General features: G+C 39.5%; 1 long non-coding RNA gene and 1 pseudogene across 1 annotated transcript; both read right to left on the bottom strand.

Annotated features, from left to right (window-relative positions):
• Positions 1-28,388: 28,388 nt before the first annotated feature.
• On the bottom strand, positions 28,389-28,800 carry LOC143436486 (large ribosomal subunit protein uL14 pseudogene; annotated as a pseudogene).
• Positions 28,801-40,196: 11,396 nt separating this feature from the next.
• On the bottom strand, positions 40,197-71,263 carry LOC143436042 (uncharacterized). Its single transcript, XR_013106285.1, has 3 exons — positions 70,984-71,263; positions 42,862-43,351; positions 40,197-41,786 (listed from the first exon to the last, which is right to left on the bottom strand). It is a non-coding gene; the product is annotated as an uncharacterized LOC143436042 (long non-coding RNA).
• Between the last annotated feature and the right edge of the window lie 826 nt (positions 71,264-72,089).

The following is a 72,089-nucleotide window of genomic DNA, read 5'->3' as shown; positions in this document are numbered from 1 at the left end:
CCAAGCAGGAACATTTTTTCAGAATCATTTTTTTTCCCCTTTAGTTACATGTACCTTCTCATTTCTTCTTCTTTTTTCATTTCTGCTTATTCCCTTCTTCATGCTTTCTCTGTTTCTTTCCAAACAGCTTCTCCTTTCTTTGTTTTTTTTTTTTTTTTTCTTTTTCTTTTTTCATTTTACCCAATGGTTGCTCTCCAGGCACTGTTCTCAGTGATTCAAACTTTATCCCAAGATTGACAACCCCCCCTCTATCCCACCCTCATTGCAAGTTTGGAATATATTATGTAAAATGGAACACGGAATCACATGCCAGATTACTCAAAGAACAGGCCTCTGAAAAGGGTTCGATCTGTCAAAGCTCCAGTGTCAGTGGGTGTTGAATCTAGAGAAGCTGAACACAGCCAGAGCACATTTCATAGTTTGTCTCCAGATGCCCCAGGCACTTAGTTCACCAAATTTGGGAAAGCACAACAGGACACACAGTGAAGCTCATAGGGCCGGAAAGGGCAAACACTTAAGAGAAAATCTGGAGGCTCTGAGGTCTTAGATCTACATCCCAGCTCACAGTTACAGAAAGCTGGGTTTTAGGCAATTTACATAAACTTTAGTGGGCTTAGTTTGTTTGTAAAAGACATCGGTATTACAGCCTTAGTATCTATAGGGGATTGGCACTAAGAACACCCTCTTGAGGACACCCAAACCTACCCAGGCTCAGCTCAGGCTTCATATATAGACTAGCATAGCATCCGTTTATAGTCAGCCAATCCTCCTGCATACTTTAAACCATCTTTGCATTACTTATGACACACAATATTGTATAAATACCATGTGGATGGTTGTTGTGTTGTATTGTACAAAATTCTCACTCTTATCTATGCCCTCTCAAGTCTCCTTACTCATAAGCAACTGAAGTCTCTTAGTCTGATAGGAATTTACTAAGCTTTATTTTTTCTGAAGCTCTGGCAGTAGGTGACACGTGCCGTCTTCAGCAATGCTACAGATCAAGGTGGCTTCATGGCACTTCCTTACCCAGGATAGTCTTCTCCAAAAAGCACAGCCAGATTGGCTGTTAGTAGGGGGGAAGTCCGCATCTCTGTCTCATTATGAATGAACAAACTAATGAACAACAAGCATGATCTAATAAAATGCCAGAGGATGTAGCACATGCATTCATGCCATGCTTTATTGGTAAAAGAAAGCTAATCGGCTTTTGTCTGAAGGAACACGTGATGTCTAGTGACTGTCCACAGTGCCACAGTGACCATAAAACCAATGGGATAAATGATAGAAGATAATTTGCTGGGTTGTTTCATAGAAGGATCTAGCAAGAAATGCAAGATCACGACAAAGAAAGACTGAGGGGGTAATGACCTTGGAATTTTAAGGATGTCATTTCAAGTTGACTAAAGTTAGTGACAACCTCCAAGCCCAAGTTTCCTCTTTCCCAACTATGGTGTCACCGCACAGACACTGAACGAGCTTCACGGCAGCACACATCAAGCACCTTGTGTTAGTCACCAGTGAGCATTCATTTTCTTTCATCTTTACCCTTGCTCTATCAAGGCTCAGCACCCTCCCTCCACACTGCCCTGCAGCTGCCTCCTCCTCCATCTCTCGCCTCACTCTGAGTTAACTCCTCCACTTTCTTCTGATTCCTCCACAGTTAACAGTGCATCTCCCAGTCACCTTAGCTGATGGTATTGATTGGATGAATAGCCTTTTTTTTCCTTGGGTTTTTTGAAAGTATGTTTCCCAAGACCTTTGTCTCTATAGCCCTGGGCAAGGTAATATGTACATAAGGTGAATGTTCTGATGTGAACTGAGTTTCTGTAGGCAACTAGATTCACTTATGATTTAGAAAAGGAAAGTAAGAAAAAGAAATCGTTTTTAAAAATTTTAAAATAAATGTCTGTGTCTATACATATGTGTATGTGTATATGTGTGCGTGTATTTATGTTTGTATGCATGTATATATGTGTATGTGTTTGCATGTATGTGTATATGCGTGTGTGTGAAAGTGTTTGTGTGTACATATATGTGTATATGCATGTGTATATGTGTATATATATGTGTATGCATGTATGTGCATGTGTATGTGTGTATGTGTGTTTATGTATATGTGTATATGTATGTTTATGTGTGTATATGTAGGTGTATATGTATATATGTGTGTGTCTATAGATGCGTGTTTATGTGTGTATGTGCATATATGTGTGTGTATAGATGTGTGTGTAGATGTGTATGTGTGTGCATGTTTACCATATGTTCTCACCATATGGTGCTTGGCTAAGCTTGTTAACAAAGACATGAATGTTTTTTAATAGATTATTTTACTTATTTATTTATTGTGTGTATGATGGAGTTGTGTTTGCATGTGTATGTGTGCATGCATGTGCATGTGTGCATGCATGTGTGGATGTATGCATGCGAGTGTGTGTGCCTGCATGATAGTGTGTGAATGTACATGTCCATGTATGAGAGAGTGTATGCATACACATGAATGTGTGTGTGTGTGTGTGTGCATATGTATACCATGGCATATATATGGTGGTTAAAAGGACAGCTTGTAGGAACAGGCTCTCTCCTACCATGTGGTCCAGGAATCACACTCATTCTTTAAACTCGGCTGTAGGACCTTTACCTGCAGAGCCATCTTCCTGTCTTTTAACCTGCCAATTGAGTCTGGATCCTTGTTGAAAGAACTAGACAGCAATGTGATACCACTTTTCCTTGTGCAAATGTCTTTGGGGACTGTAATGAAAAATTCCATATACTTGAGAGTGCCTCTTCCAATCTGAAGAGAAGCCACACTCCTGAACCACTTTTGGAAAGCAAAGTTTGGAGGACATGTCTGACTCTTGTCCTCCCATAAGTATTTGGAAGAGGTACAGGGAATAATTAGCAAGGAAAGCAAAACCAACCTATTAACAATTCATGAATCTATAGATGGCAGAGACAGAGAGGCTAGCGATTGTAACATTTTGAATTGTGTGAAGCCTCAGGAATTATGGAATCTCCTAGAACTTAAGCCCTTCATGGCTTTTCAATTGATTTCTTGCCAGCCAAGCAATGACTGTAAGATGATTTAATATTCTCTGAGTTGTCTGTAACAAGGGGTCTCAGTGCTATAGTTAATGTGCTTGAGATTCTGATGAGGTCATTCATAACATCTCTTGTTGGTGACTTAATTTTAGTTAATAACTTCCTTGTGACTTTTGTCAAAAGGATTTTCCTGGAGATATTAGTTTCCAACGGTTTGCAGATGTCCTTCGATTGTTAGCCAGTGACAGAAATAGCCATTTTGCTGTGGCATGTTTTGAGGCTTTGCTCCTACTTCTAAGAAAAAAAAAGGCAATAATTGTGCAAACCAACCAGTCATCAGTGTTTGGCATCAAGTTTTAGCCTAAAACTTGAAGGAATGCTTTCTAAAAAGAATAGTTTTATGAAGTTTCCATGATAACAGTATGCCAGCACCAGCTATTCTAAAATGGCAGCCTGTTATTTTACAGGTTATGTAAGTCTGATAGAGGGGGAAAAAATTCTGTTACCACCTCTCTCTGGAGGCAGTTTCTTAGAATTTTCCTGACGAATACAGACTAACGTCAGTGTGCTCATTTCTCTTCTACAGCTCACACCACACAGCCAAGTCAAACCCACTTTCAGCCCAGAGCCCAGTGTAGGCTTAGCTCGTTGTCTGCTGTGTTTGTGTATTCTCTGTGGCGGGAGGGAGGAGAGACTAGGGATAAGGTCAGCAGAGAGCTGTTCATCACATTCTAGGACATCTGAGAAGCTGAGTAGGGCAGCCTTTGGAATTGGAAGGATGCATTTGTAGTGGTAGGGGAGGAGGCAGAAGAGGAAAAGGGAGAACAAGAGAAGCGTGGAGAAAGGAGAGAGGGGAAAGGAGGTGGTGAGGGAGAGGGAGAAAGAAACTGCTTTACACACTGAATAAATTTCATTCAGAATGTTCTGATTTTTAAATTATTTACATCAAACGCTGCTCCCACAGAGACCCTTCTCCTATCCCACTCGACTTTTCCTCTGAGAGGGTGGGACCCTCTAGGTATGCCCCCCACCCTGGCCCGTCACTCTCTACATCCACCTACAGCCTTCAGGCTTGTCTTGGGAAATAGAGATTCCCAGGCAGCCCATTGACAGGGACAAACAGGGGTAAACTTACTTTGCATTGATATGTAACTGGCTTGGAAGAGGATTTCAATTTTCTTTCTGTCTGTTTCCTCTTCTGGGATCTCTGCGAACTATGGGAGTTACTAGAGAGAGATATATGGCCCTGGAATCAGGAGAATATTCTCCGTTATCATGGAAAATATGTGTGTAGGTGTGCAGGTATATGTACTATGGGTATGTGCTCCTTAAGATTTTCTATCACTTCTTAGAAGTGATAAAAAGCTGGAGACACACAGAGAGAAGGTATTGACAGGGATGAGGAGGGTCAGAGAAAGAGGGAAAAGTTTTGTAATACTTTCTTAAGATTTCCTTAAAAGATTTGGTTTTGCTGGTGAAACAAAAGGCTGGGTTAAATGTTGCTACTTCCTTGAGCTTGACAGTCTCATGGTGAGACATGGCTTGTTTTGAAACGCAGAGTGATTCTATACACGAATACATGCAAAGTGCCGACAATATGATATAGTATGTATTTTGCAGCCTGAGTAGGCCTTAAAAACAAGGTATCCTTCTGCTCATTCAAGGGAGACCCATGTCTTCAGTTTCTGTTTCACTCTTGTTTTGATGGTTTGTATATGCTTGGCCCAGGGAGTGGCACTATTAGGTGTGGCCCTATTGGAGTAGGCGTGTCACTGTAGGTGTGGGCTGTAAGACCCTCATCCTAGCTGCCTGGAAGTGAGTATTCTGCTAGCAGTTTTCAGATGAAGATGTAGGACTCTCAGCTCCTCCTGCACCATGTCTGCCTGAATGCTGCCATGCTTCCTGCCATGATGATAATGGACTGAACCGCTGAACCTGTAAGCCAGCCCCAGTTAAATGTTGTTCTTTATAAGAGTTGCCTTGGTCATGGTGTCTGTTCACAGCAGTAAAACCCTAATTAAGACATTTGTTATAGTTCAAATACACACTGCATTCTTCAGGGTCAAGGTTTGCATGCTTGATCCCCAGACCATGGCATTATTTGAGGGAAGTTCTGGAAACCTAGGAAGTCGGGCTGAGCTGGAGGAAGTGGGACAGTGAGGTTGGTCTTCAGGGGACATTCTCCTATGGTTTATCTCCAGCTTCAGCCTTATTCTTGCCAATAGCTTAACTTCATTCTTCCTTATGGCCTAGTGATGCCATTGTTTATATACACTGCATTTTCCTTGCCCAGTCCTCCCTCATTGGATACTGTAACTTAGCTCTCGTCAACTGTGCTTCACTAAACAATGATAGGTGGACATCTCCATGATGTGGGACTTAGAATTCTTTGGGTAAATATCCAAGAGTGGCATAGGCTGGATGCTATCGTCTATTTATTTTTATTTATTTCATTTTTTATTCTTCGAGGAAACTTCAGGCTGATTTCCATGGTGGCTGGACATGTTGGTATTCTCGACAGCAGAACCGTGAGCAGATACCAAATGTCTCAGGTTAACAGTGCCTCATACTGGGTTCCTGTCTGCAAACATAGCAGAGTAGTGTCAGGGATTGGTTATCTTACAAGGGAAGAATTTCAAGTCAGGCCAGCCATTGGTTGGCTGTTTCCTCAGTCTCTGCTCCCTCCTTATCCCTGCACATCCTGTAGGCAGGACAAATTTGGGGTTGAAGGTTTTGTGGGTGATTTGATGTTCCCTTCCCTCTGCTGGAATTCCCATCTGGTTACAGGACATGGCCACTTCAGTCTCTATATTTCTCCTGCTGGTAGGAGTCTCAATTAGGGTCACTCCCATAGATTCCCTGGGACTTACCCTGTCCCAAGTCTCTAGCTACTCCTAGAGATGGCCCCAATAGATAGTCCTTTTCACTCCCATATACCTGAATCTCATTCAGAAGGAGAAAGAAAAATAGTCATTGGAGATAAATGGAGGGAAGGAACTGAGTGGGGGAGGGAGTGAGGAGGGGAATGGGGATGGGGATCACATGTTGGGGGAGGGGGTATGGGAGAGGGCTGGGAGTGAGAATGGCAATCGATGGGGGCAAGGCATCTCTGGGAGTAAAGTTATATTTAATGAGGGATGTGGGTCAATTCTAAGAGTTTTGCTGTAGTATGTAATGGGGCTTCTAGAAACAAGAATGCTGTACCTTACCAGCAGGCCAGACTTCTATCTGGACATTCCACAGGCATCTAGAACTTGGTGTGTCCAAAGCCAAATTCAGCTACTTTTCTCTGTTATTTTGGTTGGCAATGCCAAATCATCCAGGCTAGACATCACTCTTGGCTGCTTTATCTAATCCAAGGCTTATATATCTCCCCATTTGGTTGATCACTATGTGTTATTGATTTGCATGCAACTTATATTAAAGCTACTCATTCCTTTCCTATTTCTTCTATTGCTATAGCTTGTGTCCTGGACATTCCTCACATTGATCTTTGCAACAATCTTGTGTGTCATCCCTCTGCATGTCATCTTTCTGCATTAAAATTCCAACCAGACTCTGTCATGCATGCTTTAAATGCTCCAAGGTCTGATGATGGTTATAAAAGAAAATCTGTGCTCCACAAGAAGGCACAACGCAGTGACAACAAACCCTCCCCTCTGGATCCACTTCCTTTCTGTCTCTCATTAGAAGAGAACAGGCTTCTAAGAGATAACCAAATGTGACAAAAATAAAATAGAATAAGACAAAGCAAAAGCTATCATGGCAACCCACAAGGAGAAAGAGACCCAAGAGCAGATGTAAGAGTCAGAGACCTACTTACAGTCAGGAGAAAATAGTAAAAAATAAAAATAGCACGCTTATAACAATAGTATATGTTCAGAGGACCTGGTGCAGACCATATAAACCCTGTGCTTGCTGCTTCTGTCTCTGTGAACTCATATATATATGCCTTGCTTAGTTGATTCAGTGGTCTGTGTTCTCTTGATGTCTGCCATCCCCTCAGGCTCTTACAGTCTTTCTGCCTTCCCTTCCACAGGATTCCTTGAGCTCTGAGGGAGAGGGATTTGATGGAGATCTCTTATCTAGACTCTCTCTACAGGTAACATCTGGCTGTGGGTCTTTGCATCCATTCCCATCTGCTGCTGGAGAAAGTGTCTCTGATGACGACCAGAGAAGGCACTGATCTATGAGTGTAGCAGAATATCACTAGGAATCATATTATTGATACTTTAAAAAATATACCCATTTTACTCTGCAAGACAGAACCCAAGTCTTGACTGGACTCAGATACACTTAGCTCCAGAATCTGTCTACACAGTTCTTATTAAAGGACTTATCTGGGAATCAATTAATGAATGAATATGATCCTTGGAGTGAAATCACAACTAGTTAATAGAACAATTCACACAAACACAGTCACATATAACCTTGGAGAGAACAGTATGATATTAATTTCTAGTTGTTCCTCACAAGGAATTTGATAAAAGTCCCTTAGTTAAGGAAAGCTAAAGTATTGCATCTGTTCATGTCTAGTCCAAAATCCACATATTGATATTCTCTCTCCTTAGGTTGCCCCTGTTTTCTGGATGCCAGGATTACAGGTGTGTCCCACTGTACCAGTTTTATTCTGTGCTGGAGGTTCAGCTCTGGATATTGCTCGTGCTAACCAGGCACACTTCTTACTAAGCCACAGTGGCAGCCATGTTTCCCTTGTCCTTTTTCTGATGACCTTGTTCAGAGATCATGCTATGATGCTCTTTAATATTTTATGCAAAAATTATTCTCTCTGCGTTCCAAGGTCCCTAACAACGAGACATATTCTCTTCATTTGTGTTTGCTCAGTGTCTGTATCTAGGCTTGAAATAGAGAGTTCTCCATTTATATTTAAGAGGGCTGCTTTTCTCCAGCACTTTGACAAATGCAGTCTGACACTTCTTGATTTTCTGGGACCTTTTCTTCTCCTTTTCCTCTGACAAAAGCCAGACAGTACAGGTTAATAATAAATGGGGAGATTGGTTTGTTTTCTAATAGTCCCTTAAGTAGTTTTTCCAGACTACAGGGAGAAGCAAATATAGCTCAATTTAAATGAATTTAAATGCCAATAAATAGTTTTTCAGTATACACTTGTCTTAGGATTTGGGAAGAGATGCCCATAGATTATTATTTATCTGAAATTCAGATTTAACCTATGCCCCATATTTTCTCTAGCAGCACTACTCTGGTGCAGTCCTTAGACACAAACACACTTCATACACATGCCACATAGGTAGGACTATTTTCTCACTTCCAAATAGAAATGTTCCTGTTCTCACTTTGCCTAAGGGAGGGATGTCTTCTTGGTCTAGCTTAAATTTTTATTTGTTGAACTTGGGTTTATAAGGTAGTTATTTTTCTCAGCAATCTGGTTGGAAAACAGAGTTCTAGTTACTAGGATGCCTGGTGTCTTACACATGTCTAGATTTTTGGGATTTAAGGGTATTGGATTCTATAGGAAATGGGAGGCCATGTGTCTGAAGAAGGTCTCCCACCCAGCTCTGGGGTTTCCATCAGGAAATACAGGCACTGTTTTGAGAATCCTAAATTGTTTTAAAGAAAGCAAATATCCAGATTTGTTAAAAAAAAAAAAAAAACAAAAAAACAGAATTTTTAATCATTAGTAGCAATTTTAACTGGTTTTTTATTTTGAAGCAAGTGAAACCATATACACATATACTATGTTTCAGGGCCTCTCTACTCTAGCTTTGTGGACTTCTCCAGAAGTGTTCTGATGGCTGCTGCTAAAATTCTGAATTTAGAAAGGATGTGGTCAGAACAAGATGATTTAGGGTGCTGAAAATGAATCCTCAAGCTCAAAAGTAACACAGATGCCACAGTGAGCAAGGCAATTCCCTAACTCCTTTTTTTCTGGGTCTCTTTTGCAGGTTCCCAGTGAAACATATGATAAGATACCCACCCCCTCCACTCCCATGCACCCAAGTCTCTGACACAAAACAAAGAAAACAAACAATTACCTCTCTAGGCCTGTGCACTGAGAGTTCCATGCTACTGAGGGTGTTTTCTATTTGTTTAAATCTATACATGTTCTAATCTGGAGAGTTTGGAGAGAAGTAACAGCCTGAGGAAAAGAGAAAAAAAAAAAGCCAGATCTGCTTTCTCCCAGCTATAAATGAGATCCTGAGAGCAGGAAGCAGGCAATGACCTGTGGTTCTGATGAGCAGCCCAGAGTGTCTTTCTGTCTGTCATCACTCCTTGGCAGTGTACCACAGAGGACCTCAGAAGGGACAAAGAAAGAGGAAGCCAGGAATTGACCCTGGTCCTCAAGTCACCCCACAGTCCAGTAAACTGAAAGAACCACATAGAGAGACAAAAAAAAATCTCAGAGCTAATTAAATACTACAGAGAATGATGGGCAAAGTCACTTCCTTGTTTGGGGGTAAAGGCTTAAACATGGTGGACCACAAGAGTAGAAGCATCAGGGCATAGAGAAGAGGAGGAACCCAAAGGAAGGGCTGTGAAGAACATACGGAAGCTGTTGAGTTGTATTTAAAAAAGATAAAGAAGCCAGTGATATGTTTGGTGGAGGTGCACTATGGTGTGGGGAAAGGGGTGCCTCTATAGGCCCATGCTGAGGCATCCCTTCCCTTTGATGTACCAGCCACAGGACAGTATAGTATAGAATAGAGTTTGTTTAGGATATCAGGAGGGGAGTTGAGGGGGTAGGAGAGAGAGAGAGAGAGAGAGAGAGAGAGAGAGAGAGAGAGACAGAGAGAGAGAGAGAGAGAGAGACAGAGACAGAGACAGAGAGACAGAGACAGAGACAGAGATAGACAGAGAGAGATAGGAAGAAGAAGAGGAGGAGGAGGAGAACGGGAAGGGGAAGGAGAAGAAAGAGAAGAAGAAGTGATGGAGGCCGGCCATGAGCACATGGATGGAGAGAGGGGGAAGGTGAATAAGGACAGAAGGGAAGAGGGGAAGAGAGCAAGAGAGTGAGGAGGGACAAGCAGCCCCTTTTACAGTGAGCCAGGCATGCCTGGCTGTTGCCAGGTAACTGTAGGGCGGAGCCTAGATGAAATGCCAACAGAAGTCTAATATCAGTCCCCAAAATTGGAAAGATAGAATACATATGACATGAAAGAGCAGTGTTAGCTTTTGGGTTTTAAAGGATTAAACAAGGAGCGGGTGGTGGAATGGGCAATGAGGGGGAAAGATTTTTGGAAACCCACTAGTTAGAAAGTTAATTTTAAAATACAATTTTTTTTTTTTTAAAAAGAGTTTGGAACAAAAGTGTTCTGCATGGATCTACTGTTGCTCCCAGAACACATGGGTTAAATAAAAATCTCAGGGCAAAGCATGGGAGACTTTACAAAGAATAGGCTGGAAAATGGCAGGGGAGGCGGAGGAGCCTTGGGGTTTGTGCAGTTCATAGCTATCAGGGGAAGAGAGAAATGCAGCAGACAAAGGAGGCGTCCTAGGCAGAGTCTGCCACAAAAAGGCCTAACAGGACAAGAATGGGGAAAGGAATATCGTGAAGGGCAATGGCAGATTTGATGTGAGCAACGTAATTGTAAATGTCTAAGAGGTTTAGCAGACAGAGCATGAAATGAAAAATACATGAAGGATGCGTGTGAGAAACACTTTAGAGAACCTCGCTGTCGAGGGGATCATAAAAGTGAGATATAAAGAGGAGGTATAGACCAGAAAGTGACATACGTGCCTGTGTGTATGCATGTGCACTCATGACCTACATATGAAGAACCAGAGACACTGGAACTTGTCTGAGTTCTTCGGTTAAAAGGCTCACACACTTACACCCCACACCACACCACCGTCACTAATTGGATTAAATAAGAAGTGAGGGAAATGGGCCTATTAATTTTGAAATCGACTCCAGATGTGATTTTTTTTAAAGCTATAGAGCTGTGTCAATTATATAAACCAAGTCCTCAATGCCGGGATCAAACTGCCTATGTCCCATCTCTTCACCTCTCTCTCTCTCATCGCTGACAAAAATCCACTCAGGGAGCGACCGAAGTCTCTGTACATTCCAGTAAGTTTGCCTGGAGGATGTCTGTTTGAACTAATACGCTACCTTCAGCCTCCTCTTAGTTATGTGACATCTGGGCTTGGGTGGCTTTGCAAGCCAGGAAGTTGCCTCATCATTGGAGAACTGGGTTCTGTATACGGACAGTCAAGCCTTAGTCAAAATAGAAATAAACACTCTGTTTATATACACACTGACATGAGACTTCTCAGGCATCCATTCTGCAAATACCCGTCAGTCAACTCAGTTTCATCAGTACCTCGTGGATACTGGTAATAACAAAAGGAAGCAACCCATTTGTGTCTCCCAGGACTTCTCCAGACTAAGGCTAGGAAGAAAGTATTACAACTCGACATCAGGAGAAAACCACATTTACTGATGGTAACGTTACAAAGATGTCCGGGACTCCTGTGAATGGAAGCAATGTGTGTGTATGTGTGAGTGTGTGTGTGTGTGTGTGTGTGTGTGTGTGTGTGTGTGTGTGACATGAGCCAGGAGGGAGATTCTGGATCTCTTGGTATTAGAGATACAGGTAGTTGTAGTCTGCTTGATATTAGTGTTTGGAATCAAACTCCGCTCCTCTGGAAAGCAACAGTTACTTAACTCACCGGCTTCAGAGCCACTTTCTTGGTGTAGCCTTACCCAGCTTTGCCTCATGCGCATGCGCCGGCCTCTGTCTCTGCACGTGTACATTGCGTCTTATAAAGATTCTAATTAGATTGAGTGAGGACTTGCACACATGGCCTCATTTTAGCTTAATCACTCTCTAAAGGGCCAAACACAGTCACAATCTGAGATGCTTAGAAAAGGGAGCTGGTGTTTCAATGTAAGAATTGGGAAAGGAGGCAACATAGCTCCTAACATTTGAGTTGTGACCGCAGCTCATGACAGACATATGGAGTTCTCATTCTCAGTCACTGACTAAGAGTACTTTTGCTTATTGTGTTAAGTTCTTATGGACCCGGGGAATAACCATGGAAGGTTTCAGGTCCTTTAGCTGGACCAGAAGGAGGTGGAATGGGAACAGAAGATGGGGTTCTCATGGGATTTCTGGAGCTTGGCCACAAAGCCCCTGTCAGACAGATGGGAACAATGAACAGACTTCCTGGTTATACTTAACTGATTTCCATGCCTTTGTCACCTCTCAATGGCTACTTTCTAGAGAGCCAGAGACATTTTTCTCCTGTTCATCTTTGAATCCATCCCTCATGCTTAGAACATGATTAGCATGTTTGTCGGGTAAATGGTTAGCATTTGGAACCCCTTTCCCGTCTGAAAGTTACTTTCTGTATAAAGAAGCCCTCAGCCTCCTTCCGGTCTTGTCTCAATGAATTCTTCTCTTACTTTTGATTTGGGAGTTTGTTTGATGTTTTCAGATATGAAGGCAGTGGATTGAAGGTCTACACCAAGATAGCTCGTTTACTCATCCTGACAGTCCCATGGGGTGCTTGATCCTTGACTTATTTGGTAAGTGTAAAATCTACTACACCAGGAGGTAGGTGCCCTGCCTGGTTGCACATGGCAAGTTGTGACTTCTGGACCATGTTAAAAAACAAAACAATCAACCAGCCATACAAGGAGTCTTTCTTGCTATAAATTGGAGTGCATACAGCTCCTAGACTTTACTGCTTTGTGGTACTATTTCTCCCCCATATTTGGCATTATCTGCAGAATAGATTTCCAAGGGTATCCTGGTATCTTAACTATTTAGATCTGATGACCCTGAAAAAAAAAAACTAGAGACTTGAATCATGAATGAAGATTATACATTGCTCAGCTAAAGAGTACATGTGTTTTATCAAGTCCTTGCTTAGAACTTAGGACCCATTACACTAGGGGCAAAGTCTCCAACTTGCTTCAGACATGATCTCTTTTCAATTTCCCTCATCTCTTGGTGCTGTATAGGGACCAGAAGGGTCTCTACATCTACACATTGACATGAAAAGAAGAGAAAAATCAGAAGAGGAAATTGGTCTTTTGTCAACTAAATTTACATGTTGATTTATTTCATTTTTCTCCCCTCTTTTCATTTTTCTCCTTTGTATTTTCACACATCTAACCTAAGTGTTAGCATTGTGTGGACATAGCCCTGAAGAGCACATGATGGCCTTGGTATCTGATATCTAAACACATGGGGGTGACTTAAGGACAGAAGCTTCGGCTTCGCCTCGGACTCTCTTTGGTTTTGTGGGTTTAAGTTAATGTTATTTGAAAGTTTTTGTATGTGTGTGGTTGAATATATACTATAACTTGTTCTTTTGTGACAACAAGATTTATACTGGCCATGTCTCCCATACCACTAGGAACTGGAAAGAAACATGACCTACAATGTGAGCCCTGAGAGTTTTAAAAAGACAGTATCCAGGATTATTCTGTAATGGTTTCGAACCTCTGGTGAACCTCCTATCAGGCTGGGCTCCACCCTGACTCTTATGAGAAGACAACATTCTCAGGCTCCAACAGATATGGATCCATTACAAATACATTTAGTGACATATCTATGCCCTTTTAATTAAGATTCCTACAATGACTGTGACTTTGGGGGAGAGAACGAGCTGGTAGAACTATATATTAAATATCAATGTATTTCCCAAGTTTCTGATTTTTTTTTTTTTTTTTTTTTTTTTACTTCAGATGACTTGGCTTGAACAGCAAAAGGATTTGAACAAAGCATAGAGGTGGACATTCCATTTTGTGTATCATATTGGCTCCAGTGAACAGCTCCCATTATAACGGAGCCTGCTAGGTGTAGTTGCTTTATGCAAGAGTAACAATACAGGTCTTTTATAAATCATAAATCCTCTTAGCCTCAAACAATTTGGAGCCAACTGTAATCTATAAGGCTTCAACTCACAGGGATTCGATTACTTCTTGGTGCCTTTCAGGCTATTATTTATATGAACTTCTCAGATGTTAAGCCATTTAAGAATCATTGTGTGTACAATAGAAGCTTCTAAACCATGCCTTCTCAATATATGTTATACATTATGCTTTTCTATTTGTTGAATATTTTATACATTTTTATATATTTTTGAGAGTCATTTTATTTTGTTTGTTTTAGACATAATTTGACCTAGACATATTCTAGATAGATTTTTTTTGAGAGGGGGGGGGAATGCTAACATGATCAAATTAATGTTTCATAATTTTTAGTCTTCTCTGTACTTTGCTTATTTTCTTGAAAATAAATGGAATAGATCGCTCCACACTTGATAGTTTGTAGCAATTATGATCCTTTAGCACAAGCAATAGTAAGTAATACCGGGAATTATAACAGCAAAGAGAGCTAAGGAATGAGACTGGGGCCACGAACACAGGCAGGTTTATGATTTGGACCAGGGACCCTTGAGCCATCCTCATAGGATGCTGCAAAAGAATGTAAGACCTGATCATCACCAGCTCTTCACGCCCAGCTTGAGCACTGTTTCTATTACTGTGGTCCAGGGCTACAGCAGTCTCAGATGTTAGTCAGGTGTTAGTCACATGGTAGTTACCTGTCAGTTCTCAGTGGCAGAAAGTAAAGCTGTTTTGTGCAAGACCTGCAGACCCTCATCAATTCATGTAATGTAGTCTATTTTTTTTTTTAAAGGAAATAAGATACTGCCAAGTAGAACTGGATGGTAGGAAGAAAAATAAATGCCCACTCCTTGTTTAATACACCCCTCAAGGAAATGGGCACACAATTCCATTTTCATTTGTCTTAATACACACATTCCAAGAATTTCAACAAACCCCTTTTCAAATTAATACTTTTTTTTTTTAACCCCAGAGAGGGCAATCTGATCATCTTAAATTCAATTCAGTGAAATAGTTGGGAATTCTTTGGTTTCAAAGTAAAGAGAGTCTTAAGAACAATACCCATGATTCAGTTCCATACTGTAAGCCGGGGCACTCAGACGAGTGGCCTGCACTTTGCTCCAAGCTCCAATGAAAGGTAACGACACAGAGAAGAGCTACATGCTTTTATACGGCTGCTTATGACAAGCTATTTAACTTTTACAACTTTATTAAACGTTTTATGGAAAGGTTTATTTCATGTTTTATTACAGCTTTGTAGGATGGCCACATCTGGCCAAACAACTTGACAGATGAACACAAGTGTTTTATAAATATTGTTAGTAAGCAGTCGCTGGGTGAATTCATGGCTTATTTGGACACATGTAGGGGTGGGTGGGCGTGATTCCTTTTAGTGAGGTGTAACAGAGTGGAGTGATTATGAAAGGGGCGGGGAGAAATCAGGACAAGAGAAAGCAGAGCAAGTATGACATGCTAATGCTGACACACAAGAGCAAAGGCAAGACAAGTTTTATGGATATGAGTTAAAGAAGACACTTGAATTAGGAAATATGTCTCCTCAAAGCACATATAGCTGACTTAAAGTTTGTTTTATGAAGCTAAAAACTAATATTTACAGGATTTTTATTTTGTTTACCATAAAACTACGAGGTAGACAGGAACAAATGTGTAACACAACTACAATATATTCTAAGCTTGATTCCAAGCAATTTACAAGCTAAATTTCATGTAATTCTTTTTAAGATTTATTTACATTTGAGAATTTCATATATGAATACTGTATATATTTCCCACTTCTTCTGTTTTCTCCAACCCCTCCCATGTTCTCGCTTCTCAAATTCATGGCCTCTTACTTTTATTTGTTGTTGCATATATCTATATGTACTTATATATGTCTATGTTGATGAATGTTGCCTTCTGACTTTATTAGGTGTTGATCATATGTATATGTGTTTAGGGTTGACCACTTGGCAGTAGATAGCCAGTCTAAAATAGTAGATACCTCATGTCTAAAAAAGACCAATTATCTCTCTCAGCAGTTATCAATTGCCTTTGGCTCTTCATCTAGCTGAAGGTTTCTTTCATCAACACAGGAATGTGAACTGTTATTGTCAGCTTTCAGATGTTGTTTAGGTAATCATATTGTTGAGACTTCATGAGTGCAGCTTCCCGGACACATGTTGAAGGCACGGTCTCAAAGAAGATTTCCTCTGACTCTCAGAATCCCTCTGCCCTTCTTCTACAATGTTACCCAAGCCCTGGAGTAGGGATTTGCCTTTGTGGTCAGTAGGGGCATCAAAGACATTTGATACTTAAAATGGAAAATTTATTGTCAACTTCACATCTGTAGGACCGAGAAAGGATGATTTGGTCTCCCCGGTAGAGCACTGGTTTTGAGATAGCCGGAGACCCAACAGGTGTCCATTGCCTGTGTAGGGACGGCACATATCTCGCCAAGCCCCTGGATTCCAGTCTCCTGACATGCGGTCTAGACCTCCATTTAACCTGAGCCTCGCAGTCACGTTTGGCCATGCAGCCCCTCCCAAAGGGGTGTCACCTAACACAGCGAGGGGGCATGACTACAGGCTTCATCATGAGTTACCTAAAGGCCAGAGGGCGTAGCCAATTACTTATTCCTTCCCAGTCCCTCTTCTCTTCCCCCTCCCTATTTAAGCCAGGCCCACTCTGGCTTAAGTGTGGGGTGCACATCTAGACCATCTGTCACACACCATGAACAATAAAGCCTTGAAACCCCTTTGGACTTTCTCGTGTTATTGGGGCCTGCTGTGGAAAGCCTCCCTGTGTTTCAGCCTCCAGGGACCCACACACAGCTTAGGTTCTGAAAACCAAATCTTACTGAATAGTAGTAGTTCATTTTAATTGTATAGACTTGGGGCTGGTCAGTTTTGGTGTGTGAAGACTTATTTATTTGCAAGGCTTTGATACAATAAACTATATGTTTTGAAAAAGAAGATTTGGTAGAATCTCCTATGGATTCATCAGGACTTGCGATTTTTCTTTACGTTTTTCTTTTTCTTTATCTGCTTTAGTTAGAGGTTTTTGTTTTTTGGTTTTTTTTTTTCTGTCTCAATCACCTTATTTGTTATGAGTCTGTTTAAACTGCTGCTTTCTTCATGGTCTAAAACAACTGGTGGTTTGGATAAATCTAGAAATTCATCCATTTCTTTCAGAATCTCTAATTTAACTGAGTATTCTCACCGGGATTCTAAGGTACTCCCTTATAATATTCTGAACTTCTGATAATATGTTTTCCTGTCCATCTCTGATTCCATTAATTCTGGATTCTCCTTCTTTTTGATTAATTGGGCCAAGGGTCTGTCAATCTTGTTTATCTTCCCAAAGAGCCAGCTCTTAGGATTTGTTGATTCTTTGTGCTATTCTCTTTGTTTCTAGCTTATTAATTGCTGTTCTGATTTTTATTATTTCTTACCATCTACTTGATTTGTTCTTGTTTTTCCAAATTATTAAGTCACATTACTAAGCCGTTTATTTGCACTCTTTCTGATTTTGTAACGTAGATGGTTAGAACTATAAATTTCCATCCTACAACTGCTGTCAATACATCCCTGGGGTTTTATCGTGCTCCTTTTAGTTTTTATTTAGTTCCAGGAATCGTTTTTAGTTTGCTTCTTGATTTCATCTTTGATCCGTTCATTATTCAGTAATGTTGTTTAATTTCCATGAATTTGTGTGGATCCCTGGAGATTCTCCACTGTTGATTTTAAGTTTTATTGTGTTGTGGTTGGAAAGGATACATGGGATTGTCTTAGTTTTTCTGAATCTGTTGAGGTTTGTTGGGGGTCCTAGTATGTGCTGTGTTTTAGGGAAGCTTCTGTGGGCTGCTCACAACAATACATTTTAGGAGTGTGGGTCAGATAATCTGTAAATTTGTTAAGTCCATTTTATATATGATGCCATGTAATTCTGATGTTTCTGTGTTTGTTTGGTCGTTTTTTTCCCAGATGTACTTACTGTCTTTTGAAGAAAGCAGAGCATTGAAGTCACCAACTATTATTGAATTGAAGTTAATTTATATCTTTTAAGTCAATTGGTATCGTTTGTATGAAATTGGGTGTGCCAGAGTTTATGGTGCATGCATATTTAGGATTGTATTGTCTCAGTGGTTGGTTTCCCCCTTTATTAGATTCCCTTCTCTATCTCTTCTGGTTTTTTTTAGTTTCAAGTATATTTGTCAGATACTAGGATAGACACATCTGCTTGTTGCCTCATCTCATTTCTTTGAGATTTTTTCCCCCGTTCTTTCATTTTAATGTGTTTGCTATCTTTGGAAGTAAGATGAGATTTTTTTTGTAGAGAGCAGATAGATGGGCTTTTGTTTCTTAAACCATTTAACAAACCCGTGTCTTTTGATTGGGAAAATTGGGGTCATTAATATTTAAAGTTACTATTGAAAGGTGTATATTGACTTGCTATTTTGTTGGCATTTTTTATTCTGTTTGTGCTTTTAGTCCTCTTTTGTGTTTTTATAATTTTAGCTTCATTTGTTTCCATTTTTGTGGTCTCTTTTTTATACATGTTTGTGTTTCTTTCCAGTCTCAGTATTGCTTCCAGTATCCTCTATAGGATACCTAGTTTTGTGGTTGTAAATTCTTTTAACTTGTTTATATCAGGGGAAGTTTCTTCTTTCTCTTTCAACCATGGAAGATAGTTCTGCTGGGTAGAGTAATCTTGGCTGACATTTATGGTCTTTTGGAACTTGTAATGCATTGATCCAGGTTCTTCTGGCTTTTTAAGTTTCAACTGAGAAATTGGTGCTTATTTTGATATGTTTCCTTTGACTTGTGGTTTTTCTCTTGTTCCTCCCAATATCTGCCTTTGTTCTGTATATTTAATGCTTAACTAACATACCCTGAGGGGAGTTTATTTTCTGGTCATGTCTATTTGGTGTCTGTATGTTTCTTGCATTTGTATAGGTTTGTCTTTCTTTATTTGATGGAACTTTTCTTCCGGGAGCTTTAATTTTTTTTAAATTTGTTTATTTTACTTTATGTGTATGGATGTTTTACCTGCATGCCTGTATGTGCATGTGCGTGCCTGGTGCCGATGACAGCCAGAAGAGAGCATACCATTTCCTGGAACTGGAGTTTTGGAAGGTTGTAAGTCACCACGTGAGTGTTGGGCCTCTGCAAGAGAAGCAAATGCTCTGGAATCTCTTCAGAACTTCTTCTGTGACCTTCTTGAAGTTCTGGTCTATGCTAAGGACCTGGGATTTTTCTTCACCATGTATCCCTATAATTGGAAGATTTGATCTTTTAGGTGTCTCACAGTTCCTGCTGATTCATTTTCTGCATTGTAATTTTTTCATATTCTTTGCTTAAATGATTTAGGTCCTTTTCTTTGTCTTCAAGTACTGATATTTTATCTTCATATGGGTCCCCTAACCATAAGAACAGGGGATATCTCTGATTCTGTTGCCTGTCATTGGATCCCCTTCCCCTAGCTGAGCTACCTGTCTGGCCTCAGTGGGAAAGGATGTCCCTAGTCAAGCTGGGACTTGATGTTCCAGGGTGAATTAGAACACATGGTGGTGGTGGTGGGGTCTCACCTTCTCTAAAGGGAAGGGGAGGAGATAATGGGGGAAGTTTATGTGAGAGTGGGACTGGGGGGAGAGGCAGGAGGGAGGCTGTGATCAGGCGATAAAGTGAATAAAAATAAATAAATACTGATATCAGGAATAGCCCGATCCATTCTATTTGTAAGGATTATTTCTCTTGAGTTTTTTAATCGGATCATTGAGTTTTTCAGTTCCATCTTAGTTTCAACTTGAGTTCTCTTCAATATTTCTTTCTCTTACTGAAGTCAGTTTTCAAATCCTGAATAGTCTACATCAGTTTATTCATCCATATATTTGGGTTTTCTGGAATATCACTAGGGCACTTATTGTTATCTTCTTTGAGTTTATTGAGCAGTTGTGTTTTCTTTAAAGTTCTTGAATTCTTTGACAAAGTTCATGATTATCCTTTTTAAATTTGCATCCTGGGGTTTGTCTAGGTAATTCTCATTTAAAATTGTCTCTACAAGATTAGTGAATTTGAGGGGGACATACTGTGTGGTCTTTTGTATTGTTTGTGCTTTTGCAGTGTGACCAGGGCATGTGGACTTCTTTCTTTGGCTGGGTGTCTGATGCAAGATTCTAGTCTACTTAAGGTCAGACCAGTATTGGAGTCATGTGATTAGAACCAGGCCATGGACTGCCACAGCCTGTGCTTGAGCTGCTAGTTTGGAAGAAGACCTGTGAGTGTGAAGATGGCATGAAAATTTGTAGGAGACAGAAGCTCAGGAGGTAATAACACATACATACACATCACAAACACACATATATCACAAACACACACATATAGACATCACACATGCACAAGTCACAAACATACACCTATACACACATGTACACACACACATCACAAACAAATACACACATCACAAACAACAAACTACACATACACATGCACAAACATCACAAACACACATCCATGTATATACAAACACACATACCATAAGCACACACATTACAAACACACACAAATACACACACAAACACATACATGGACACACACAAACACAAATACATGTAAACATACAAACATCACAAACACACAAATATGCATAAGCACAAATACATGTACACACACAAACACACATCAAAAAGGCACACACAAATACACACAAACACAAATACATGTACACACACAAACACATATCACAAACACACACATCACAAATACACACACACACACACACACACACACACACACACACAGTGCCCTGGGCATGTAAATCCTACTGAGCCACACTGGTAAACACTTCACACCTGTCATAATTCAATTCTGGGAAACTGAGTACTATGTGGATCCATATGGCAAAGACTTTTGGGATCTTCAGCTGCTCCCCCCACCCCCAGGACTCCTCTCCATGTAGCCTTTCTGTTGTTAGTTTCAGCTTTTATTCTCTTTCTTTAATGAATTTTAGGTGTGGTTATTGAACAAAGACATCTTTTTCTATAGGCACTATAACAACTATCTAGGGAGGATGTTAAATTTATGGCCACTACAGCTAGGTCTGGGCTTTTCCATATTGCCTTGTGAATATTCTTTCTATTCTCGTCTTATTTCATATAATTGCATATTAGAGAAGAGAAGTTATGTTAAGACCCTTGGTTCTGGCTCCCTGTCTTTATTAGTAAACAAGGCCATTTTAATTTATATGGTCAAATTGAAGTCCCCCCTGTAAAAATAAATCCTTTCTTCCAGCTATTTGAAATCAAAGTCTCATGCCAAAGATGATTAGATTTTCAGCCAGTTTTTTTTAAAGCAAGAATCCATTTTTTGTTTTATTCTTTTAAGTATTATTAATGTTGCAGAGGTAAATTCAGCTACAGTTCTAATCCTTTGTACATGGTGCCCCGCATATATGTCTTAAGTGACTGTCTTTATGTAATAGCATATGTGTTCTAAGTGAAGCATCTATTCCATCTTAAATTAAGAGCTTAGCATGTATTTCAGGGTGGTTTAGGCACTTAGTATGTGCTATGGTCCTTCTCTTACTCTTCGCTAAAACACTAAGTGTGCCCTCTCATCATCTGAGAAATCTGAACCTCAGCGAGCATGAGAGGCTGTCCCAAGGGGTGAAGACAGACTCTGAGGAAGACTCTACATAGCTCACCGGGGGAATCTCCTGAAGAATTGTATTTGTGGATAGATGTCTTTGTTTGCAATACTGTTATGGCATTTTTTTTTTTAAAGAAAAAAATACGCCCTCCCATGGTGAGCAGTATGCTCAAGTTTCTCCTCCTGTGGAGCCTGAAAAATATTCCCTCAGAAATCTCAGCCCAGAATGGAAAGTTCAAACGTAATAAACATATTCAGGACCTGAAAGGTTTTGTGTGTGTGTGTGTGTGTGTGTGTGTGTGTGTGTGTGTGTGTGTTTGGGATATATAAAGTTTGTATGTACAGAGATATTTATGCAATATTGTCTCCAGATTTGGGTGTGCTCTTATGTATGTGCAAATTCAGAAGTAAATATTTTTGGATGTGTGTGTACTCAACAGAAGGGAACTATCCAATACATATCATAACATTTAATTAAGGGCAGTATAGAATTCAAAGAGCTTAAGATATGGCCTCCAAAAAGTGAAGAGTTCAGATTCATTGGAGAATATTAGTATATAATTTCTCATTTAATTTAAAAATCTGGCTTCACAGCCAATAATAAGCTCTTTTGAATAAAACATAACTGGACATTTGGATAGTCCCTTAAGGAATCTGTACAAAGGGGATTGCATCATTGCCAAAACTATTGAAACAGCCCTGAAGCTGTCTAGACAGAAATTAATTGCTTTTATTTATCTTTCTTCTTCCAGAATTTATTCACTCTTTAGTTATTACTGAGCCTTTTCATTATATCAAGACATGAACACCAGTTAAATAGGGAAATGAACAAAACAAGAATCAGAAATTAGATCAGCCACTAAACTTGCAAAACCTGAAGAAAGTCACTCAGTGTCTTTAGACCTCAAACTTTTCATCTACTAAGAAAATAGAAACATGTGCATCCTGTCCATTTTACCAGGTCATTGCTTGAAGCAACTTAAAGGGCATGAGGCCTTCTGAATAGCATTAAAACATAAGCCAAAACACTGTGAATTGTTACTGATGTAGTTGCCATCTGGGGACTAAGCTATGGGATGTATAAGCTCCTTGAGTTTCTCTGCTAACTGGTTAGACAAAATGAGCACGCCAGCCAGCCAAGGAGCTAGGAGATTCCAGTGCGCTTGCTACTTTCATTACCTTTTGGCAGGGTAATCTTTGAGCACATTGTTTTGCCTCTTGAGCCTTCGGAGTCTCTGTGTCTGTTATGGTTTGGATTTGAAATGCCTTTCTCAGGCTCATATTCTGAATGTACTGTCTGGGGAGGGTACAGAGCCATTGGGGGTGGGAACCGGCTAATAAAGTAAGTAACTAAAAAGGCCCTTTGAAGGTTGTCACCAAGCTCCCCTAGGTCCACCACTGTGACAATAGCCACTGCCATACACTTCTGCTGTCAGGAACTCCACCCTGCCCTTCCCAGGGTGACAGTCGAGACCACAGACCAAGACTTTTCACACCAAGTTGTCTTTGTCAGCTGTTTTAGTCACAGGGAAGGGAAAGTCACTGAGGAATCTGTGAAATAGGTCTGTAAGAGTTTTCTCATAGGGTATTATTTTAAGGATTTCGTTAGACTTGTGTCTTAACTGTTGAAGTTTCACAAATGAAGAGATTATCTTTCACTACATATTTTGTGTGTTACTTGAGTGATGTATTTATCTCTTGGGCCATTCACACACACAAAAAAATCTTGAGGAGTGAAGACCTTTGTTAAGAATTGTACAGTTTATTTACATTTTTGTCTCTGAGTACATCTTTTAAAAGATCGTAAGGGCCAGTGGGATGGACAACACCAAGGAAACCACACCTTCTACATACAACAGGATCAACACCTATATGAGCTCACAGAGACCTTGGCAGCATGCACAGGGCTGCACAAGTCTAAGGTAGAGAGAGCCCCAGAACTGGGAGGGGGGATCTGGACACAGGCTTCCCTCCCAAATTTAGAATCTATCTTCAATCTGTCACTGCTCTTACAGGAAAAACTGATTTTCTCCAAAGAAATCTCACTGCATATACAAACCACACTTAAGGGCATACCCATGCCCAGCAGTAGATGCCAGCGCGATACTCACTCAATGGTGTTTTTGAAGGGTGTTTGTTTGACTTATCCTGTAATGCTTTGTCTGTGCTTTTGTACTTTTTTCCTTATAGATATTTTGCTTATGTATTATGGTTTCTGCTTTGGTTCTTATGGGTTTTCTCTGTGTATGAATGTGCATGATTTAGCATCTTTATGTGTTTCCTGTGCTTTTTCTTTGGGTCTTTTTTTTTTCTGGTTGTTGTTGTTGTTGTTATCATCAGCAGCAGTAGTAGCAGTAGTATTTAGATGCCTGTTTGTATTCTAATGTCCAAGAGAAAGAAGGGCTGTGGATTTGGGTAGGTGGGGAAGTGGGGATGATCTGGGAGGAGTAGGGGGAAGGGAAACTGCAATCAGAATATATTGGACAAAAGAAAATATATTTTCAATGAAAGAATTTTAATATATAAAAGAAGTGACTGGCGTTCATGGATTAAGATGAGTTCTTCTGAGTGAAGAATATGAGGCTTCACAAATACTCAAGCTTCTTGAAAATTAATCAAAATAATTACTATGAACCATTTTTCAATGTGTGTGCTTTTGTTTTTACTTAGGTGAAATGAATAAACAATGGTATTAATTGTTCATTATATGTTTGGGGAGTATTTTACCAGGCTCGAGTTAGAAGCTAAATATGTAGAGATGTAAAATACGTGGTCTTAATGTACTAAGAGCTCTTAATCTAGACAGGAAACTGATGTATTATTTTTTAAAAAGCAATAGCAACAAGATGCTTTAGTGAGTTTGAGAGGCATGCACATGTTTTCATGCTGAAGGTACAGAGAAGACTGGCAGTCCCATCCTACCTATGTGCCAGGGACATTCAATCCAACTGAATATGGGCTTCTCAGGGAGAGTTTACTATGAAGACAGAAAGGAAAGAGAAGAGAATCCAATCAGAGAGAATGCCATGGGAACGGCTATCAAGAGGTCTGAGCATCCTTTGGACCTCATAGAATGGCAGACATGTTATAAAGCTCAGTTGGAATACAGGTGAGGACATAGCTTGTGCATTGCTTCTAGAGTGGGAGAGATAGGTCTCGCTACTCAAGGGCCTGGATTTGGGGCTAGGAAATAAGTGGAATTCAAATTCAAATTCTTTCTTGCATTTGGGGCCCTTATAAATGATTATGGAAAGTAAATAGGATGATGACACTTGTATTTCAGAAAGAGCCAAATTAAAGTCATTATCATTTATTTACCAGTGGCCTATGTGTAAAGTGCTAACAGATTTAGCTTAAAAGGTAGATATTTAGGAACTTGATTTTTAAGGATTGGGATAGACTATCTGCTAGCAACTGTGTCTTTGGTAGGTTGTCTCTCAGTCCATTAAAGAAACACCAGATGAAGATGATAAAGAAAGAAGAATAAAAGGAAGGAAGGAACAAGAGAAAGAGAGAGAGAGAGAAAGAAAGAGAGAGAGAGGTGATTAAGAGCCTGCTCTTGTGAACTTTTCCTGTATTACCAATATTTTGGTAGGGAAATATTTCTCCATCATGAGATGAGACAGCTGAGACTTTCTATCTACTGTTAAGTGACCATTCATTATGGAACATTTCTTTCAGAGAGAAGAAAAACCTCTGAGAATACAAGACACACTCCATGAAAAAGGAATCCTCTAGGTTTGCAGAAACTTATGGCAGAGGAAAGAAGGAGAGTTGCGTATCTAACACTAGGCAGATGACACTCATTATCTCCAGAAATGATGTTCTGTGGTAACTAGAATTATTTTTAATATGATAAAACTAGACTAAGGTCTTTTTAAAAGTGTAGAGCAGGGAACTGGCAATTTCACTAGGTCTGATGTACAGTTAGCTGATAAAGCTGCTTGCTGCCAAGTAAGATGACACTGTTCCCAGAATACCCTTGGTGGAGAGAACTGATTCTGCTAAATTGTTCTCTGACTTTCACATTTTCCCTGTGGCAAGATCACACACTCCCAACATGAGATAAATACATAAATGTTCTAAAATTTGGAATAGAGTCACAGGAGTATTCGACAAGCTCAGGTTATGCTCAGAGGACAGGGAGCACTTTGGTGGTCATTGTCATTCCTGTGCATGTAGGAATACATATCTGGGTTACAGAGAGGAACAGACAGCAAGATGAACAAATGGGAGCAGACAGGACACTGTGGTTTTGGAGAAACAGATAGGGAGAAAATGTTATCTTAGCCCTTGACAGTTTTCCAGTTTCCCACTCCGATCTCCCCAGAGGCCTCTCTAGACTTCCTGACTTTGGGTTCTATAAATTTCACTCACATTATTGTAAAAACATCCCTTTTTCTGGCGCACCCTAATTTGAATAGGATACTATTATTTGCAACTAAATGGTCCCTGACCCCAAGAAATGCAAAAACACTAAAAACAAAGCAAAAACCCAGTAGCAGCGTAAACTTCTGTTTTGAAAGTCAACTAGAGAATAGAATAGTTTTTACCGAAGCATTTCTTGATTTCCCACCAAAGATACATATAAATTAAGGGATTTAGAAATGATTTGCAACAACATTGAAGATCGAGGTTGGTAGTCAACATTATTTCAGAACAAGAGTCGATTCCAATGGCTTAACCTCTAAATGGTATTTGTCTCCATCGATGGGCAGCCTTGACTTGAAGTCCTTGCCTCCTCTGGCTCCCATGACTATGTTCTCATGGATTTCTTTCCTCCTAGCTTTGTCTTTATCTGTTTCCTTTGTTCCTTTTTTTCTTAATGGTTTCCTCTGTTCTTGGTTTCCTTGGTTATTTCCCCATCTTTCTCACTTGAGCTCCTAGCTTTGCTGATATTCTTGCATCTGTATGCTTAGTTCACAGCTTTAGAGGGAGCTGCATGCTCAGTTAGAAATTTCTATCAGGATATTATCATTAGCTCTTATGAAACCCAAATCACCCTTCCAACCAAATAAAACAAAAAACAAAAAACAAAAACAAACAAACAAACAAAAAAACCCTCCACCTTCTTCAACCCTTCACCTTGTCATCCAATCATTTCTGTCACATTGAGATGTAAAGGCCATAGGGAAAAGCCCAGTGTTACCGCTGCTGGCCATTGATTTACTGTTAGGAACATCTGGGGTTTAGCTCTCTTCTGTGTCCACTGCCTCCTGGGAATCCAGGTTCGTATTCCCTCCCCAGTGCAACTCCCAGAGCGTGGAAAACATGAGTCTGTTTGTAGACGAACATATATCCATACATATGTACTGGAGACAGCAAATAGTGGGAAATGAGTCTGTTTTGGTGCTTAGAGGTTGATCCAGGATCTCGTAGATGTGAGCTGGGCAAATACTCTACAACTCAACTATAGCCCCAGCCTGCAGGCTGAGCTTTAAATGAATACAGACAACAAGAAGTATGAGTGAAATTAAATGAACACATATGGAAATATTTTTTTCCCAACCGAAACTCAGAAAAATAACATAAAAGCTATAGTTAAATTCTAAGTAATAAAAATCACATTTTATACCGGAAAGTGTCTTGGCATTGGCTTAAGGGTGGTGTCTGAAGCTCTATGAATAATCCCGAGCACTGGAAACAAATAGGTAGCAAGAAAGAGAAAAAGTGTTGAATTGAAACAAAATCATAGAAAGTAAAGGAAAGAATACAGATACTGCGAGTGAGTTAGGACTGTTTATACAAAGAGCCCGGTGAGGAACACTGTGAAGAACACAGCATAGAAAGGTACAGTTTGAGGGAAATAGAGACCTAAGGACAGAGAGATTTGACATCTGTTATAGAAGATAAAGCCACAAGCAAACCTGAACCTTTGAGATTTGACTGCAGTGCCAGAAGGTCACGCAGATTGAAAAACTAGAACATCTCATTTTAGGCAAAAAAAAAAAAAAAGAAAGAAAGAAAGAAAGAAAAACTACTTAAAAAACGGCATTTGACTGTATTAATTATACAAAACAATGAGTCTTGTGGTGACACTTTCATGGACATATAGGCTTACTTTGATCACACCCATCCCTTCTTCCCTCCTCACCCTCACCCTCCTTCTTCCCTAACAATCCCCCTTCTATTTCCATGAGTCCCCCACCCCCACCCCATTCCCTTATAGAGTCCTCTTGAGTCTGGATTATTTCTATGTGGGCAATCTCTCATGGGATAACAAGAATCAAATAAGGATGTTCTCGAATAAGCTGCGAACATAGAAGTTAGCAACCAAGAATGTTCTTAGAGGAAGGGGAGAGAGCAATCACACTGCTGAAACATAATAACAAACAGAATCCAAGCAAAGGAATCAATACAAATTGGAGCTGGTGGGGTAGCTCAGTGGACAAAGCAATTGCAATATAAATGTGAGTATCCGCATACCCACACCCAGCACCCACAAAAAGCCAAGTGAAGTGGCACTGTCTATAACCACAGCACAGGCTGGGATGAGGCAGGCAGATCTCAGAGGCTAATTAGCCAGCCAGTCTAGCAAAAATGGCAAGTGTGGGATTTAGTGAAAGGCCATGTCACAATAAAATAAGAGAGGAAGACACACCCAAGTTGGATTTCTGGACTCCACATGTGCACTCATGAGTGCACACACCCACGGAGAAAGAGTAACAACAATTATAATAAACATAAAAAGATCAAAGTGTAAAGCTCAAATGTTTTTGTTTTGAGCAAAAACCTTTTAAAGGATATATATATATATATAATACAATATATATGCATATATATGAAATACACACACACACATACACACACACACACACACACACACACACATATATATATATATGAAATACAGGAGGAAATCATGCAGTGTTGCCAGCATTGGCTGCAATCTGGGGATACAAGTGCACACAGTCCTTTGCAACTGGTGGCAGGTCCTTGCACCTCACCTTTATTTCTTACTGCAACCCCTGCATTATCTTCAAAACAAAGAGACAGCTTATCTTTTCTTTGCTACTACTTTCATTGTCAAATCACCATTGCAGGATGGACTTTCCCTTAGCTCTGGCTTCCCTTTCTTAACTGTGGCCATTGCTGTGTCGCCCGCCAGCAGCAGGAAGTCTGTCCAGCCAGTCCCTTGATTCCATTCACAGAGATGCTAACCACATTTTTGGCTCCTCTATTACCAGCATGGTTGATCACAGCTCCTACTGGACGACCTAGGGAGACCTAGAACTTTGCTCTACAGAACTTGTCATATTCTTCTTTCGACATCTTGAGCCCCCAAAGTCAAAAACAAATCCAAACATGTAAGACTTAAAAGAACTATTGGCGTTAGCTTTTGACACTGTAACTAAAACTAAATTAGGGAATTTATAAGTGTGTGAAATCACTAAAGGAAGTAACCGCAGTCTAGAGTTCTTGAGTTATTGGCGATGGGAGAGAAGACAAATATCGATTTTGAAGTACATGATTTTGAAGAAAAAAACTGAAAGCCAAATGAACAAAGATGAGCACTGTTTGAAGAGGAGTGGATTGCACAACTTTCGAGCAGTGGGGACCTAAAAAGACAAAACCTGCACAGATCCAGACAAATGCTCAAAAGATGCGAAGTGAAGCAGGAACTTAGTGAGGATCAAACATAGATGAATATAAGAATAAACTGAAAAAGAACCAGTATTACAATATATAGTAGTCGCAATTATACAGTTAGCTAGAATGTCCAAATAATAATAATAAGATTCTGAATCCAATAAATAGGAGTGATCTGGCTTTTAACACAATGGACATGAAACAATTGCAGATTAATGTGGTTTGACCATACAGGGAGCCCCTCAAGAAATACTGTGTGAATCATATTTAGTGACTACAGTAGCAGAAACCTAGCAATTAATGACAATATGTAGCTTATAAAGGGCCATATATTCTCACATTAAAACAAACAAAAATGAGCTAATTTAATTTGTGAATAATGAAAATAACAAATGCCTAGAATTGAATGAAAATAAAAATTGGAGGATACTAGTCAATTCGTTCTTGAAAAGAAATTCATACCCAGAAGGGGCTTCTTGGAAGTTTAAAAAGATTTGAATGTTTAAAAATAAATTAGTCTTCCCATCCAGGAAGCTATGAGTAAAAGGAATAGAGACATATTAGAATGGGGATTATCAACAGAAAACCAAAGTTAGAATACTGCACAAATATCAAATCATAGAGTTGCTAAGTAAAACCAAGAGCCAATTCTGTGAAAAGTCCCACAAAGTAATTAAAACCCCAGAAAAACAATAACTGAAAGAAAAAGGAAGACACAAATACAATTTTAAATGACAATAAGGATCAGAAAAAAAATTTGTACCATCTGAGGGTATAAAAATGTTTTGAAAACTATAGAAATTTCATGAACCATTTTGTACGGAGGAACTTGAAACCTAAATAAGTCAACTATTTTAAGAAAACTATAAATTTGTCAAAATAAGCTTAGTGCCATAGTTCAATAAGCACAAAGGAAATAGAGGCAGAAGCCATGTGTGTCTCTAAAAAGGACCTGGCCCAATTGTCTTCATGGGGATGTTCGAGCAAACCTTTAAGGAATAGATAATTTCCAGCTTGAGTGTAGTGTTCCCAATAATAAAAAAAAAAAAAACAAATGTAAAGGCCATCCAACATATTTCATAAAGTTAAACAGTGAGATCAAATCCGACAATGCCCATTGTGAGGTTAGCCTATTATATATTTTTTCTTGCAGCCTTAATCTTAATGATAGGTAAGTTGTAAATTTGCTGCTGATTCAACCTGTGTACTTTCTGTTATTTGTTTGACTTGACTGTTGCTGCTTCAAATAAAATTCTAATGTTTAAAGATGATTCCATAAACATTTGCTAGGAAAGGGTCTTGTCCTTTGGGGGAATTTGTTTGGTTTTGTAGTTGGTTTCAATATAGGTGTCTCAAAGTTCATGTTTATAGTAATCTATATAGCGTAGACATGCATTTTGAATTACAAGCATTTGTTTGGGGGGGAGGGAATAGAGTTAGAGAAAACTGTCTCTAAATTCCCAAGCCATCATATATCAAGGTTCCCTTTCATCTTTTTACATATTACAAATACCTTCTGCATGTGAGCTACAGAAAGCTACACACATGTTAGATATTACAGGACCGACCACTCTGCTGTGACAGGCTTGAAAAACAGTTCTGTCTGTAATCCCAGGGAAATAAGTTCTCTCTTTGTAGTGCCTTTTCTCTACTAATGCTTTCTGAGATCATTGCTGGAAAGAGAAGTACTATTAGCTGAATTGCTCTGCTGGCTGCTTATGAGGTAGTAGGAGGTGAGGTGGCTTTGTCCAGGACACACACACTTCCAGAATCTCTGATGCTTTTTTTGTGCCACGTATTTATTTATCGGCATATACTTTTAGTGATGCTACTTGTGATCAAATAATGTGGTGGTTTTGGTTTTGTTTTTGTCTTTTAAGAGCTGGTAATAGCAGTATTGAGTTTAATACCTAATTCTAATGTTTTCTGATTGAGTGAGCTCAAGGATGATAATTAAAATTTTCTATGTCATAAATTCTTTCCTTGTGAGGTGATATTAGTAAAACTTTATAGCATGGGATTAATAGAAGGGATGTAATATTATATCATATTCCTTCTGCTGCATAGCATTGATTATACATGTATGAGTTCCCTTTCTCTTAAAAAATTATAGGCAAATTTTGATAAAGATCACCTGATCATCAGATTGTCCTGTTGAGCATTCTGCTTTGAGTTTCAAATAATATTTTTTAGTGTGCCATCATAAATTGGAGGTATGAACAAAATACTTAACACTTAAGAAGTTGAAAATTTTTAAATAAAGCTGCTCACGTACACATTCTTTCAAGCAGAAGCCAAGACTTTATTTAACATTCATCCCACCAAAGACACACGGATTTGAGCAACAAAGGGGATCATTTTATGTATGCCTGTTTTTAACAAAGTAATAAGCGTGTCTCAGCATGTTTGAGATTACAGGGAACATTCATTGGCATGATTTGATTTATGTCTATATCAAAGCCCAGGGAATAAGTTGGGCAAAATATTATTATCATTGTTTTTAACTTGAGAAAATAAGACATAAGAATTTATAGTTGCTGCCCGAGTGCCATAATACTTAGAGCTCAAACTTGCTGATTGTAGTATTTATTTATTTATTTATTTATTTATTTACTTTTACTTTTTACTTTTCTGGAAAGTGTCTTGAGCTTTGGGAGAGTACATGGACTCAACAGACTCAGATAGCAATGTTAGCTGAGAGTAATTTGACAATCTCTTATAAAATTGAAAACATGCAAACTCTATGACCTAGCTAGTTGGCTTCTAAAGTCTGTCTTTGAAGGAGCTCAAGAACAGAGGAATGAGGACATTGGTAATACAAACTTGGAAGCACCCTAACGTCCATCTGTAGAGATTAAGAAGTGCTCTGTTCTCTTCATATAAAGATGGTTAAAATAATAGGCCACTCTCGTAAATGTCTATTGAATGAAAAATTTTAGAATGGTATTTATAGCCAGAGAGCACTCATAAAACATTTTAAAAGTTGAATACTTTATACTGTTTAAAAATACACATTTGCTCTAATGTTGAATACCTTTAAGAATGCATACCGATTTAGTATAGTATTTACTTCTGGGAAGAAGGGGGGCATGACAGGGAGAGCAAAGGAGACTTCACTTTTATATATACCTTTATATCATTGTTCTTCTGTTTTAAAAATGTCAAATTTAGAAACAAACAAATGTTAGTATTTCTTTGTGTTTGGTATTGGTCACATGGGTATGATTCTTTCACTATTTTTTAAGTATAATTTCGGGTCTCAACGTTAAAACAAACCACCACCACCACCAAAACAGGCTAGTTGGGGAAACATTCATTAAGAATGGAGTATGTCAAACAGTGCTGGGAATGGCTTTCTTCTCGTGGAGTGGGCCTTAAGTCCAATCAGAGATGTGTTGGCTATTCCCACAAGTTCTGTACCACCATTGCCCTAAGATACTTTGCACACAGGACAGACTGTAGGTCAGAGGTTTTGTGGCTAGGTTGGTGTCTATGTTTCTTTTCCAGTTGCCTGCAGAGTGCCTTCCCACATCAAAGAGACTAGAATATAGGAGTGAAGGTTCCATGCAGGTACCAGTCCAATTTTTCCATAGTCAATGAGTTATATGGCATTGTCCTCCGCAATGGGGCCCTGCTGTCTGTTTGTCTTAGCAGAACCCTGGGTTCTTTGGAACTTTCTGTAAGATCCTCTTAGCCAACAACTCAACTAAATATAACCCAGTGCAATTACTGGCAGTCTTCTCTGGTGACAAGAGATGGCCAGCTGAGACTCTGTATCCCCCATTGCTAAGAGTCCTCATGACAGTTGCCTTCATATATTCTAGTAAGTTTTCACTGTGCTAGATTTCCATACTACACCCCCCCATGCCTACTAGTTCCATCCATTTCTCCCTGTACCTTCTCCCTCCACCCCAAGAACCAGAAACTAGATAGCCCAAGACCTACTGTAAAACACTACTAATCTTAAAACAAAAATCAATAAAATGCCTCATAATGATATTCTGCTATACTCATAGATCAGTGCCTTATCCAGTCATCACCAGAGAAGCCTCCTCTGGCAGAAGAATGGAACATATGCAGAGACCCACAGCCAGACATTATGAATGGAGAGTCTAAATAGGAGGTCTCCATCAGAGCCTTCCCTCAGAGCTTAGGAAATCCCTTGCAAGAGGTAGCAGAAAAAAAAATGTAAGAGCCAGAGGGGATGGAGGACACCAGGAGAATAAGACTCACTGAATCAACTAAGCAAGGTGCATATGAGCCCACAGAGACAGAAGCAGCAAGCACATGGACTACATGGGTCTGCTCCAGGTCCTCTGCATATTTTAGCTCTTAGCTTAGTATTTTTAAGGGACTCCTGACTGTGAGAACCAGTGAGTCTCTGACTCTTGTGTCTGCTCTTGTGGCTCCCATCAAGTTGCCCTGTCCACTTTCAGTATGATAGTTTTTGCTTCATTTGTTACACTTTATTTCATCATGTTGGGTTGTTATCTCTTTGAAGTCTGTTTTTTTCTCATGAGAGATAGAGAGAGAGTGAATCAGGATGGGAGGCGAGGCAAGGAGAAACTGGAAGGCATTGAGGGAGGGGAAACTATGATCAGGATATGTTGCATGATAAAAGAGTCTATTTTCAATAAAAAAGTAAAAAAACGAATTAAGAAGAATGGAGTATGTCAGTGCAGTTAAGAACACAAACTTTAGGATTCACCAGATTTGAATCCCATTCTGCCAATTCAAATGTTCAAATAAGATAGGTGTCTGTCTATACTGCAGCTCTAAGGCAACAGAGTGTTAGACAACACTGTATTGATGTCTATTGTGAGTCTTTAGAAGGACTACTTAATAATCAGAATTTCTCAGCTTTATTTCACCATGGGATGAGAGTCTGGAAAGACATGCCTGATAAGCCAGCCTTTCGACATAATACATGCTTAAGTGCTAGCTTTAAATCATCATCTGCTTCAGGTTGGAAGAAAGCCTCCCTTCATATCCCCCTACTTCACCAGTGTTCTGTGCTCTTCCAAATGTAGCTGACTCTAGATTCCCACTGCCCAGGTAGAGTTTCCATCCCTCTGGTCCTTGGTAGAGCTGATGCTGAGACAGGTTTCCTGGGAGTCCTGAAGGTCATAAGACAGAGAAAGCCTCTTTCAAGAGTAGCATGGCTCATAAAGTATGGGGAATTTCCAAGATCTTTTAGAAAATTTTCTTTAGTTTTGACATGTTGTCACATCCAGCTTTAGCTAATACATATAAAACACCTGATGTGACATTTTTCACTTCCTTCTCCATTACCCAGCATCCTCTTTTTACTGCAGTTTGTTTAGTAGTCACACATATACCAACACGAAAGTCTACTGGTTTAAAGTATCCTGAAGAGTAGCTTAAACCGTGGCTCACACCACATAACAAATGATTTCTCCACTCCTTAGAGACTCCTACCAAGAAACCTTGGACGATGTCACAAGCGTCACACCCAAAACCTGGCTTTATTCCTACCGCTCCCAATCATAAAACCCCATGAGCCAATGAAACTGATTTGAACTTCAGCTTGGCAACTTCACAGCCCCGTAACCTCATGTCTTTCTAAATTGTTTATAGAGATCTGCAAGATTAAAAATAAACGTATATCTGCCGGGTTACATTCATCCAGTGTCATCATGTATCGCTTTAGGTCATGGGTTCAAAGGTTATTTCTTTGATATCACATATTGGGATCCTTAATTCAGCATCACTTACGGTTTTTTTTTTTTTCATATTTCAATGCCATTGGAAAACTATAATTTTTTGACATCTTGAGAGTGTTTTACACTTAAATATTTGTTATCAGCCCCAATGATACCCCCTGAGGCCATGAGTTCTTGTTATATTCCTTCCATTTTTGCCAGCTGTGGTCCACACCCATCAGCAAGAACACTGAATTCGCATTTACACGGTGAATGCAGACTAGCTTTTACACCACCCTTTGTTAACCATTAAAGTTTTGAAATTCTTTAACCTCTTGTGAGCTCAGGATGCTGCAGTTGAGGCAGTGACCTTCATAATGTTCCTGGAGGATCAAATTAGGTAATGCATGCAAAAGGCCTTCCGCCTTTGAACCTTACTCAGTGTCAGTTTTGTTGGCAAGCTGTTTCCATTCATGTAGGACCCTCTTCACATTTCAAAGTGAAGGTTCCAGTCAGTCTAAAACTAAGTTGTTTAAAAGCTAAGTTTTGTAAGGTTTCAGTGAACTTAATTTGTTTTATTCAAGGCTGACAGACTTCAGATAGGAGTCTTGTATTTGCCTTGATTCTAATACTTAGCTTAGGTTTGGAGCAAACTGTGAGTTAAAGATTTAATTCCAGGTCCTGTGTCTGACCTTGGTCTTCATTCGACCTTGAGTAAATACAGATCTCCTGGAGGGCAAGCTGTCCAGACAGAGAACAGTTGGTTACGGTTTACCTTGGATTTGAAACATTTCCTGATGATTTATGCCTCTGACATGGTCTCATTTCATAGAACCCCAAATCCAGCCCTATTTGTTTCCCTTGGCCTCTTTGAAAGCCCCAGAGCTGCTTACTCCATATATTCAGGCAAATTCCCCAGGATGTATCCCCTTCTATGCACCAAGCCAGTTCTGCTTTGTTGATTAGCTTGGTGATCCTCTAGGCTTCTTTGGGGAATTCAGAGCTAATGTTCTCATGGTGTAGTGTTCCAAAATCTGACAGATAGAAAATAGAAACTGGCTGCTGCACTCAGTTCCCACGTGCTGGGTTCTGACTTAGCTTTAGGTCTGTACTTATTCAAGAGAGTACATAGTATGAACTGCACTGGGAGCTCAGAGCGATGGCACTCCACCCACACCAAATAGGGATCTTGTTTGTGAGGATGTTTGACAACCCCCAATTCCTTAGCTGTGAAAGCGTGAGTGAATTACGTGTCTTCTTACACAACTGTGCATGGCCAGAGATTCAGTAAGCAGAGAAACACAGTTCTCACACACTACATTTCCTGCTCTCCTACCAGAACCAGCCCTTTACTATGAAGGAGACTAATGGGAAGAATCCCAATCTTTGTCTCTTTGGAAATTCCAATTTGATGACAGAGGTGTAACCTCATCAGACAGATACATTATCAGTGAACAGTTCTGTCCTGCAGAACTTCCAAGTATCCAAAGTCTGATGGTTTCTAAGTATCTGAAGTCTGATGGTTCTTGTAGACTTTAGATGAAAAGCTGTGTAATGCTTTGGTGTGATATACAAACATGATCACTGTCTAGTGTGTATGTCTCCATATGAGGGGGTGGGGATGTAACTGGGACAACTTAAGTATGAGTACAGAGAAGACACAAAAACCAGGTCCTGCGAACCATCATGGTACGCCATTCATGGTTGTTCATGCAGTGAAATTTTAGAAAAATATTGAGATACATGAATGACCTGGGACACTGAGGGAAGAGTGATTAACGTGTTGGCTCACATCCTGACAATCTTTGAGCTGAAGTAACTCAGTTGCTGGATTATCTGTTCTCTGAACATTCAAATCCATTTGTTCCCTGGCTTGTTTTAGAGAAACCTATTTGAGATCCTTAACATATGCTGACAAGTTTCCAACACGGCCCCCTTCAAAGACCACATCCTTGTTTGATTGTTGGATGACTTTTTTACTCAAGGCCCAAGTGACCACGTTTATTATTGATGTGTTGGAAGGTGTACCATTCACATTCTTTTGGATTAAGGGGGATTTAAATGTGATCACTCAGGTAGTCTGCTTTAAATTTGAGAGAGCATGTTTCAACTCCATGGATATTGGTGGGGGGGGGGGAACTGTACATGGTCAAAACTGACAGGATACTTAAAAGCACTTCATATCAGCCTTTCTTTCTTGTTGATTTTTCTGAAGCTGCTTTAAAAAATATATTGGAATGCTTTGAGGAGAACCATTTTTTCTCTCAAATGTCAAGCTTTTTTTCTTTTCCTTCAAATCAGCATTTCTGGGATTTTCTTTGAGGTAAATGCAATTCAGAACTGTGTCCGTACAACCAAGCAAGGTAGAGAATTTCAGACATTTCAAACAGTAAGTGAAGTTTCTTCACAACGATCCAAATATTTTAGTGAATATAATTTTTTAAAAAGCCTCTTGTGAGAAATAATTTAGATTAAAAACTCAATTGTTTGAATAACATTGCATAATCATAAGGTGTATATATCATTTTTAGGTTTAAATTTTAAAAAAAAAGTTTTGGAAGTTTAATTTATTTTTATCCTGATTTGTTTGTCATATGAAGAGAATTTAGTTTTGTGTCCCTTCTTTACCTCATGGTAGTATCAGAAGCAGCTGCTGTTGCCTTGGCTGTGGCACAGCATCTATTTGTTGTTTTGGGGACATTAATGTCCAAAATTGGCTGAACTGCAGGGATCTAGAACTTCTTGGAATACAAGGCCACAAGCCATGGTTTGTGGGCCTGAGGCACTTGTGAGTGTAACACCCTTTCTAGTCTGTAAGCACATGCCCTGTGTCTCCTACTGACCATGTCCTGACCCCAAGGCAGGGCATGGGGACCTTAAGCACTGCTAAAATGCTTAGATTAAGGCCAGGACACATGGATTCTATAAACTAAGGACTCAGTTCTAGACATCTAAAATCTAGACATTCACTGCCTATGGGGGGTTTTTGTTAGAAGGAAGAGCAAGGCATCCCCGACCAAATGGATACTTCTGGAATCTTTTCTTCTTGAGGATCTTGACCCAAACTCAGTCCAAAATCTTCCTGCTTAACACTCATTAGTTTAGGAGCAAACTTTTGCTAATAATCTAGCCTTCTGCAATTCTTAGAGCCTTGCAAAGGGCAAGAAGACTCAGATGAAGGCACTGTATGAAGTGGCTTTAATGACTACCTTGGCTCACAATCTAAAACAGTGGTTCTCAAACCTTCCTAATGCTGGGACCCTTTAATATAGTTCCTCATATTGTGATGACCACCAACTATCAAATTAGTCTTATTGCTACTTCAAAACTGTAATTTTGCTACTTTGTGAAGTGTAATGTTAATATCTGATAATTACACTTTGTGAAGTGTAATGTTAATATCATGATATCTGATATGTGAGCCCTGAGAAAGGGTCCTTTGACCCGTTGGAGGGGTCTTGACCCACAGGTTGAGGACCAGTAAACTAAAAGCTCCTTTGTTTTTTAGACTCTGCCTCTTGTTCTCATTTTATGCTTTCTTCTCTTTGCCTTACAATTTATATTTCAGCAATCCTCAGCCATCTGAAGTCTCCATTCTTTGAGAGTGTATCTATTTTTTTCTTAATGCTCTGACTCTGGGTGAGTGGTCGGTCCTTCACCTGAAACTACTAGTGTTTCTTCTCTCACAGTCTGCTGACTCTGTCTTCTCCTAAGATAGAAATCCCTTCCTGAGTGTGGTCACTCCATCTTTGTCCTTACTTGTGCGTACACAGATACTTGCTAACTTTACCACCTTCTGATGATATTTATCTCCCCCATTGGACCATGAGCTTTTATAAGGCAGATGTTGATTCTGTTTTTCTTTATTACCCATGTTTGATTTAGAAATTAGTGTGGAGTGGCTACTAATAATAAATACTAAATAAACCAGATTAATTAATAACAATGCAAAGGAACAATATTCTTCAGTAGGAAGTTGTGTCAGTAGTGAGCAGAAAGTCAAGTACATTGAGGAAGGCATGGTTATAATATCTATTAAATATAAGAGGAGCTGGGCATAGTGACACATGCCTATATTGCTAGTACCAGGAAGACTAAGATAGAATGGCCATAAACTCAATGCCAGCTTGGTATACATAGTGAGACCCTTTCTCATTTTAGATAAAAGGATAATTATAACAGCAATAATTAAAAATCTGAAATTAAAAACTGGAATTTTCAAGAGACAAGCTAAAGTGATTTTTTTCCCCTTAAAACCACACACAGTCACAAAAAGCAGAGCCCGGGGCTGTTGCTACTCACTGCCAATATATGATGTTTAATAAATGACATCTTCTTTTTTGGAGGCAGGTATAGGAACTAGCCATGTTGTAAACCAGTTGAAATTCACCCAAAAGCAATTAGATTTTGTATTACTCTACTGGGAAAACCCTAAAAGCAGTACAATCAAAAAATACTTCGTTCAGATTCTCTCTGGCAGAGTCTACGTGCACATGGGCTCCAAAGGCAGGAACAGCTTGTTAATTTGGCATTTAACTACCAGAAATTTCTATTAACAGTTATTGCTGGGAAGGGTAATTGGTGCATAATGGTGGCCCTAGGGTATTATTTGGTCATGAGTACCTTCTGAATCATCAAAGAAAATTGAGCTCACTTTCAGTCAAAGCCCTGTATTAAATACATTTTATTGTCTTCAAAGTTGTTGGATGTTAGTAATATCTGAATAGCATGCATATGTAGCTATATTAAATATTTCAAAATCCAGAAAAATCCCTCTAGTTTATTATAATTTTGAACTTGATTGTATTTACTTAGGAGATATGTATGTCTGATTTCTGGAACACAAATCCAGAAAATATCGATTCCTAGTCCTTTTCATTAGCATGTATCTCCCAATTACTCATTTGATAAATATTTCCCACACACCTACCATGTGGGCAGGTATCACCTGCCCTGTATTGAACACAGGAGTTGGAGGTAGAGCTAAGACATGCACAGTCTCTGCTCTTCTATGATGTGGGAACACATGAACGCATTTGAGGATAAGGAAAGAAATTCTGAGTCTGAGCTAGTAATGCTGCCATGAGCATTACTGAGACTCCAAGGCTGTAAAGAAAAGCTACAACAAAACAGAAAAACCAAATGCTGTATGTGGTAGGGGTAAAGAAATGATCATATTTGAGGACTGGGAAACATGGAAGTGCAATTGTTTGAAGATGTATCAATAGGAAGGAGGCATGTGGTCCTATAGAAGAAGCTGTCAGACTGCTGAAAACTAAGCAGTTTAGCATTGTCCCAGATAATCAGTGTCAAAGAGGCAACCACAGGTGTGCCAGCCATGTGATAGCATCTATAGTACTTGTGAAGCTTGAAACTTGATGCTGTCCCATCAGAATTTTATGGATTGTTTTCAGGGTTTGTTTGTGCGTGTGTGTGTGTGTGTGTGTGTGTGTGTGTGTGTGTGTGTGTGTGTGAAAGAGAGAGAGAGAGAGAGAGAGAGAGAGAGAGAGAGAGAGAGAGAGAGTTATTTGTGCCAGACATCTTTCACTCAGATAAAATATCCAGACTCAAGTTCAGCACATGGGAAAGTGGAGAGGAATTGTGGGTGTTGTGCTCTTAGTTCGGTTAAGGAGTCAGACCCTAGTGCAGATCCAAGAAGAAATGAGATCCAGGCTTTTTATGAGGGGGACATCCACATATGGAGATATGTTAACTCCCTGCAAGACAGGACAAGGGCAAGAACAGAGGGCTGGAAGAGAGCTCCCACATCATCTATCCTGATGTCCTGGTGACAGGACATGATCTGGGGTTTAGGAAAAGAAGGTCAATGACCTTTCTCAATCAGGTGGGTCGTTAGTAGATTGAGGCCAAACAAAGTGTACACAAAGAAGAGGTGTGGGCTACAAATTCAGTTTTTAAGTCTCTTATTCCCTTTCCACTAAGAGCCTTCAAGTTAAGGGTCCAAAGCTTGAATTGGCTCAGACTGTGGATTGGCAGCTCGCTTAGACCACTGGAGAGCAGGGATTTGTTTGCTTTAAAGTTTCCTCCAAGACATATTTAAACAGCAGATGTAAACCTATATGTTCTCCTTCCAACAGTTCTTGGATGCTCGCGCTCCTTGATGCTTGCACTCTTTTCCCAGGGCGTCTTAAGGAACATAATCTTTACTTTGTTGAAGGAGAAGGACCTTTGGCTCGAATGCTTTCCCACCACCGCATCAGTTATTATGTGTGTTTTCTTGAAATGGCTCCCTCCAGCATGTTTATTTGTGATGGGCCTTGTGGTCAGCTGCAAACTTAGTTTGCAAGTTTTTTGGTAATGTTTATTGTTTTCATCCGATTAAGGAGAAATGCATGCCAATGGTTGAAAATTCTGAGAAAGACAGAGGGGCATGGCAAAGAAAATCCATATCATTCACAATTCTATGACCAGTGCAGATATTTTACTTAGTGATTGTTTTCTGTTTATGTAGACATATAATAAACACATATCCAAGTCTTCCGAAATGGAATCTTAATGTTGACATGATTTCAACTGATGCTGAGTTTTTAAACCATTTAAACTAAGCATCTATATCTTAGCTCACTTTTTAAATTTTTGTTCTGCCTTTAGGAATTATTGGTAATAGATTCTCTTAGAGGAAATTATACTCGCTATTGTTTGGGTGTTTTTCGTAACACAGATATACAATTTGTAATCTCTCCAAGTGTGGTAATGCTTGTGTTATATCACGACCCCAAGATTCTAGTTTCTCAAGTTACTGCACATGGAAAGTCAGGTCTTTTCAATTTTTAGTCTTACATTACTGACGAGTCTGAGGGCCTTTGTAGAAAGTTTTTTTCTGAATACCATAGCTCTTCTTTGTCTTCCTTTAGGTCCTGTATATTTTCTTTTCCTTCAACAGTTTTGCAGTCGTGAAGCATTTATGAAGAGGCTGCCACATGTCAGGCTTCTGAATTTAGAGGATGGATGGGTAGCTGAAGGACCAGAACCTCTGGAAACTCACTGCAGACAACACACAAGTAAAATGGAAAGTAAAATGGAATGATTTTGTGTCATGACGTCAGTATTTACTCCTTGCCATTTACATGCCCCCCAAAAATGTGATAAGCAATTAGATGGCAGAAGGGAACAAAATAGATCTAGTAAGTTATTATTTTTGTACATGGATAAGACTACTGCTATATAGTGAAAGCAGTATAAAATTATTAGAATGCAATGGGAGTAAGTTAGGGGCAGCTTAAAAGATGGTCACAGACATAACTCTGAAGTGAGAGTGTATGGGTCGAGCCTAAGCTCAACCTTCCATTGTTGTGTCTAATGATTATAGGCAGGCAAATTAGCCATGCTGCTGTTCTGTTTCCTTCCTGTAAAACAGAAGCAATTTACGAGGTTGTTCTGTACATTCATGTGAGCCATTTGAAACAATGCCGAGTTTATATTGAGTGCTCACAGGCATGTGATAATTTTCAAATAGTTCTGAGATGGGTAGCACAAGTCAACTATTAGGATGCGTAAAAGAGGTGAGTGGCTGGAATCTGAGACTTCCAGATCAGGGGCCCAAGCAGCTGTTTTGGGAGGAGATGACATGGTAGAATGAGAATCATTGCTATTTTGCTAATATTAAATGTTAATATTGGAGAACTATAAATGACCTATGTTTCTAGCTTAAAAATTATAAATAGAAGAGCAAATTAAGTTGAAGGTGAAGAAATGGAAATGATAAAGATCATAAATTTAAATAATGTAGGAATTTAAAATATTAGAACAATATGCCATTAACAAACTCTGTCTAGCATGACTAAGGAGGAACAGGAGAAATGAAATATATATATATATATATATATATATATATATATATATATATATATATTTGCCAAAATTAGGAATAAAGAGAGCTATTACACAGGCCTTTCAGACATTTTAACGATAATGATATCTTCAGGCCCACAAGTTTGACAATCACATGAAACAGAGTCTTTAACCCCATGAACTGCTAATAACACACAAAACTGATACTTTCTGTATCCAATGCCTACATAATAGTCACATATCCTATACAGAATACAAAATAATTTACCAGTCAATTGAATCATGACTCTAGTATTCCAGCAAATTTCTCTTTGACCAAGGGCCTCGAGATTTGGAATCAGCAGCAGAGGGATTTAATAGTGAGAAAAACTGCTCATGTTTCTGTGTCAACTCACTGTTCTTTTTATATACTTCTGCCACTTCTGTGGGAGAAACGTTCAAAGTGCAGAACTCAAATAGCATGAGTGGTATAAAAAAATTACTGGGTGTAAAAAAATTACTATTGTGGATGGATGTTGCAAAACTTATAGTAGATACTCAGTTGCTTGGGCAGCATAGGTACAGCAAAAAGTACTTAGTACTTAGTAACAACAGTACCGAGTACTAAGGTATCTAACATGTACTAAAGTAGACAAGAAGCCTAATAGACTGCAGAAGAGTTGAAAAGATTTTCAAACTAAAGCATATAAGTTCTTCTTCCTCTTCCTCCTCTTCTTCCTCCTCCTCTTCTTCCACCTCTTCCTCTTCCTCCTTCATCCCTGGAAAGGGAGAATAATTACTTGAGTTATTTTAATGGTTAGGGTTCAATTATTTCATCTTTGTATTTCGACCTTCAAAGCCAGAATTCAAAAGGTGATATCAAATGACACACATAAACACAGACAGACAGACAGACAGACAGACAGACAGATACTTTAAAATATCTTTATCAAAGTATAATTTTGGGGGAAAGCTGTTTAAGTAACAATGAAGAACAACATCATTGTATCAACTACAAATCGAAAGTATGTCCACCGGATAACAGCTGTCAAGATCAAAGTTTCTGAACCTCAAGCTAGTAGATAATAAGAGTCCTGAAACAAATTTGTTGGTAGTGGTATGTTTCTTCCTGAAAGGAGAAGTCAGAAACCTGGCCACACCAGATGTGATTCTTTCCTTGATTTTATGGCAACAACTTATTGGAGCTCAAGTCATTTCCATTCACAAACAAACCACCGATGGTTTGCGTTAAGCCTACGAGGGCATCATCCTGGCAACAGAGAATTTGTAGTCCAAACTCTAAGCTCTCTATTGTCCATCTTATTACAAAAGTTACCAGTTGCTGCCTAAACAGACCCCATTCAAGTTTAAATGGAAGAAGGAATAGATGCTCTTCACAGACACAGAGTTACTTGTGCTGTTGTTCTCAAGGGCAGAACTTTGAAATTCAGTGCCCAGGTTTCTGTCCATAAAAGGTCTTCAGATCTTTATTTGCTCACCTGTGAAATAAAGGCAAAAAGTTTCATCTTCATGGTTAAAAAGCCATGATTACTCTTGTTTCATGGAAGAGTGAGTCTTCAATTCAATGGTCCTAGTTTTCTGTGTAGGCTCATTGCCAGGAAAGAAGCATTGCATTTAATAATCCCTCTTCATTTGACTTGAAATAGGTGTTTTAGGCATAACTGTAGGCCAATATTTCTGGCATATATAGAGGACACAAAAATTGTAAATCACTATTTTACCTGTTACTAGTCTCTAAGAACCCTTCTCTTTACGGGAGTCTTTGTCATCTAAATTTTCATCACTGAAAAACAAACCTATCAGCATGCATATGCCAGGAAACTTGCTGGAGTAGTGTAGGATTGCAGGTGGTGAAGCATGCACAATGAGTCACAGTTGTGTCTCTGCTCTCCTAAAATCATCATCTTCGTTACTTAAATGTGTTATGTATTATCACGGTCATTTTCCCCACATTAAATGATAATACCTTTTAAGACAGTGGAAAAGCCTGTAAAGAGAGTTGGAGATACTTGGAAACACCATTTATTGGTGGAAAGTATAAAGAGAACTAAAAGAGGTGTGTATATGGGTATATGGATATATGGATATATGGGTATATGGATAAATGGATATATGGATCTATATCTCACTTCATTGGCAATGCATGAATTTCTCTACATATGAAAAAATAGAAAATAATTAAAATTCTATTACTTGATATTATGTAGGATGCAATATGAATCTTTCATGATACCAGCAAGTTAATATTTAAGGAAGAACAGTGAATGTATTTATTTTTTAAATTATATTATTAAATGACAGACTGTTGACTCCCACCATCTGAAAACATAGTTTCTAATAAGTTTTTAGGGATAAACTAAATTCAGGTAAGGAAGGTAAAGAAGTCTATTTGCACACTTCTTTGAGGCGAATTTCAATCTTGTTTCTGGCTGTGGAACTTTTCATCGTTAATCTGGTTCAGGCCTTTCATTGGTTTGCTAGCTCTCCTTCAAGGCCTAGACTCCTCTCCAGAGGGTAAACCTCTGCTTCCTGGGTTCCAGCTGCCTTGTTGCTGGGCTTCCTGGGATAGTCTGCTCTTGTTTTCTACTAATTCTTTTCCCTTCCAAATGGGCCTTCTTTGAAGTTGTGCATGCTTAGGCAGAAGTCCCATTCTTTAGTCAAATAAGTTCAAGTGTGCATTCTGCATGTTCCCACCATTCTCTTTCATTATGCTTTTTCCATGGTTCAGGACATGTTGTGCTATGCCTTGGCTCTTTCTGGTGTCCAGTGCTGTGCTGACTCATAGACACCTGTTGTCAGTTGCCGTCTGGTCAGAATGCTGTTCCACACATGAGACTGGATGCCCTAACAGCAAAGCTCCTACAGCTGGGCTTTCCTCTGAATGTGTGCTTCCCAGGTGATGATGCTCACACATTCCCCCATGCCCAAGTGGTCTGCACAACTAGCTACAAAGAATTCAGTAATGCATAACATTCCGGTGCATGCCAGGCTGCCCCCAACCTGGGGGGTGGGGAGTTGTTTACCTCTGCTGCCCTCCATTGGTTTACTTTAACTGGATCTTTCTAATGTAAGATGCTGGGTAGACAAATTGAGTTACAGGTATGTAGTAATGAAAAGATATGAATTGTGTCTGCATTTCTATAATAATAAACCAAATGCAACGAATTCCATCAAGAATGATGTTAGTCATAGATCCTAGTGATGGTTAAATTTTTATGTCAACTGGATTAAGGAATACCTACAGAATTGATAAAGTATCAATTTATGGTATGTTTGTGAGGGTCTTTCTTCTTTTATCTATCTATCTATCTATCTATCTATCTATCCTATCTATACATCCATCCATCCATCCTTCTTTCTTTCTTACTTCTCTCATTCCCTCCTTTCCTTCCTCCCTCCATCGCTTGTTCCCTCCCTCCCTTCTTCCTTCCTCCCTTCTTCCTTCCTTCCTTCCTTCCTTCCTTCCTTCCTTCCTTCCTTGATATTCCTTGATATTCCTTGATATTCCAGCCTGGTCTTAAACTTTCTATATCACTGAAAGTACTCTATGGAGCTCCTTTAGAAGATTTTTATTCAGGAGATTGGCATAAAAGTTTCAATGAATAAGTGTAGGAAAATCTACTCTCATACTGTCAATTGGCTGGGATACTGGATAGAACAAAACTGGAAAGGACTATATTGAATTTTCTCTTTCATGGACCTACGGCACTCTTTTCCCTTTGATGCCAGAACTTCGGGCCTTCCAGCCTTCATTTTCCAGGTTTTATATCCATGGCTTGCAGGCCTTTGGACATGGACTGAACCACAATGCCTTTATTCCAAGCTTTCCAGCTTTCCTGTTGGGGACTTCCAAACCTTCATATTCAAACTAGTCAATTCCACTAATAGGCTCCTTCCAATTTGTGTATCTATGCTTACATTCTACTGTTTCAGCATTTCTGGAGAACACTAATTCTATCTGTGACATTTCTTCTAGCTGTCCCTTTGAGCATCAGCTTCTTCTTCCATAAGGTGAGGGAGATCACACCCACTTTATGTGATTGTTTTGAACATACAAAGAATTTAACAGAATTCTGTTTCCAATGACTGGACCATGCTGAGTGTCTTTGCCTTTTACTGGAGCTAGATTTTTTTTTTTTGTAGGCATTATTTCCAACAGATGCACTGGATTCTAAATGTATAAAGGTGTCCTTGTGATTGCTCTTGAAATTCTAGAAATAAGACAATTGAACATAAAATTGTATGTGCACTGAAATGTCTTAATATTTAAGCAAAGACTAGCAGTGATGTTTCTACCTCCATTATCTTCACCCTAAAGAATCTTTCCTCCTTCTCTTTTTGTTTCATTGAATAATCACATGACTTGAATCAAATATTTTGTGTTCAATATCAATTGCAATATGTTCCCTAGCTATGCCCTACTTAGCTGCCTTAAGTCATGGGCTGATGGAAAGAAAATCAGAATTCAAGTTAAGAAACTCTAGACTCACTTGGGATCTATGCCTTACCAGTCATATTACTCTCAAAAGTCCTTTGAGTCATTTTTTTTCTTTAACTCCTTGATTTTTGAGAGTTGGAAAATTCTATTTAACTCCTTAAGAGGTATCTCTCTTGATTTGCTCCAGAGACTTGTACAGTCTTAGGAGAAAAGTAGAAACTCAAATATTCTTTGAAGATAAAAGAAGCCAAATCTATTCTAATCCTTCAAGTCAGCTTGAATTTCCCAAATTAGTAGGTTGCCTAGAGATAAAGATAAGACTTTCAAAACAGGCCAAACTCAAGGACTACTATCTCCTCATGTAAAAACTGTTGTGGGCCAGCCCCACCTTCTAACAAGTGAAGGAGGCCATCAGAAACTGTGTTCTTCCCTTCACATGGACGCAGGTCCTCCACATAAGGTTCTGCATCTTGTATACAGAGGAGTCAGTGGCGACTTTACAAGTAGTGTTACACAAGTGACCCTTTCCTAGGAACTTTGTGGGTAAAAATCCCATCTGCCTCCGGTCCTCAGGAAGAGAGTTCCCAACAGATTGTCTTTTCTATAGAGGCCACTTTCCCCAAGGCCATACATACATATCCTGCCCCTCCAGTTTACAGCATAGTCGACATCCAGTCTTCCTCTTTCCTCTTTCAATTTCCCCAATCTTTCTCCACTTTTTTGCACCACTGGTGGTCTGGGGTGTGCAGCCCAGATGTTTTCCCCAAACAATTAGATTACTTTTCAAGTGGCTTCACAGAGCAGATGTTCCCATTCAACCCCCCCCCCCCCCACACACACACCCCAACTCCCAATTGCTGAAACCATTCTCTGCCCCAGAGAGCACATCATGTTGCTGCCGTGTGTTTGATCGAGAGAGCATGAGCGGGAACAAGAGAATCCCACACGGATGATTATTTGGCAGGCAAGCTTCTGGGCGCGAGTGTGTTCCTCCTCCCTTTGTTCCCATCACAGTCGCGAGCAGATGTTCTAACAGGACAACTGGCTGTTCTTTCCCTGGCTCCTTACACCAATGCTGCTTCGTATTTCAGTGTTTCAGGCTAACCACAATTTGCCCCAGATTGGTGTCTGTTTACTTTGCTATAGCTATGCCATTTACTTCCTTCAGTGCTTTGCTTGATCTGCTCAAAAACCTGACAGGTAATGGGTGGGTCCTTGAAGATAGACTTTAGTCAACTTGCTTCCCATGAGTCTATTATTCCATCTAACTCTAGCTGCCTCTCCACCCTACCTTTCACTGGAGCTCTGGCCACAGTTACTATTACAGTCATATGCTCTCTCACATTTCTGCATTCCCCCCCTCTTGTCTCCAGCATGTTCATTTTTCCTTTCTTCTTTCTCTGTGTAATTCTGATCATTCTTGAGATGTTTGCTTAAGCCTGACTTTCTTTCTGACCCCCACATGCCACTCAAAAGCTCACTGGATTATGTTACCTCCAGATCAGCTTAGATTTCTGCATTGTAATTATTTCTAAATTTGTGTCTTCATTTTGCTTTGATTGAGTTTTTCAATCTGAGCAAGGATGTCTCCATAGCTTTCATTAAATGAGATGGTCAGAATGATTTTTGTTTAAGCATGTGAATCAAATCTCCATTCTATGCTAAACTCTGTTAGCCCTGGACTCATCAAAATAAGGAAATAGATTATCTCTGTCCTCAACAGGATAAGTTTTATACACAAACTTTCCAAGTTGGATGAGATGATAACACCGTGCTCTACTTTGTATGAATTAGCCCTTTGGATGAATTTTAAAAGTTTAGTGGCATTTTCCACCAAAACCGTCTATGTGCTGATATAATAAGAATACTCCATAGACTCGGGGAGAAATATTTGCAAATAATTGCCAGGTAAAGTACAAATTATACAAAATCCCTTAAAGCTAAATAATAAGAAAACTGAAAACTTAATTTTAAAATGTGCCGAAGATCTAAACCAAATGAGATTCATGGATGCTAAGTAATCAAATAAAAGTTTGCTTTGTATCCTGTTTCAATAAAGAAAGCAAATTAAAATGCTAAAATGGCATGTCTACACTTGTGTCCTAATGACTGTGCAACCAACACCCTCCTGACTAAGCTATCTCCCCAACACAATTAGTAACTTTTAAATGTTGTTTTTTTTTTTTGCTATTGTTCCATTCTCTTTTTCAAAAACCTTCTTTCTGAAGTTTGTTGGAGCATCTGCATTTGTCCCTTACCCTTTAAGTTTTCATTAAAAACAACCCAAAACAAAGAAACTGTTCCAACTCCTTAGTTTGCTTATTCCAGTAGGCTTTTGCAGTTCACAGATAGATACGTGCCTGTCCGATTTATGCGTGCTTTCCACACATGAAAATCAATAAAAATTATAAGAGCTTTCCTCTAAGGGGGAGTTGTCTTTGTTTCCCCCTCTAGGAGAAACATGTCTTCTTTGAGAACTGCATTTTTCTCAGTGGCTAGGACAGTATCATGTGCTTGCCATAGCTGCAAGGGAAGCAGTGGTCACCTGTATTTCTTATTCTAGAGTCTATGGTAGGGAAGGTGACTTAAAGGGAGTTTAGCAATGAGTATTAAATAAATTAATTCACGCTTGAATATTGTTAGACTTATTTAAGTGGTTTGAGATGCTGAAATGGGGAAGATTTTTGTTTCTTTCTGTCAGCCAAGAAAAGGACACAGGCTGGAAACACAACACCATGCTGATATCTGGAGCAGCTGAAGATTTCTATTCAGAGATTATTGACTTTGTCACAGAGAGGAATTTCATGAGAAGTTAGTATGAAGCAGACCTGGAATTTATGAAGAATAAAATGTAACATTGATTTATGCATGTGGTTTAATAAAAAGAAAGAGTTGGGGAAAAATACATGGTGTTCCAAGCCTGGGTGTGGGCTTCCCAAAGTAGAGTCATGCTTAAGTGTCTAAGGAGTAGCCATAGGTACAGTTTTATGCCTCTTGGGCTACATTTTCATAAGCAAGATTATAGGTTGCCCTGAAAACAACTTGGATATGAGAATAAGCTGATACCATAAAACCATAAAACCTTACAAGTATTGCACAAGGAGTTTTAAGACATGTCTTTTACTGTAAGTGGGATTTCTTGAGAGATTCCTAGAAAATTGAAAGTTTACAGCTGGGAGAGGAGAAAGACCATAGACACTTAGGTCCTGAGTATGATTCATTGCTATTTTAGCATTCTTATTTGACATGTGTTTATATAATTAGAATATTGTCTCTGTGGAGGAAGTTTTTCACAGAAAATATTGCTAATTGCACTGGGACTTGACTCTCAGCTGACAAGAGGCTTCAACCAGACTCTGGGATGAGAAGTTCCTTGTAGGCTTCGATTTTTCTAAGCCTACTTTTGATAAGGGTTCTTAAATGCTTTAACTTCCCTTCTAGCCCACCATAGGTAGTAGAAGAGAAAGGTTATTAAGATACAAGGGATGTGGACCTGCTTAGACATAGTTCTTTGGAGCAAATCCAATCTGCGTTGTCAGAAGTCCAGTTCAGTAGTGTCAGGATAGCAAACACAAATCAGCCACAGTGGCATGACCTAGCAGAAACATCCATGTCTCTGCTGAATTGGCATGAGTCAGTAGGAACAACCAGGACCAGCAGGGATGCAAGGAGAAGTTCACTGCCGTGCCTCTCAATGAAGTGAAGATCAGTGAAGAAAAGAGACCAATGATGCATTGCAAAGCTTCTTCACCACTGTCCGTTGAGTCCTATTTATACTGCCTCCAAACATCACGTGTCCCTCCACTGGTCTTTCCTCAGCAAAACTCCACATGAGTCTGTATCAGCTGACATCTCTGCCAATCTTCCAGAGTCTTCAGAAGCAGCAAGAAGCTTCCAGAATATTACTGGAAGATTTTTGGTTCATATCTTACTATGAAGTCATGACAAACAATGATCATTAAGGAATGGCAAGGTGTACCAATACCATCCAGCATCATTCACTGTCTGCTGGGTCCTTCTTAACATCTTGTGTCCTTTCATGTGTTTGCTTTAGTAGAACGTCCTTTCACCTGTGTCTGCTTTGGCAAAATGTTCTTTGACATTGCTGGCTTTCCAAAGAATACAGATGTTTCCACTTCAGTTCCTCTTCATCACCATATCCCCTTACCTCTTTGACTTTTGTCATTTTGTGGTATCTATGTACCCATATCTCTTGGCTTCCGGAGCACCAGTATGACCACTAATTTGAAATTTAAGAATGGGCCATTCTACAAGTGTTGATGTGGACATTCTGAACAATAGTATTCTTGGATCCTTCACCAACCAATCCATGTGATCCCAAAGTGATGGTGGCTTTTCATTTCTGGCAGTAATGCTGATTCTATGCTTTCTTTCTTATTTCAAATTCCAATGTTCCATAATAAGCAGCATGTTCCAGCATATTTTAAGATAGTTCTTGGTAACTGGAAAATTTGTTCTAACCCTTCATTTTGAATGGGCCTACTGCACGTTGTTAACCTATAGGAGGCAGAGTGCTGGCTGTTGTTATAAGTTTCAACACTCTGAGTCCAGTGTTGTTTATTTTTTATATCTCTCTTCTATTTCAAGTTCACCAGAATGTTGCCTTCTTAGAATACAGGTTAGCTATGTACTTTTGCTTTGCTTTGTTTACATTTGGCCAGTATATCTATGTCATGGAACTAGAACAGTATGGTAGTATATGAATCACCTAAGCCACCATGACTTTAATTTAGTTTTGTGCCTCATAATTCCTTGATATCATTCTCTATTTGTGTAATTATCTTGTAGAATATACGTTCAAAGTCTTTGAAGCAGAAACCATTGTATTTTATATTTTCCAAGAAGCTTGATAGTTGCTCAATTTTGAACCATACACATCCTCTCTAGATGCATGCAGGCATTGATCAATACAATTTGGGTTGATAAAAATACAGGACACACGAGCTTTTTCTATTCATCGTAAGAAGGAAATCGAAGGAGAGAATTCCAAATTTCAGCTATGAGAATTAACTCTGTTGAGAATGGAAAGAATTTCTAGAGTATCTCAATTATCACCTGACCCAGGGACTTAATGATGCAGCTTGGACTTAAAAGTCAAGTTATGTTATTATCAGTAGCTGTGAACTTGGGCAGTTTTCTTACATTCTTTATACCACTGATCACTTATCTTAAAAGAAATTGAATCTAATTATAGTACCAGCATCTTCGAGTTGTGATAGAAACAAACAGTGTGTGCAAAGTTTGACTTAGCACCTGGCATGCAGTTACCGTACTGCATGCTAACCGTTATCATCTATTCCTAGCATCTGGTATTTAGTAACTGTTACCATTTATTCATTCTTTGCCAATCACAAAAATAAACATTCTTCTTCATTTTTGTTTCACACATCAAGATCAAGTACAACCATGAATTTAAAAAAAAATGGCCAAGTCCGGGTAATCTGCAAGCTGGATTTTTTTTCTTAATTAATCATTTTACTCGTTTGCATTTCAAATGATATTCCCTTTCCCGGTTACCCCTTCACAACTCCCCCATCCTCTCGCTCCTCTCCCTCCTCTCCTTTGTGTCTATGAGGGTGCTCCTCTAATCACTCACCCACTCCTGCCTCACCCCTCTAGCATCCTCCTACCCTGAGGCATTAAACCTCCCTCCCTCCCATTAATGTCAGAAAAGGTCATCCTCTGCTCCAGAATTTAGACTCCAGAGAACCAAATAATCCTATTAAAAATGGGGTAAAGAGCTAAACAAAGAATTCTCAACTAAAGAATCTCAAATGGCTGAGCACTTAAAGAAATGTTCAATATCCTAAGTCATCGGGGAAATGCAAATCAAAAGGACCCTGAGATTTCACCTCACACCAGTCAAAATGGCCAAGATCAAAAAGTCAGGTGACAGCAGATATTGGCAAGGATGTGGAGAAAGAGGAACACACCTCCACTGTTGATGGGACCGCAAGCTGATTTGGAAATCAATCTGGCAGTTCTTTAGAAAATTGGAAATAGTTCTACCTGCAGACCCAGCTATACCACTACTGGGCATATAGCCAAAAGATGCTCCCACATATGACAAGGACATATGTTTTATGATGTTTATAGCAGCCTTATTTATAATAGCCAGAAGCTGGAAACAACACAGATGTCTCTCAACAGAAGAATGGATACAGAAAATGTGGTACATTTACACAATGGAGTACTACTCAGCAATGAAAAACAATGACTTCACAAAATTTGCAAGCAAGTAGATAGAACTAGAAAATATCATCCTGAGTGAGATAGCCCAGACATGAAAGAACACACATAGTATGTACTCATCACTGATAAGTAAATATTAGCCCAAAAGCTCAGAATACCTACACTACAACACACAAACCATATGGAGCTTAAGAAGAAGGAAGACCTTCTTCAGGAGCTAAAGGGAAGAAGGGACCAGGGAGGGATGAAGGAGGAGGAGGAGTGAAAAAGGGATGCAGGGTCAGGTATTGGAAGGGACAGGAGAGAAATACAGAGGGTCAAAAAATTGAATAGAAACATGTAGTAGTGGGAGATGGAGAACTTAGGGAAGCCACTAGAAAGTCCCAGACTCCAGGGAAGTGAGAGGATACAAGGACTCAATGACAACGACTTTAGCCTAAATATTCAAGAAAGGGAAACACAAACTGTAGAAACCACCTCCAGTAGAAAGGCATAGCCCCCAGTTGAAGGATGGGACCACCTATGCATCTCAAAATTGTTAACACAGAAATGATCCTGTCCAAAGGAAAACCAGGAGAAAAAGAAAAAACAGAGACTGAAGGAAAGGCCGCCCTACCTAGGGATCCATCCCATTTGCAGATCCAAAATCCCCACACTTCTTGATGCCAAGAAGTGCATGCTGGCAGGAGCCTAGTATGGCTGTTCCCTGAGAGGTTCTACTAGCACCTGATCAATACAGATGCAGATACTCACAGCCAACCAGCAGATTGAGCCTAGGGACCCCAGCCATGGATATCTATACATAGCTACTTTTATGTGGAAAATTTTAACTTGTCTTTGAATAAATATCTGTGTTATAGTTAGCATTCTATAATCATAGCAGATTTTAATTTTTCACATTGTGTTTCCGTCTCTCCAGGATGTAACCAGTATTTGGCACTTGGTAGGCAGACAGACAATTTCTTGTCAAAACTAACAAAGCCATTTCTTCTATAGTAAACTGTTAAGTAATAATTGGGTAACTATCATTGTTTGTTTCCATGGCCATACGTGGGCTATTAGCAAGTAGTACGGACCAAAGTGACCAGGGCCATACCTGAATAAATTCTATATCTATGTCCCAGCATGCTTTCTGGGTTGTAAATAAACCTAAAAATGTACCATGGGATCTTCATAACTGCAGGACAACCAGTCAGATTGCTTGTAAATCAGCTTGGCCAATTTGTCTTTGTGGAGGACACAGGACAAGCAGTGGGAAATGGAAACTAGCTCTAGTGTCCTAATAACCTTCCCTAACAATACTTCTTTACAGAGCCATGGAATGTTAGAACTGGAAGAGGCCTTAGAGACCGTAAAGCCCAACCTCTTCCTCTTACAAATGAGGACAGTAAGGCCTGGGAGGGACCAGCAAAGTTACCCAGTGTTTCACAGCTAATCAGTGATAAGTGGGATTCAGGAGCCAATGCTGTCTTCTTTACCCTACATGGCTTGAGTAACAAATACATTCTAGGCAATTTGCCAATTCCAGATACTTTGGAAGTCAATCCCTGGCCTTTAGTGAACTGGCTGGAGTCAGACATAAAATTCAGATTTTAATACAGTGAATTAAGCAACACAATACAAGTGTCATGCAAATATTGTTAATTGCTACCATTGGCTGAGACCATTTGCTGATCACTTTGTGTGTCTTGGATCCTGTCATCTAAGCTGTGTTATTCATTCTGTTCTAAACTAAGATTGAAGTACATGAGACCGGAAATATACAGTGGGAAGACTTCTTCAAGCCAAATATCTATACTCAGGTTGCTTCTCTTTACCCCAGGTCTGAAGATATCTACCACTCAGGTTGTGACCCTCCTTCATCTGTATTTAGGAACATGACAGAATTCTCAGCATCTCCAGAAACCTTACAAGGGAAAGCTATGTGATAATCCTACCAGATGGAGAGGAAGTTTGCCACATTTATGGCTTCCTTGGGGATTGTATAGGAGTTTTATTAGGCCATAGGTCATGTTTAAAGCTGGTAAAAGGTCTTTTAAGGTTTACAAGGCACACAACAAGGTATTGGTTGGGGTTTCCGACAGCCAAGCCACAAACATGGATTTTTACAGCTTCATAGGGACTCCCTGTTGAAAATCTATGACAGCATAAATTTACATTTGCAGTTCTATAAATACATTATGACTGTGTTTAAAATGGTTTTAGGATGGCCAGACAATTGGCTGTTAAAGAAAAATCAAAGAACCTTAATGAAAACAAAGTCAAAATGCCAAGAGTTACTTTAATTTTTTTAAGTAATCCACATAGGGATAAATGTGTTCCCCGAATCCTCAAACATTACAGTGAGCTGATGTCATATGAACCAAGGACTTAAGAAGTCACGCTAGAACAGTATTTTAGTGCCTAACGCCCTAAACTTTTGCCAACAACAAATCTAGTTTTTTATGTGATTAGAAAATTAAGGTAGAGTCTTGAACTCTTACTGTAATCTCTGCATCTCTCCTATTTGATCGTTTGTTATTGTGCCTTTAATCTTTGCTAAACACTGTACTGGGCTCTTGGGGAAAAAAGAAATAGAGTTCCTGACTTTGGGGAACTGACTTTGTAATTATGAAGATGAGTTGACCCAAATAAATAAAATGATTCGTTTACTGAGTGGCGGAAGACAGAAAGGAAAATGAAGCAGAGAAGCCCCTGTGTGTGCACGCGGGATGCAGGTGGGGGCAGGCCTCCAGCTAAGAGGAATAAACACCCCTCAGTAGTTGATACAGAGCTTAGTCCAGTCCAAGCTCAAAGAAGAAGCTGCAGGGTCCACAGATGAGCCTCAGGAATACACACTTCAACATTTCATGGATGCTGTTAGATTCTTTCCCAACAGTAAATATTTTGAAGGCCTACATACTTAGTTTGTTATGAGTATGATATTTCAAAAGAATACTCACATAAGCATAAGAAAAACCAGAATAGCTAGAGTGTAGGAGTGGGAACTAGGGTTTCAGACCTGTGAAAGGAGGAAAGAGGCCAACGTCTTGATCATGCACAGTCTTGAAGACTAAAATTTGTGTCATCTACTCAGAAGCCCTTAGAAAACACAGTGGAAAACAAACATGCATCTTTATGGCTTTGGAAAGACATTATTGCTTTTGTGTGGTGAGACAAGGTAGTACATGTGAATCTGAGAAACCAAGAAAATCTCCATGTAAGAGATAATGCTTCCTTCCTCAATGAAGCCATTCCTGGCACTGCCTTCTGCTCTACACTAACAGATAGAAGCAGCCCTTTCTTAAGGCTCTCTGGCACCTCATACATGGCCTGTCCAAGGACCTTATCCCTGAGCACACATAAAGACGTATCACTTGCTGTATCCATCTAGAGCAGATGGAGCTTAGTTTGGCTGTATCTAGGAAACCCCGGCTTAGCCAGATCCTAGCATGGTGCATAAGCAGTTTCCAAGTTACAAAGCTGCCTTCTGGATTTCTTGCCGTCAGAGAATACTTGTCAGTTCTCTCAGTGTCTATCTGGAAGTGGGTTCCCCAGGGTTAGAACATCTACCATCTCAAACATGAAATGAGATGATGGACCAGAGTTTTACCTGCAAGCTCTCTTGAGCTCTCTCCTGCAAGCTCTGAGCCATGGGGCTGGATGAAGAATGGAGAGGAACATCCAACCGTAGAGTTGTACACAGTTGCTGGGCTAAGTGCACATTGATTGACACCAGGATGAGGAATTGTAGGCTGAGGAACTACAGCTTAGCTGTTAGGTAATTTCCCCCTCACAGTTTACCCTGGGCCAGTACTGAGGCTGAGTCTACCCACTGTAGGTGAGGGACTTTTTCCTGTGGTTATTTTCAAAAGCCTTGTGGGCTCAAAATCTTTTTGACATGATTAAATGCATTATTAGGTGAATTAAATAAACAAGAGACTCTGGTTGTGAATTGATGTTCAGAAATTCACAACTGGCTGCCCAGTTCTCTTCAGAGAAGGAAAGCTTACATCCGTTCAGACTCTGGGATAACTTAGTGAATGAAGCAGGTTGGGTTTGGCTGCTCTGGGTTTAAATGTAAGTTCAGTCACTTACGAGAGGGGGGACTCTGAAATGCTCACTTGATCTTGGTGAGTTTTTATGTCGTGTATGTAAAATGAGTATAATACCTACCTGCCAACTATAGAAAAAGGAAAGTATAGCTCCTCAGTAATCATGTCTTATACCTTTGTTGTGACTAGTTGAGATCAATAGGCACGTACTGGACATGCACAGTATGGGACAGCTTATAGCAAACCTATAATAGCTACTTACCAGAATCAACCTTTCATTTCCTTTTGGCTCTGCACTTACTATTTTTATTTATTTAGCACATGGGTCTCATAAGAGGGCATATTACAACCCGATCTTTGTGTTATTTATACTTGTATCCTCCGTATTATTTTCTTTACTGCTTTTGTTTCTGAAAGATGAATCCTATCAACTGGGTCGTCTTCTGTGATTCACAATCTCACCTCCCTTTTACTGGAGAAGTTTTAAAAATGCAATATCCTCCAACTAGAATGGCTTTGAGTGCCTATTTCTACTTTTGCCAAGATTTGGTCAGCCTCTCATTGTGTGCGTGTGCGTGTGCGTGTGCGTGTGCGTGTGCGTGTGTGTGTGTGTGTGTGTGTGTGTGTGTGCGCGCGTGCGCGTGTGTGTGTGTGTGTGTGTGTGTGTGTGTGTGTGTATAGGGGAGGTCATACTCTTTTGTCATAGTCAATGGCATCTGTCTCTTCCTGATGAAGCCAGGAGAATGCTTTTGAGTATTCTGTACTCTGCAGGTTTCCTCCTCCAATAGAGAAAGGCTGGTGTACTTAGATGAATTGCTAGATTACAATCCTCTTCCGATGGGAGGTTTCAAAAGGGAAATGATGGACATGTTTGAGGAGAGTTCCAGATGGTCATTCATTATATATTTATCAAAATGTCAGTTTATTCATGGCCTGGGGGCCCTATCAAGCAGCTACTGCTATTGTTTTAGTAAAATGACACTCTATCAAACAGCATTCTAAATGTTTATACCCATAGATTAATGCTGTGCTCACTCTTCCTCAGAGAATCTTCCTATTGCTGGTGTCAGTAGTTAATGCAGAGCCTCATAACTGGTCGAAGTGCCAAGAGTCCTGTGGGTGTGTCTGGGACATTTTCATTGTTGCTCATTGAGGTAAGAGAGTCTGTGCCACTGTGGCCTGGGCTGTGTAAGAAAAATAGTTGAATAGAACAAAATCTTCCCAGAAACAGAAAGAAAAGATCAAGAAGCTTCTGAATAGCTCAACTCTGACCAAAGGATTATATAGTCGACATTGAAGACAGCGACAGAGAAGACGTTAGACTAGAGATCAAAAAGGTGAGCATGATTTATTTGAGAAATCTGCCTCATATAAATTTCTCATATAATTAAAAGTCCCATGACCTCTTTTTCTGATAGTTTTGTTTTCCCTTCATAACATTTGGTACTGATTATGGCTATATATTTACTTTTGTTAATTATTAAAGAACTTTTGTTTCCTTCCCTAAGATCTCTAAGAAATCTCTAATAAGCTCAATTGTGTGATCCCAGGATCTCATTCACAACATAAAGGAGATGCTCAGGATGTGACCGATGAGGACAGGAGTGGATGACACTGAATCTGTTTACACTTGGAGATGTGAGCAGAAGGTGAAAAAAAATACCAAGAGTCAGTGGTAAATTTGCCTGCAACTGAGTCTGTGATGGTTTGCCAATAGAGAACCCTGAAGAAACCCGAGTATTCTGTGTGATTTCTCAATAGAAGAGCACAACGGAATGTGGTGTGAAAGCATCAGAGAAGGCAGGTCCAAGTCTGGGAGCAAAAAGGACAATCATATACTAGAGACACAGCAAGCAATGAGGAAGGGGAGAACATGTCATAAGTGAGGTCTGAAGGAAAACGAGGGCCCTATACATAGGGATCCAAGGTCGCTGGTCACTGTAGATAGTGAGGAGAGCCTGAAGTGTTTCAAGCACAGCCCCAAAATGCTTATTGTATTCTTTCCATGTTCACAGTTGCCACTGCAGAAGGGATGTATTTAGACTTAGGAGCAATGATGTAGAAACCGCTGGATAGTTCTGTAGGTATCTAAGGGAGAGAAAATGTTGACTTAAACTATGTAATAGATGGAGAGAGAGAAAAAAATGACCAGATAGGTTTTGGATGCAGAACTAACTTGGTGGAATTAATGTGCAGTGCCAAACTAAAAGACAAATCTATAAGTGACTCTCAGAGTTTTGCTGAAGTACCTGAGAGAATGATTATACCAACTGAAAAAAAAAAAAAAAAAAACAAACCAGGGTGTGGAGAGCCAAAGGAATGCTGAGGATTTGGGGCTTGGTATTTATAATGGAAAGAAAAAGATGCACTAAGTTTGAAACTGCTGTTAAGGATCAACACGGATGTTAGGCAGACTGGTCTACCTGCCTGGCTTAAGGGGAAGTAGAGCACAGGGTTGAGTTTGGGCTCTCTTCCCATCCAAGTGATATTAAAAGTCAGAGGAGAAAGCAGTAGAACTAATCCCCCTGGTGCTTCAGAGGGGTAAAAAGAGAAACCCAGGAGTGGTGCTGAGAACAGGTAATCAGGTGAGAGATAGAACATGGGTATGGCACTACCAGAATCCAAATGCAGACTATAAGCTTTAAGAGAGGAGAGATGGAAATTCCTTCTGTCTCATTTCTTCGCAATTTTTAATCAGAAGCCATGATGGGTTTTCATAAAAGCCTTTTCTGCACTGTTGACTTCTGTTCTTGGATCCATTTATATGATTGTTATATTTAGTACTTTGTATTTCTTGGTCCATCCCATTGCTGTGGTTTAATTTGTGGATATGGAAGGCCAACTGGACATAATGTTTACTTTATATACATACACATGCTGTTGGTCACCAAGATTCTATATGTTTCAGATTTTTGAAAGATTCAGGTTCACAGAGATGATGATAATTGTGGTAGTTATAAGACTAATAGATAATATTAACTAAATACGTACTTACATAATAGCTCCATTCTCCATGCTTTAACAGGACTGGAAAAATGGATACTACAACCCCATAAGGCAGCGGTTCTCAATTTGTGAGTCTCAAGTCCTTTGGAGATTGGATAACCGATATCCTGCATTTCACATATTGACATTATGATTTATAACAGTAACAAAATTACAGTTATGAAGTAATAATGAAATACTTTTATGGCTGGGTCACCAGAGCATGAGGAACTTTATTAAAGGGTCACAGTGTTAGGGAAATTGAGGGCCACTGGTCTAAGGAAACTGAGGCACTGAGATGCTAAATGTTTTATATAAGAAATATATCTATATCTATTTTTTCTTTATCTCTATCTGAATCTAAATCTATCTTTATCTCTATCTAAATTTAATCTAAATCTAACTATCTCTAGTCTAAATCTATATCTAATCTTCATATTTACATCTATATTAATATATAAATCTACATCTAATATTCACTTTTATATCAATATATAAATCTATACCTAATGCCTATATTTACATCCATATTAATATATAAATCTATATTTGTTTATATTTATGTCTATATCAATATATAAATCTACATCTACAATTATATTTAATGTTCATATCTATACAATCTTATATCAGATAAAACGGCAGTACCCGAGCCAGGATTTGTACCCAGGTATTTTGAAATAGATTCTTCCTTGATAATGGCAATTATTTGCTTACATGCTCCTCCAACAAACAAAATCTCCCTCTCTGAGTCCATCAAACAGCATGTCTTTAAGATTTATATCATATTAATCTGGATGAACAGTATTACAGTCAATGAAACTGGTCTTTAAATGTCAAATAGCAATGAAAACCAGAACTTTTCCTCCAGCCTTATCTCTTTCCTCTTCAACTAATAAGTAGCCCAGCCTGGAGGATTGTAACTCATTTGTTCTGTCTGCTTTGCTTAGGCGCTTTTTACGTCCTATCTCAGATGACCTGTTTCTTCATCACGTGTTAGTGGCTTTCTGTTAAAATACCCAGAGTCTGTACGTCCAGTCCATAAAATATTTTGAAGACCTCCCTGTCAGCATGGGGTTTTGCAAATGCATTGAGGTTCTTGCCAACAGGCACACTGTCCTCACAATACCTATTCATCTGTTGGCCAACTAAGTCTTTCAGATTCTTCTCTTGATCCATTCCCAGATGGTTCTAACCAGTCCTTTTCATCTCATTTGTATATTTGTATAATGCAATGAAGCATATCCTTGCTGGCACCGTGCAGCAAACTGGTGGCATGCCTTCTGAGAGTTCTGAGGTTGTCACGGGCATGATAGCAATCCCTTGTTCTAAATAAAAGTCACTCCTAAACTTTTCAAAATGCTCCCAAGGGTCTATGTTCCTCATTCTTTTTGGACACATAGCAGCCACTTGGAGTGTCCTGACATGCCCTATTAACAAAAAGCCTATTCCTTTCCCATACCAGGGCGGGGAAGACCAGGTCAGTTTTATTTCCTTAGTGATCTGGTGAAATCTCTCTCCGATTGGAAGTCATCTTTTTCATAACACTGAAAAGATGTAACATTAGCTTAATCATTCCCAAATGAATCCTGAAAAATATTTGGAAACAGTACCCTTATACAAAATCATTTCAGCATCACCCAAAAGTTTCAGCCACTTGCTATAAACTTGTACTTTTAAGTGGCAACCATGTGGTCTGGTTTTTGGAACATCGAGTTCTTTCATATTTTAATAGAATTAAAACCCTTGACACTTGTTTTAAGACCTAAGAAAACCTTTAGTGCTTAAGAAAATGTAGAACCTGGCATGATCATGAAGAAGATATATTTGATTTTACTCCTTGAACCCATATTTTAAAGGGGAAAAGATACAAAATTGTCTGCAAGGAAACTAAAATGGTAACTGAAGCTTCTTCACAGGAGTCTCTGGAAGGAGACACCTAAGGATACTCCATATTCTCTCTGATTCCAGGAAAGTAAATTCACCCTCTCCTACTCCTACCCCTACCCATTAAGCAAATCACATTTGTAAGAGAGAAAGAGTTGACTCTCTCTCCACAGAGCCTATCTTGAGAGAATACTTTAGAAAACTATTTTCTTTGGGGGCTTTAGAAAAACATCCTTTAGCTGGTAAGCTGGCTCCTTGGATAGGAGAGCAGCCTATGCAACCCTGATGACCCGAATGTTGATCTCTCGATCCTCATATAGAAGGAAGGAACTGACTTTGAAAGTTGTCCTCTGAATTCTACATAAACTCCATGGCACATGGATTTTAAAATTATTTACCAAATAGCATTATCAATAGGAACTGTGAAGAATTCTACCAAGTAATGCTGCCTGAAAACAAATCCATCCCCAAAGCAACTAGTTAACTCATAATATTCATACCGCTCTTGCACCTACAGGCACACCCAGCTAGTCTGACTCTCCCAGAGCTCAGGGCTGAGAAAAACTGGATGACTTCTCTCTTCTAATAGCTTGCATAGAACCTTATGGCATATGAAAGATAGCCAGCAAGGGAGCAGCTCCCAGGTCAGTTCCAGCTTGGTCTTTCCATGTACTGTCTTTGCCATTGTTTATTTTAGCCCTCAACTTGACTCAAGTCTAAAGTCACCTGGGAAGAAAGAACTTCAACTGAGGGTTTGCTTTCATCTGATTATCTGTGTTCATACGTGTGAGGGATTTTCTTGATTTCTGATTTATGTGAGAGGGCCTATCTCACTGTGCCCCATGCTACCCTGGGCACTGGATTTGTGCTAAATAGAAAAGCCAATGAGCAGAGAGAATGAGACAGCAAGAAATGTTCCTCTGTGGCTTCCATATTAGTCCCTGTTAGTTCCAGCCCTAAATTCCCTCAATGATGGACTGAGACCTGGAAGTATAAACCAGCTAACCACCCCCCAACCCCAAGTTGTTTGTGGTCAGTGTTTTATCACAGTGACACAGAAAGCAAACTAAAACAGTCTTTATTGGAATGGTCTTACCATCAGGTTCTTTTGTGTAGCCAAGAACAACAACAACCCACTATGTTGTTTTGAGAACCTCTGGGACCTCCCTAGCCAAACTCATAGTAATCTATCTCAGACTTGGCGTTTGGATTTTTGTTACCTGTGGCTTCTGGAACCAGCCATAGAGAGTGCCTCTGGTCACTTTTATGATAATTTTAATAAGCTTATAATATAGTAGGCTTCCATATAGACTTTTCATATAGCATCAATGTTAGTTATCCCGTCTCCCAAGTCCTCTCTTTAGACCTTCCTTCCCACCCCCCTTTCTATTATTATACCCACATATCAGTGAAGCCTTCATGAGAGATGCTCCCTTCCCCAAGCAGACAACAGTTAATACAGAGACCCAAATTGGTCAGGGTATACAGAATAAGTGATGTCTATATCAATCTCCCTCCTCAGCAAACATCATGAAGGGAGGGGCAGGAAGCCAGCGGTTAGTGCTATGGAACAGTGTCTGCTAGTCATGACTTAAGCCATGTGCTCACAAGTTCACTGCAGTGGTTATTAACCACAAGGACCTGCACAGACTGAGACTGTGAACATCTTATCACAGAAGCGTGGGGGCGGGTTCATGAGGCCCTGCCTCTCCAGGAGGGATTGCAGACAGTACCTGAGAGAAAGGATGTTATGTTCTTTATAGTCACTGATGTTTTCCATTCTTCAGTAAATAATCCCTCCACCCCCATTGCCATATGTAACTTATCACACATATTTAAACTCAGGAAGGTTACATACGCACACACAGATGTGAGAGTAGGAGACTGAGTCTTTGACAAGAAGAACAACTTCAGCAGGAGGAGTGGGGAATAATGAAGTAATAGGAAGTAAAAATGATGTAAAATTATTATATACACAGGAAGAATGTAAATAAAGAAGATATCTAATAAAAAAGGAAATAAGAAAAGAGAAGACAGAAGATCAGTTGGTCAAAAGGCAAAGGTATCTGTATCTTCCTGGAGTGATGAGCCAGCCAGGAAGGGAAAATCAGGTATAGGACCTCTTTAGAGTTTATCAAAATGCTTCCAAGGAAATAGAATAGCCAAGACCAGAGTTTTTAAATTCCAGAGTTTAAAAATTCCACCAGGACTGCTGCCTTTGAACTTTGAGAAATCAGAAATCTCTAGTTACCTAGAATGGTAGTGGATATGATTTTAGAAGGAGGAGGAGGAGGAAGAAGAAGAGGAGGAGGAGAAAGGAGGAGGAGAACAACAACTACTACTAATTTCTCCTTTTCATTAGTTTTTCTATCTAAAATATGAAACTGAGAAGAAAAATTAACTTTAACCCAATTTCAGATTTTGTAATGACATCTTTAATTGACATTAAAATTTCAAAAATAAGACTGAATTTTGAATTGAGTTTTAAAACCTGAAAAATACCATGAACATAACAAAATCAAACATTTCTGACTCGCTGTGTAAGCTCTATTATAAACTATATTTCATTGCACACTACTTCATTGCTTATTCATATAACCATGGTTTAATGGTATTTTCTACAAGGTGAAAAGAAAACTACTGTCTTTGTCATTCAAACCTTGTTAATAACACCCACATAGGTTTCTACCCTACATGGATGTAAAGACAAATTTTATTTAATTTTATTCTAAAATAAAAAAACAGTAAGTGCACATGATATTTGTAATAATTTAGACTGTTTTCAAGTACATTGTGAGTAAGACTCTCTGAGAACTGAATAATCTATTTACAGTCAATGTAAGTGATAATCAGAAAAGTTCCAATGACTCACCCCTGGTTCTGTATGCATAGTTCACCCCTGGTTGTGCATGCATAGCTCACCCCTTGTTCTGTCTACATAGTTCATGGCTGGTTCTGTATACATAGCTCACCCCTGGTTGTGTATGCATAGTTCACCCCTGGTTCTGTATGCATAGCTCACCCCTGATTGTGTATAAATAGTTCAAACCCATCTTTTTTGGACTACTCATGTATCTCTAAATGTAGCAGTGTAGGATACAAGTCATATGAGATCCAGCCTCCAGCTCCAACTTTTTAGTTGGCTAGGGAAGCAAGCAATAGAAGCCAAGTTCAAACACAGCCTTTCTTGCAAGAAATTTGTCCAGTCTACATCTAACAAACTATTACTCTAACCTGGTTGTCTGAGTCAAGGTTACTATTGCTGGGATGGAACACCACGACCAAAACAACTTGGGAAGGAAAGGGTATATTTGGCTTATACTTCCATATTGCTGTTCATCATCAAAGGAAGTCAGGACAGGAACTCAAATGGGGAAAGAGCCTGGAGGCAGGAGCTAATGCAGAGACCATGAAGAGATGCTGCTTACTGACTTGTTCCTCATGGCTTGCTCAGCCTGCTTTCTTATAGAATTCAGGACTACCAGCCCAGAGGTGGCACCATCCATAATGGATTTGGTCTTCCCCCATTACTCACTAATTAAGAAAACACCTTATAAGGTTCTCTACAGGCTGATCTTATGGATGCATTTTCTTAAATGAGGTTCCTTCCTCTTAGTTGATGTCAGCCTATGTCAAGTTGACATAAAACTAGCCAACACACTGGTTAAAACTCATCTTGAGGTATCCTCTGTGTCTTTAGATGGCAGACACAAATTCAATACTCACCACATCATAACATCACTTCTAAACTCTATTACTTACAAGTCCTGGGCTAGAAGGATACAGTGAACTAAGGGTGTCCTTTGCTTGGGCCCTCTGGAGTGAGAATACAGAATCTAACTTATAGGAAACGCACATGGCAGAAGAAGGATACATTAGGGAGTAAGGTGTTATTGATTACTTTATGGTTTTAGGTATATATCTAAGTAGAAGCAAGGATCTCAGAGTGCTAAAGAAGATTTATGCTTCTACATTCTCACAGATGGGTCCTGGCTTGGGGTATTTGAGCCCGGCATTCTACTTCTAATTTCTGGTCAGCAAACATCACCATGTCATACTAGTTACACATTTTGTTTGTGGCAATAATTTCATATGTTTGCATCTATCTTTCTCAACTTGCCTCGGGTGGGGCCAGGCCACATCGTTTCTCTACTTGGCAAGTCACATTTGCTCTGGCAAGTATAAAACATGTAGAATTTGGAAATTATCTTCTTTTTTGAACTTAACATTGTCTCGCTGTCATGTGAAGGAGCCCAGGCTACCCTGACATGTGATGAGAGACACAGGACCAGCTGCCTACTCCACTTCTCCCCTGCATAGCCTAGATGGCATCCTAGAAACTGCAGAAGAAGGGATTGAATACAGGGCTTAGGTATTGCACAACTGAAGGCCATTTCCCAGCAGCCCCAGAGGAGAGTTGTTAAAGAAGTTATATGGTTGATCATTCCTTTTACAATGGATGCTATTGTTAAAGTCCCTAAAGCAAGACAGGTGGTCAAAAGAAAAAAGCTAAGCACAGGGCAAGAAGAATGAGACAAAATGAAATCCATGTCTGTCTTCCATTGCATCTGACTCTTTTGCTATGGAGCAGCATGTATGCCTAGCCCATGACTCAGGGAAGGTATAGGAAGAGATCCACTGAAGCCAAATAAAACTCCGTTGCAAAGGTGAGCCAGAGGATTCAAGACATGCACAAAGCTGCAACGGTGCCTGGGGGACTGGACCAATATTCCAATCATTTTACTTCCAACATTGTACAAAGTCTACTGCTTTCCCCCTAATTCTGAAATGCTTATGTAAGGAGTATTTAAGAAACAGATTTGCAGTCAATAGAATATGTCTTCCATGGTCAAATCATCCAGCTTCCAGTATACTGATCAACCAATTCTAGACAATTAATCTGCTAAGCAGAGTTTGGATAATTTCATCAAACAAGAACAGTTTAGCACACTGCAGAGTCACAAGCCAGGTGGTCAGCCATTTTACATCTCTAAGTTACCACATCCTAGGTGGTACAAGTAGATATTCAAAAGTGGTAAGATGAGTGGGTAACAGAATAATGGATAAGGACAGCAGGTGACAGAGTTAGATGGGGACAGGGACAGCAGCTAGACTTTACAAATCACACATTACTCCCTAAGACTTGTATCATTCTAGTTCATCAGTCATGCAAACATAGCTTTAGTATGAGAAGAAAAGTAATTTTTTAAAATATTCAGAAGGAATGCAGTGTTGTAACTGCCAAGCCCGTTGGTTACTGTGAAAGGCACTGTTTCTTTCTGCCTTCTTCATCTGGCCCACAATCTTCTGGGGAATAATCTTTCTTCCCCCTGGCTCTTCATCACTTAATTCACCAGCAAAATGTTGGATTGGTTTTTGAAATATCTCTTAATATGCCATCTTTGTGATTCCACTGCTATTGCTCTGATCCTACGAGGGCTAGCCTACCAGCATTCCAGTTTATAATCCTGTGCCATATTGCCTCCAATCCAATCCATCCAATCCATCCTTGGAGTCAACAATGGTGGGATTTCAAAAAAAAAAAAAAAAGTATGCAAGCTGGTCTCTGTTACCAAGTGTCCTTATTTCATCTTCTGCATGAAGGCTTTGTTGTCTTCCCATTGCATTTTAAATTTATAGAAATTCCTCATTCTGATTTATAAAATCCTATAAGACATTACTCTTATCAACCTCTCTAACCTCACATACTATCCTTCTGGACCAACCCAAGTAGACACCAACAACCAACAACAGTGACCCTCCAGGTTCCTAAAACCCTTATGTATTTCCATGCTTTTGACATATATATATATATATATATATATATATATATATATATATATATATATATGTTTTGACACACATATATATGTTTTGACATATATATGTCATATATGTTCATATATGATGACCAACATATATGATGTTCATGGCATGCCTGATACTTTCCTCACTTGAGTAGACTATAAACTTTATGAGGACAGGAAACTTGTTCATCTTATTTTCTAGGTTCTAGCACAGTGCTTTGCACAGTAGTTCAAGATCTAGCCCAGTACTTTACACAGTAGTTCAGATCTTTTTACAGTGCTTTGCACAGTACTTCATGTCTTGCACAGTGCTTTGCACAGTAGTTCTTTATTCTTCACAAGGGAAGGAGGGAAGATCAGCTGATAGAAGTAATCATTTCATCAGAGTTCCATCTTCCTATTCACATTTCAAAACCAGCTGTGTCCTCCTGAATTACTCTGCATCCATTTATCTGACTCTAACTCATGCTTCTCTGGTTTCTGCTGCAGTACCTGCTTGGCAAAGCATGCATGGACTCTTGTTCAATATAGTCTTACTTAGTGCTCTCTAGCTCCTTCTGCATTTGTCATTCTCTGTAGACAGATTATTTTGGGTTGATACGATACAAGAACTGTGCTTTCCTTCTGAAAAGCTGGATTTGTAGTTGGAGGGGAATGGGTCTCATGCTACATGAACAAATCATCAATAAATAAATTGAATAATGGTGCCTGATAACATCGCTTGTTCTCCCTTGCCTTTCTCAGAAGCCTCAGAGTCCTGACCTGTCTCTCAAGCCCTGTTTCCAGAAGCCAGCCACCACTCACATGGATGTCCATAGCTGTGTGTGCTGAAGTAGACTGATTTTTAGGCTTTGTCTGCCTTCTAAAGATTACCTTTGATCCTTATTTCATGAATGTTATCAGTTTGTTTGAACTACAGCAAGATTGCTACGTTCTCATGATTGCTATGCTTGCCTTGCTAAACTGAACCTTTTCTTTCATTCCGTATCTCTCCGATTTACCAACCTTAAAGACTGGGTAGCTAGTTCCCGTGTTACATTAATTTGTTGAAGGTAACTAGTATCCCTCTGCATGTCCCAAGGCTTTACTGAAAGATTAGAGAAATTATATCCATTAAAAAATTAAGACAACTCAACAGAATGGTTAATTTTATGTCAACTTGACTTATGTATAGCATGGCAAGATACCAAATCAAGCATTCTTTCTGTGTATCTCTGTGAGGATGCTTCTAGAAGAGAGTAGCATTTGAATTGGTAGTGGACCCAGTAAAGCAAATGGCCTTCAAATCGGGTGGGCATTGTGCAATCTGTTGAGGGCATGAATGGAACAAAAACTTGCAGTAAGATTTAATTCATTCTGCCTAAAAGCCTGGGCTGGAATGCTGGCCCTCATGCTAGGCACTTTTGGTACTCAAACCTTCACCTATCACCTTGAATATGCATCATAGTCTCCTCAGCCATCAAACCTTTAAACTGTAGAGTTTCTGGATATGTAGGTAGCATTAGAAGTCTGTGGGACATTTCAACTTCCATCAATGAATGAATTAATTACACACACACATACACACAAAATCTCTGTATCTCTGTATCTCTGTATCTCAGTATCTATCTATCTATCTATCTATCTATCTATCTATCTATCTATCTATCATCATCATCTATCTATTTACCCTTCTGCCATCTATCTATATATTCTCTCTCTCTCTCTCTCTCTCTCTCTCTCTCTCTCTCTCTCTTTCTCTCTCTCTTTCTCTTTCTCCTCTCTCTCTCTCTCCTTCCCTTTCTCTCCTCTAATGATCCTGTTTCTGTGGATTCCTGGAATAAAACACACAGCAATGTCTCTTGCACAACGGCATAGAATCCCACATTTTGAACCTTGCAACAGTGCATTCAACCATTCTACTATTGGTTGGCACATGTGGAGCTTTTTCTTTATAATGCTTACAGTGCAGATACTCCTACAATTCTCCTTAGTGGCATTTGCCATGGTGCCTCGGGTAAAAGAAAAACAATCTGAATTTTTCCCACGACACAGGCATACTCATAGTTCTATAGAAGCCATCAGCTAGTAATAGTGACTACTGGAGATAAGAGAAGTATTCGAAGAGTCAACCTCCCCCTCTGTAATACTTTAGTTTTACAATATGGAAAATCCAAGTGTACATTACCTGAAATATTAAATATTGTTTAAAACATCAATGAAACCAATATTGGCTAAAAAAAAATTTAGGCTTTTTTTTTCTAGAGTGTCTTTTATGGGGAACATTAAAAGGTGCTGGTGAAATTCAACTTTGTCTAGTTACATTTCTACAGTGGGATTACAAAATATTGAAAACTGTATGTGAGTAGACAAGCCTGGGAGGAGGCCAAGTGGGTAGTTCACCACACAACTGAGCAGCATGGCCCTCTGCTTTTGGTGTCAATTGGGAACATTCAACTTTTACTTTCAACTTTGCCTCTTGCGCAAGGCGAGCGGGGTCTAATAAGTGGAAACGTCTTAGCATTTTATCACAGACGATTCCTGGAACATCGTTGCTTGCATCTCTGAAAAATCTATCCAGGACTTCCCAGAAGAGACCAGGCCTGGAATCTGGGATTGCGTCATGATGCAGAGATTGGGTTCCACCACTAAGTCAGTAGGGCGTCACGGGGCCATCATCTGACCTCAGGGTCATTGGAGTACATTAAGGAAGGTTTGCTAAGAATTAATCAGGATACCTCCTGTAAGTTTTACTAAGATATTGTTTCCAAACTGTCGCTACCATCTCACATATTTTTTGGAACATGGTGTGAAGATGCCAGGTCTCACTAGCCCAGCTTTCCCAGAAGCCTCTGTTCCAGATGTGTTCTCTTTTTCTATTTTTATTGAGAATTTCATACATACCGATAATGTGTTTTGAACAAATCCACCCCCCATTCTCTTCTTCCCAATTTCTCCCTTATATTCTGCCTCCATTTTCACTCTCAAATCCATGTGCTCTAAACAAACAAACAAGCAAACAAAAAGAAACCACTGAGGATACTTACTAATTCCTGTGCAAGCATGGGTGTAGAGTCATCTAGTGGGGCATGGGATGCCACTCAAGGTACAGTTCCTGAAGACAGTTTACTCTTTCTCCACTCAGCCGTCATTCATTGTCAATGGCTCCTTGGCTATGAGTGACACTTACTTATTCCTTTCCCTACTCACGCTGGGAATTTGGCTGGCTTGGTCTTGTGCAAGTCTTGATAGGCAGTCCCAGCTGTTGTCATTTCCTGAGTGCTACAGCTCCATCATGTCCACCAAATAATGTTACCACAGGGATCCATATAATCTTTCTGCCCCTGTTACGGAAGTACAAAGTATATCTGGTTATATCATGAGCCCTAACCGAGACACTAATGCAATTATTCTGTTAAATGGCCATAGTATGAAAGTGTATGTAAGTTGTTCTTCTCTTTATTTTTATAGATTTATCTGTCTCTCACTGTCATCGGGGGGGGGGGTGCGCTTCTTTTTGCAGTGGTGACTAGTGCAAGGGCTCACAACTAGTCAATGTGCAGAGAACTGGAGATCTTGTAATATGTAATTTTCAGCTTTAAATGGGATCTCTCTCTGTCACACACACACACACACACACACACACACAGGAGAGGGAGAGAGAAAGACAGAAAAGGAGAGAGAAAGAGGGAAGGAGAGAGAGAGAGAGAGAGAGAGAGAGAGAGAGAGAGAGAGAGAGAGAGAGAGAAAGAAAGAAAGAAAGAAAGAAAGAAAGAAAGAAAGAAAGAAAGATCAGAAATAAGCATAGAATATGGGCCAGAAACATTTTTGGTTTCTTGGCCAAGCAGTCCAGACCTTTGTACTTGCTGTTCTTCAGTCTGGGTTTGCTGTTCCCACTCCTGTTCTCTCCAGAGTATCACTATGTAGCCCTGACTGGCCTGGAGCTCACTGTGTAGACAAAGCTGGATTCAAATTTATAGAGATTAGTCTAACTCTGCCTCCTGAGTGCTGGGATTAAAGGCTGTGTCACTATGCCTGACCTAGGTTTGCTTTCTTTTAGTCCAACTCTCATGGCAAGATCTTCTTATTATTCTGTGTACAGTTCCAAAGTCATATCCTTGAAGGGGCCTTCTCTGACCACTCAATTAATCCG

Source organism: Arvicanthis niloticus, chromosome 22 (genome assembly GCF_011762505.2).
Source record: "Arvicanthis niloticus isolate mArvNil1 chromosome 22, mArvNil1.pat.X, whole genome shotgun sequence".
In the NCBI taxonomy this organism is placed as follows: Eukaryota; Metazoa; Chordata; class Mammalia; order Rodentia; family Muridae; genus Arvicanthis; species Arvicanthis niloticus.
Note: the sequence above shows the minus strand (reverse complement) of the source record. Positions and strands in the feature narration are given on the sequence as shown.